Here is a 72,089-nt window from a genome sequence, read left to right as displayed (position 1 = left end):
CTCTAGAACAAATTCTCATTGAGAAAGCTGTAGACAGTAGTCTACATAAAGAAGTTTAAAATGCAGAGTTGGAAAAATCAGAAGTAATACAAAATACAGAATACAGCTGCCACTATAGTTTCTTACATTGGATTACCTAAACTTGCTGACAGAAAACGGATGTGTAAGAGAAAACTGTTGTCCAAAAATCAAAGCTGATTTTTACTGCACCTTTTACTGGGCTATCATCCATGAGGGATTGTGTAGGGTGGGGATGACCATAAAAACCTGACTGCCTCTGCCTACATGATTTTTCACAAATTGGCTTCATCTCATCTGGAGCACTTGAGATTCATTCTGGAAAGCAAAGGCAGCAACATTTTACTTGTCAAAGCAGAAGCCATAAAAAGGAATGAATTGCAGTCAAACACGCAAAGATTCTAGCTATAAAGTCCCTTGTCATCTTCAGCTTCAGCTCAACCCACTACACACAAGGACAAAAACTGAGAAATCAGCCACTCAAACCAACTATTCCCGATGTCTTTATCATATCAAAACACCTCCACAAAGATAAACTCTGCACAGAGAGCAATAAAAAGATAACTATAAGGGTTTGGTGACTGGAAAAGATATATTATTTTCCTAACTGCGAATATATGAATTTTTACAAATTGATCATGCAGACAATGCAAGATATTTAGCTCTTTGTGATCCTCTTGTATTGAATAATTAAAATTAAAACAGCTAGGCTCCTTCTTTTCTCAGTTTATTTAATTACAGTACTCATCATTTGCAGAACTTTCTCCATATGTCAGTCAACTCTTTGAAAGAGTATCTATCAGTCATAGCAAAGTCAAATGGCTCAAGTAAGAAAAAAATTATTTTAGAAGTAAATTTAAGTTACACAACATATTTTGTGGTAACAGAACAATTCTTCCAAACACATCCAAGATCAGTTCCCTAGCTTCTGTGTCTACTATTTACCAATAATCACATTACTCATATACCATTTTCACCACTGACCTCAATATTTGATGAGAAAGTAAACTATAAATATGAAAAATAAGTTTTAGCTGAGATTCAAAAAGTTACTTTCCCTCTAGTGCAAGAAGTGTGCTGCATATGTGACCTGATAACTAACCAAGCACATAAGAGCAAGAGAACTCAAACTTAGATTCAAGGAGTAATATTTTCACTTAATCTTTCTTCTGGCCCAATATAACACTGTTGTACAAACACCTGGTGATTTGCAGATACTAATATTTTTAAGAAGCTAATGTTTGGAGTAGTGTAGATTCTTTCCCAGTAAGATGTGCCAGATGTTAAATCAGAGCTGCTGGTTTTGTCCCTGATTTCCAGCAAACACTCATTTTATGGTGTTGTAAATGCTATATCTGTCTGTTCAGAAAAGCTAGCTAAAAGTCAGCACCATTTAAGTCTTCTAAGTACAGAGCACTAGTACAATTTGCTGCACAGTTTAAATGTTTCTGCTTTAAGAGCTGTATCTTGCTTCTGAGAGTGAAAAATGTTGATATTAGACCAATAGAAAAAAAAACCCAAAATTTACATGGCACTGCAACAGAGTACTACTTCAGAGCTCTGAGAGATAAATGTTTTAAAGTACCTTAAAACTGTTCTTGAGGGTAGAGAAACAACGATGCAGAGTGACTATTTATACCCTGCGCACACAGTCTTTCCATTTGAACAATTTTCCAGTTAGCTTCTGAATACTGCATTCCTCCTACTGTTTGTTATCTTGCTGTTAGGGGTTATGGATCTTTGAACTCCAGATTTCTGCAGAATACATCTGTGTGCCTCTATCTTGTTGTATGAAGCCCAAACACCTGCATTTTCCAGCAGAAGAGAAAAAAATTACTCTTACTTGCAAGCAGTTTAACACTTCATTTTATCTTTCACATCTGAAACAAATCAGTCTCGTTTCAGAGGCATAAACGCATTTGTGCTGATACTTTTCTATTAGACAAGGCAGCATATGGGATATGTTTGATGACCTTCTGGGCTTCGAATACAACGGTGATCATTACCAGAAAAAATTTCAAAATTATTAGATGATTATATACATATGCACATATCCACATATGTGACCTATACAAAGCATGAGATACAATTTTAATAGTGAAATATTTTATCAAGTTATTAAACATCTGTGTAAAACCTATAATACCACAGAATCACATTTGAGGGCTAGAAGAAGGGTTTATTGCTACTGGAATTTTATTTTGGTATTATTAAACATCACTGAATTTAGCACTTTGAAGGATTTAAATATTATTTTATGTATGATGAACTCAGTTTCAAAGCTGCTGTTGGTTGGCCTTGCATCTTCATCGTTTCTCACTTTCCGAAGTTGATCTCTTTCAAAAAAGAAAATTAAATTAAAAAGCACAATAAAAGTTCAAAAAAATTAACTGTAAGACTACACATTCATATGCCCATATCACTCAAAGTATATATAAGGTTTCATCCCATCGAATCTGTCCAACATAGACTCTGAAGGAAACAACATTAAATAATTCCCTAGCACTCAGCACTTACTCTGTTGTAAGAGTCTTCATATCTATTCTGCTCAGAGTTGCAGCAATTGTCCATAATAGGATACACTAATGAAGCCTGTCATTAGCATGCTGAGCCACTTCAGTAGTTTAGCACTTCTTTTTGTTTTCATTTTGTTATTTGGCATGTAATTTGCATTTCTATAAACCTTTAGGAGCTGAGCCTACCAGGCTAGGGACTGCTCACACAGTCACCTTCCAGATTAGATACTCTAAGCATTTAAGTTATTCACATTTAGGAGAAGGCATGCAGGCAATAAAGTTTATTTTTTATATTATTAGTTAAGAAATCAGCATTTCAAGACCTGTTTTGGAGTCCATAGGGAAAATACAATGTTCATTGACCAGAGACCTTCATTCCAAATTCCTGGAGAGCTTTCTCTTGATTCACCCCTAATGAGCCTCACAGGAGTGGATTTTATGAATTATACAGCAGTAACAGACTCTATCATCACACAGGGAATTTATTTTATGTTACTTGTAATACTCCAGAAGCTGTTGAAGAGATTTTCTCTGGGTTAACAAAAGCACAGCTGGTTACAGTTTTTGTTCCACATCAGGTTTTCTGCACGTGACAGGTGCCATATATGACATATGCAGCCTTCCCCTGGACATCAGCATACTCTAGTACCAATGGGCAAGCCAAAGCAAGAGATATTGCATTTTCCCTCACAGCAAACAAACGCCAATGTTTTGTAACTAACCTAATGCCATCACATACACACCTTCACAACTTCATTTGCCCAGTTTTGTTCTCTTCAAGCTAAAGACAATATTGTGCTCCAGCTTTGCCTTTTTTAATGCCTCAACACTATCCTGTGTCTCTCACACCTTCATTATAGCAGGAAAAAGCTGCACTGATGCATTGCTTACACAAAAGATCCTCAGTTTATGTGCATTACTTGTGCTACATATGCCAAAGTTTTCCAAGAGGTATGTTAAATATGCAGAAGCTTCTCAGAGTACATATTACATATTTAGTGACCAATTCCAAGCAGGACCTCCTATTTCCTTGGTACAAAGGCTCAGCAGAACTTCCTTATCTCCTTGGTTCAGAGACATAGCTCCTCCTATTATCTAAACAAATTGCAGAGCAGGGGCATCCATCAGTGAACACTAGCAAACTTAATAATATTGTTACAACTTCTATCAGTCCCATCAAACATAAACCATTCCACGATTCTGTGATTCTCTGTTTCTATAAGCTCAGATCTTTTTGCTATTACAAAGTAGAAAACTTCCCCTTTAAATAGGATGAGGTGACACATAGCTGGTATATGAAGTACTCCTATCAAAGATACCATCCAAATGTGTCCAAAGAATTATCAGAATTAAATGGAATTTCTTCACGAGGTCATAAATTTGTAAAGCAAACAGAATGAATTAAGCTAAAATGGCCAAAAACACTTTTTATAAGTAGCTGTATATACCTTCACTAGGATGGAATAACAAAAATGTAACATAACAAGATGCAACTCCAGCACTCTTATAAGTCCTTTGGTGGCAGCAGCTGAAAACAGAGTAGGTGACTAAACTGCCAACTCATCAGTTCAAAGCAGACCTTAAAAGGACAATGCATGACTTCATGAGGAATACCATCTAAATTTTTAACTTCCAAAGTACTATTACGTATGTATTGTGAATGCAAGTGGTGAAGATTTTATGCAGCATCAAGATCAGACAATGACACTTGGCATTTTTAATGATACAATCACTTTTTTCTATGTAAAGCCTAAAGATATTTGAATGACAGTTTTGACTCCATCTGAATTGACATAAATATAAATGCATCTGAGATTTAGTCCTGTTAATCTAAGCAGAAAGAAAGTCCAAACATATCCTGCAAACTGCCAGCTGAGCTCATTTAACTTGTACTTTTATCAGGAGATGCTAAACATATTGAAATGACATTTGAAGGACAATGTGCTCTTGATTCTGGATTTAAAATCCAAGAACAAGCAAAGAATATGCTAAAGCAAATATGTTTATGCATCATTTGAAAACACAAACTAAAGATGTGTCTATGGGAGAGCATATGAAATCCTGTATATGTTGACTATTTGAGAATTAGAACAGATGATGGCAAATGTGGAAGTTATAGCAACTATGAGTTATAACAGATGTCTGGAAGCTCTCTTCATACCCCCTTATTTTAAAAACAACAATGAAAAAATGCATCATGAACAGCCAGCACACCACTCAGGTAAAACAGCCTTTAAAACAAACAATAACAAGAGAAAAGTTAATGTGTTTTGCCAGGAGACATTTCTGTTTTCTAACTAAGGACACACATATATATAGACACACACACACAAATATGCATATAAAAAGAAGCTTGTATATTATTCTGAAAGCTGCTCAGAACCAGAAAAGAGAAGCAACATGGCAAGTATCAAGGCCAGCAAACCGCAAATGAAACACAACTAATAATCACCATCTTCAGTGCTTCCCTTATTTTCTAGAATTCATTTTGAACCTTCCATGTTACCTGGAATTACATTTTCTCAGTGCTAAGATAAATGACCAGAACAGAGTCATTAAGTGCTCAATTGTGAAATGCAAATCACACCTTCGTTAAAATACTTCAGTTTTCACATATCCTGTAGAAGTAATTAAGACATCCTTAACTCAAATGGTTTACATACTGTATTCCTGATATTTCTGTTTATCAAAACCTGCTTTGCTCCTGCACTGTAAAAGCTCAAGGTCTGTACAAAGAACAACAAATAAGGTCCACAAAATTCTGAGTACACATGGAAAATTGCAGAACTATGTTATAGCATTTATTTTATTATGCATCTTTGACCAGCATTTTGTTTGCCCACTAATTCTGCTACTGGGATTGCTTTCATTTTTCCAACTCCTGAAGCTGCACTGAGCTGCAGTCATTTGGTTCTTACATTAGATGCTGAAATGACTCTTCAGTCTCCCCTTACTTTTGGAGTTTCCATTAAGATAGCACCTGTCCATGATCCAAGGAGGAAAGCTGTCATAGCCAGCAGTGATTTCTTGTCAAGGTTGTTATATTTTATGATTCATTATGATTTGTATGACAGTCCTTCAAAAACACGTGTCTCATTCTGCTGAAGACTATACCTCTATCTTTTTTTTTTAAAAAAAAAAAAGATGAAGCAGAAATAACTAAAGATAGAGCAAAGATTCTGGAAGTATTGCTGTGGGACAGCCACCTTCACCTTCAGCAGTCATATAAATGATAAGATGAGCAGTGAGAAACCTCTGATGTCACCCTGTCAAGAAAACAAGATGTCACAAGATGCTGAAGACCAAGGAAGCCACAGGAGCCAGTCCCAGGCAGCTTTCCTTCTGTCTTGCTACTGTAGGACCAACGAGAGGAAAAAACACAGTTATAACTTATTAAGTATAGAAAATAGCTGTGCTCAACACACAGGGGGAAAAAAAAAAAAAAAAAAAAAAAAAAATCAACCATTCAAAAATTTCTGTGGACTTGGGTCTTTATTTCAAGTTAATTTTAAGCCTGCACATAGGCCAGGAACTCTGAATGTTATTGAATGATAGCCTTTCAGTTACAAGAAAATATTCATAAGCAGCTATCACGGCGGAAACATGCAATAGACCCTGAATAACTTATTTTTTCAGCAATTGTCAGCTTAGTGGACTGAAAAACTTCAATGGTATCCTCACAATTGTAAGTAACTGAGATGTCAAAACTTTAAGTATATCTTCTTGAGTCTATATAACAAAGCATAAATAAAGCATACAGAATTAAAAAAAAAAAATGCTACTAATCTACTGTAGGCAGTACAGAAGGACTGCTGAAATGCAGTTTGGCCACTTTGAGAAAGAAAGTGACTAACAAAGAACAAAAACATCACATAGAACAGCAGATAAAATTCCTAAACTGCATGACTTCCCAAGCCTTCTTTGAGTCTGAGGAACATTCAGATGTGTGCTAAAATTGCCAACCCAGCTTTCAGGCTTTGACTGATACGTATCACATTTACTTGTACCCAGAGTACTTGGCCAAAGAAAGTCATACAAGCTACTTTACCACCTAAATTAAATATGAGCACAGTTACATTGAAATAAAGCAAGGGCAGGAAGAGGACAGGAAAAGCAGACAATTAGAGCAGTGTAAGGACAGTAAGTTTCTCATTCCATAAAATATAGATGACACAGGATCACAGCTCTTTTGATCTTTAAAGCACTATTTAAAAGGAAATGCTGAATTACAAGCGTATTAAATGTCTGCATCTCTAATTTCCCATGGAAGCAGTTCATAGGAAGAATCAAGACTTGGATCAAAGCGGCTCAGAATTTTTGTGAGAAGAATTACACAGCAGAATATAACTGTGCAGTGTTATCATTTATTCAATTTCTATGTTAAAAACCTATTTATTCTAGCTGTATCTTATTTATTTTGGGCTGTCATACGTACTAAAATGCACTCCATATACCTTTACAGTAGGTGTAAAATGGTGGTTACTAGCAAGAACAACATGCAGAAAAATGCAGCATCTGGCTTTCTAATTCCATTCTTAGCTCACAAGGCTGGTTTGGCAAAACCAAGTTTTTGTTCACCAGTAAAAGAGATTTTATGTAGTCATTATTGAACAAAACTCAACAATGCCAGTTATCCAAAGTCACTACTATCAGTTGAACAAACTGCATTTTGAGACAGTTCGAAGCACTGCAGATATATTTTACTGACTTGACTTCTTTCTCAACCAGCAACAGCAGACATTTAGACCATTCCAACATTCAATGCTGCCTAAAGGAAGATCATAACTTGCCATAATACTGGTCCAATAGCGCAAAAAGCACTGTGTGCACAAGGACTCCCTCTCCTCACCTCTTAAGATGAATTAATTATGTATTTGCAGAGAAGGAGAGAGAAGGGAAGGGAAAAAGCCAAAAGGGAAGCAGTAATCATGGGGCTGCTACACTTTTACTTTGGTAGTCACGGATCCTTAATTTCACCTACCCCCCAAATGCAAACAACGTATGCCTCTACATATTATACATAGTATTACTCACAGCAAGAGGGACAAAACCTGAGGTATTTTTGTGGCATTTGAAATTGCAGTTTCCCTCTTGGGAAGCTTGGGGACAATTTGAACTATACTTGCTTGGCAAGACTGCCAGCTGACAATTAGCTCTGCAACAGAGCTCCTGAAAACATGCATGAATTAATGGATAAGCCTTTCTACAAGATTGCTGCATCTTGAAGTGTTTCAGTCAAACTTACAACCGCTGCTGCTAGCTAGAGATTTCAGTTTGCGCTTAAATAGGCTTTAATGCTCAAACAAACGGAAGTGTAAGCAATTAGAATGAACTGCTCTGGAGTGCAGCCAATGCAGCACAGATAGGCCTCACGCAAGACATCGCCACAGCACTGTAACACTGGCTGAGGCACCATCTGCCTCTCTGAGCATAATCCGAGGCTCCAGCAGCTCCACTGACTGCCAGCACATCCCACATTTTGCTTACCTGACAAACATCAGAACTAGATAGCTACAAACCACTAGTACACAGGTGCTACAGATGTGCAGGAACATAACTCAGCCACTTGGCACTGCTCTTCAGAACTAGGTGGAAAAAAGGAAATACCGGCACAACCCTGGACCGGAACCTCATCATCATTCAGTGGTTAGAGCAAGCAGACAATGTTAACACAAAGACAGTTTGCTCTATTTCTGTAGCAGGGAGACATAAACAAAGCATCAGACAATAAGAGAGGAAACTGGATATTTGTGGCTCAAACGCCAGAACAAAGTCAGAAAGATTAACTTGCAGCTCCATCTCCACAGAGGAAGTTCCCTGAAGGATAAAAGAGCAGCTGAATAAAGTGCAATGCTGAACTGATCAGACTCACTTTGTCACTTTCATCTTTGCAGCACAGAGAAAAGGAAGGGACTTCCGCGCCAGCCCTTGGCACAGCAACCAGGAATCTGAGGAAAAGAAGTCAGGCAGGCCAAGGACAAAAGTGGAAGCCTTTCAAGGGAGCAGCCAGCTCTGCAGAAACAAAGCAGCTGGCGGGACACGGTGACAGGGAAGAAGCCCATGTCTGTCTGCTGGATTGAACAGCAAATGCTGTTCAAATCATGAACTGGAAAAGGTATGGAGAGAATAGTAGCACACAAAATGGTAGAAAGCACCCCTATTACAGCTTTTGACAGCCCTATTAATTCTGCAAGGCATTCCTGACAAGATGCCTATTCAATTTTCACTCCACGTGTTCCACCTAATGGGAGCTGTATTATGTCTCGCACTGATTGTAATTACTTCTTAAAAATGTTGTGTACAAGGGGTGTAACGGCTTTAGTTTTTTGCAGGTGTCTTGGACACATTCCTTAGAAATTCTTTGATCTAAAATGAGGTGTGCATTCCTGTTCTACAGGGCTCCTCTAAAATAAGGATGGTTTATATTTGAGGGCCAAGCTGGAGCCATTTATCTCATCCATTAAATGAAGACACATAATATATTCTACCATCACCACAGCATAAACAATAACTGCTCCAGTGAAACTGAATTAGTACCACAAGCCCTCTGTGTTAGCCACTTGAATGCTGTAAACATTCTTGGTTTGGGATTTTAAAGCAAAAGAACAGGAGGTTGCTGTCTTGAGATCTCTTAATACAAGGAGTACTCACAAAATTTCTGGAAGAAGTTTCAGCTCATCACAAATAATTTGAAAGTTTAATGAAAAAAATCTACATGCTCACAGACATTTCATTTATAAATGGACTGAAAAGTCCATTTGAACAAATAGCATAAATTTATTATTGTTTACTGAAAGTCAGTGTTTGCACGCAAGCTGGGCAACCCAAAGCTTCATTTCAAACATGCCTAATCTCTAGAACACTGATCATACTGGCATCAGCTCAGCCAGTAAAAAGTCCTACATGTTTCATTACTCGCTCCTTAATAGGTAAATTTTCACACGAATCAGCCAAGAAAACCTTAATGGCCTTCCTATTTTTTAAACAATAAATAGCCACTTCTAAAACACACATATTAAAAAAATAAAAAACGCAATCCTTCTTCTGGAAATAGTTTATTTCCCAACACTATACTTTACTATAAGATATTACAGTCCTATTTTTTGAGCCAAATCACAATCAAGAGTTTCAGTATGACATCTCACTGGATATTTCTTGGCAGAAAAGTACTAGAATATTTCCCATGTTTGTTTGTTTGTTGGTTGTTGTTGGTTTTGTTTTTAACAATGTCTTTTCAGCAAATTAATTTATGTATTCCTAGTTCTCAAAACATATCATCTGAAGAACCACAAAAACACAAATGGAACACACTGAAGAAGCTCCTTCAACAGTGCTGTTTCTAGATACAAAGTGGAAAAAACTGTAACAGTAAGAACACTTCCCAGAGAAAGCAACTCACTGTTTCTGCCACAATTGCATGAAGTCATCTTTATGCATAGCCTCCCTTTAGGTGCATATCAACATTGAGGAATGCATCATCTCAACGTGATGCAGATATGGGTGCATCATGTCATAAGCACATATAAAAGAAAAAAAACTTCCCAAATTTAGATGCTCAACAAGGCACATCAAACTCCAGGTATATGAAGTTTCCCTCACATAGAGTTCCCACAGAATGTGTATACTCTTCATAGATAACATTGAATCCATAATTATCTACAGTCAGTTGCAGAGAATTATAAAAGACTAAACAATGAAAGGAGCAAGAGCAGAAGTGTGGCCACACGAAAATAGATGCAGGAAAACAGATTTCACAGAAGTGCAATGAAACTGGTGAAATCAAACTCTTTCAGTGTCCAACACACATTCAAAAGCTGCCTGTACTCTCCCACAAGCAGGCTCCTAACAAGCAATTCACTATGTTGAAACCAAATTTCAGCTATCCATTATAAAAACAATGATGTATTCTGTAGGAAAAAAAAAAAAAAAAAATTATGAACTGGTTCTGCTACACCCCACAAATCCATGCTTAGAATGGGGCAAGACAGTGAAGGGCCTCATCTGTTTTCTTCCTATGGGTGAAACATCCAATTGGACTATACTTAAAATCAAAACCATTTATTTGAAAAGATTTGACTTCCCCCGTCTTTCATATTCTTAACAAAACAATCGTATATAAATTGTTATCTGCACCTTCCTTAAGCAGTGCATGACTTTGCCAAAGCGTGTAAGATGAGGAGCACCTCCTTCAGCGTTACACATTCATTGAAGATTAAAAAAATCCCAGAAAAAGTTGGAGCCACTTGGTTCACTCTCTCCAAAGGTGCATTTCCATGTTTGCCTGCATTTGGCTTATAACTGAATCAGAAACATACCAACATACTTCTTAGAGTGTGAAATATTTCCCTGTAAAGCTAGATTAGTTGCTCTAGATGTTGGACTTGCTTTTTCCTCATTCTCATACAAGTGATTGAACTGATTTTCCTCAAGCCTTCCAAAAAAAAAAAAAAAAAAAGTATATTTGGCCACAATCCATAATACAGAACAAACCATTTGCTAAGCTGAACATTTCACAAGCCATCTGCAAATAGGGCTTTACAAGAGGAACCATTTTGTTACCTTAACTATATAGCGGGAGCAACAGCTATAATGTAACATTCAGAAGGAAGGATTACAGTTGTAAAAAATGCCCACAATGAAGTCATAAACTATACAATGTGCCTCTTTTGAATTTCTTTAGGAATACAAAACCTTTCAAAAAAGGTGAGCTAAGATTCACACATCTTTAGAGAGAATGTGGGCCAGTTTATGGAACTGACGTAAAACCCTGTGAAACAGCAACTTTCTTTTTTCTTTAAACTGAACTTAAAACTCAAAATAAAAATCATGGGGTGTAGACTCATTTGGTCTGAAGGGAAAATTGTTGTACATGAAGCCTTGAGAACAAAACATACCATGTTTTGCACAGCTCGTTTGGATGACATTATTAGAGCTGGGAACATTTAGGAAAACTCATCTAGAAGCCAAGAACATTCTTAAAAAGGAGGTGGGAATATATGCTCCAGTTTGCCTGAAGGCCTAAAATAAGATTAATTAAAAGTTTCAGAAATGTTAAATAATGTTAATTTGTTTCTCTGGCAAACTGCCTGCTACAGCTCTGCAGAATATATAAATGAGAATCTGCATCAACGTTATTGAAATCTCTTCCTGAGCTAGCTAGGCTATTCAAGCCTTTTGTGGTTGTGGATTTTTGACTTTTAAAAAGCCTACAAAGCAAAAATTGTAGACACAGGCATAGTACGACACCAGGTTTGAAAGGAAGAAGGGCCTACAGACGCCTTCCTGACAGTGTTTTTGGTCAATTTTGTCAAGAAACAAAGCATCCTGCCTCTCTAAAGCAGTATCAAATCCAGATGGGGTTTATAAAAAGTACACAAAATCCTACACGATATGGATGACTATTGAAGAATTATTTCCAGTTTAATACGCGCAACAGGACAGGAGGGCATAGATGAAAATGTTAAGAAAAAATCTGATTTGAAGCAGATGGCAGGAAGCTACATTTCATGAAAAAAAAAAAAAAAGAAAAAAAAAATCATGAATACTTGCAAGAGCCAAGGAAAGAAAACTCTGCAGGTAAAAACACTGGGTCTATTCACAAACAATTGAATAGCATATTGGGATGGAATACAGCCAAACAGTCAAAGACTAATTGACAAGTACTTTAACTGTATTCAGTGCAGCAGTACAATCTACTTAATGGCTGCTCTGCTTTCTCATACCTAGAATCAGCTATGGATGACAGCAAATTCAGATCCTTTCACAAATTTGAATACTTTTTAAATCAGTGGGCACCCTAGACCATTGATTTACTACAACTGATGTATACCCATCTTTTTTCTCCTTCTGCTTTAGCTTCTTAACAGTACATTTGTTTGTAAGTAGCAAAAGTACATTGGAATAAAAATCAAATAATCCAAAAGGTTCTGCAAGAAAAAAAACGGTGGGGGAGGAGGGAGAGGGGAAAAGGGAAGGGAATTAGAAAGTTATGCAAGTTATTGCAAATTAAAACCCACAAATTCTGGACCTTACTTTAAAAAAAAAATGTTTCATACCTGTATCCTCAGCCCTCTCTACCAAAAGAATCTTTTCTAATTATTACTATTCCAGAAACAAACAGCTTTTACATTACTTCAAAAACAACAGATTTACTCTGCTTTTATCAGATTTACCTAATTTCAGATCAAAGGGAAAAGAAAAGACAAAGCAACACGTATAAGGGAGTTGTAACTCAAATGAGAGCATGTTCGTTGCTTCAAGTAAATTCCAACCTGTGTGAAAGAGATTAAATATTAGACAATGGTTTTGAGAATATTTAGAAAACTTAATAGAATAAGTAAGGAACTGAAAATTAAGTGAAGTCTTCTCAAATCTACATCCAGCAGACCTGTACACATCAATACCTTTCACATTCACAATTCACAACTGTAAAGTCTTATTTTCCATACTCTGATTCAGATGCTTGTTAAATCATGTTAGTAGCATACTTTTCCATCTGTCACAATTCCTTAGAAGACTTATAGAATAACTAACTGCCATATTCATCACTTAATAGCCTTCATCAGTTTTTTAGTCAGAATGAACATGGACCAATCAATCGCTTCAAAGCAATACTGCAAACAATTGAACTGAGTAGCAATAGTCTTTCATAGAACTACCACATGTAACATTAGCTTCAAAGTTTCTGGGAAAGTTTCTTGCTGCATACAAACAAAATTAACTCTGAAGCTCTCTGTAAAAATTAATCTTTCATATGTTTATAAGTGAAAGAGGAATTTCCAACAACTAAAGCTTAACTTGAAGTCACACGGAGTAACTTACTTCTCATCTTCCAACCCCCAATCAATATTCTTTCTGCCATTCATACCAGAAACAATTTTCTGACTTCTCAGGATCCCAACTACTTTACTATTTTGAGATTATGAGCAATGAATTAGGATTTTACAGCCTGCAGAAAACTGAACATATAAACCCTCTTGCCATTAACACAGTAGATCACTGAAAATGAACCCAATACCTCACCTGCAGCAGTTCCTGTTTTGGAAGAAAACTGGAAAGAAACCCTTATTTGCTAAACATTACTTTTTCACCCCAGAAAAATGGAAATCATATATATATACACACACACACACACACACTCAAAGAGGAATTCAGAAATACCTTTTGAAGAAAAAGACAAAATAATCTTGATAACACTTAGTTTTCCTGTAAAACAGTTTTTATGCTAGTGATTACCTCAGAAATAGTAGGCATTACCTAGACTTTGAGCTCTGCATTTAACATTTCAAACAGGGAGACAAAATTTATTTTACTTGCATTTCCTCTGATGCACTCTTCTTTCAGTTCTGCTCCTGTCCAGTTCCATTTGCCCCAAGAAAACAGAAAATGACTGTTATAGATGTTTGGGAAGACCAAACCACTTCCCAGTCACGCATGTTCAAGTTCCTCACATTTTCTTGAACAGTAACCTCACTAGGAATTGCATCTTAAGTATGACAAATAACATTTAACGTAACAACAATGTAAATGCTTGCTTCTAACAGGTTCTTGGGGATACCAAATAAATTACTTGCAGGTAGGCCAATAGTCATATACAGAAAAAAGAATGGAACTCACTCAACTGGTGAAGAGGCTCTCTGGTTATGCAGCACTCCTTCCCAGGGAGCAGCCTAGGTTCAAGAAATGTGCTCCCTTTAGTGGCTGGCACCCATATAAGCCAAGGGTGACTCCAGCTTGGGTCCATATGGAGCGCAGGTGCAAACTATTTGCCTCTGCTCTCGAGACCAGCCACACCTCTTCACCAGGTGCTCAATCACCAGTTCAAGTGGTGACCTAACAGTTCCCCTACAGCCCACAACACAGTGAAAGTGTGGAGCTTTTGGAGAGGGGCTAAAGGAGAGCCATGAAGATGATCAGAGAGCTGGAGCCCTTCTCCTTTGAAGACAGGTTGAAGGAGCTGGTGTGTTCAGATTGAGAAGGCTGTGGGGAGACCTCATTGTGACCTTCCAATATTCAAAGGGAGATAATAAACAGGAGGGAAAAGAACTTTTTACACTGGTAGATAGTTAAAGGATAAGAGAGAATGGTTTTAAACTAAAGGAGAGAATATTTAGATCGCATGGCAGGGGAAAGTATTCCACTGAGAGGATAGTGAGGTGCTGGAAAAGGTTGCCCAGACAGGTTGTGGATGCCCCATCCCTGAACGTGTTCAAGGCCAGGACAGATAGAGCCATGGGCAATTTAATCTAGTGCTTGATCTAGCAGTCAACTCTGCTCAGGGCAGTGGGATTGGAACTTGATCTTTGAGGTCCCTTCCAACGAAGCCATTCTACAGATATTCTATGAACTGTGCAGATAATGATGCTTATTTCACTAACCTGAATTTAACTATTTTAATTTCAACTTAAAGGGCATCCAGGATAATTTATATATGTATATATATATACACACACACACATATACCTTATCAGAAGTAAAGGAGATAGGAGATTTTCCTCATGGGTTTTGAGACTACAGAAGTAATGAGATTTAAGTGTTTAGAAAGCCTTGGTTTCAGTCTTTCCTAACCTTTATCAAAGTGGAAGGATCTCCAGTGATCCAACTTGCTGATCTATCATTGACGTTTTAATAAAGTCCATCTCCAAAAGTTGGGGTTCTGAAGAGTCAGCATACAATATTTTTAAGACTCCACATAAATCTATAGGAACTGTAAGCAAACACACTTCTCTCCTAGCAAGACATTCAGATTCAGAACACCCCAACCTGCGACATCTCCAATAATATCTTCAAGTTGCTTTAACCCTTCCACCTACTCAATTGTTGGTTTCTGATGCACATCCCTTTTAGTGTCAGCATAGCAGAAAGGAGCAGAAAGTCTGGTTTATCTTTTAATTCTTATATTTCTGATATCCATGAGTTATATATTTAATCAATCATTGCCTTTTTTTTACTGAAAATCATCAGCCTAACACCACTTAAGCATAGCTGAGTTTATTTTTCACTTCCTTTTTTTTTTTTTTTTTTTTAACCTGCTACCAGACTCTGTTCCAACAACATATGTGTAGAGGTGAAATAAAAATACCATTACCTGAAATTTTCTCATTTGTTACTATGTTTTTCCACTACCTGTACTTTCCACTGTGGCTGCAGTTTGAAGTACAACTTGAGTACAACTTCAGTCAAGCAACAAAATTAGGTTTTGTGCTATTTTAGGCCATAATCTTTATGTTCCGGTTTTTGGCTCAAGTTACAGGCTAAATCCTGTGGGTAAGCTAAAGAAGGCCTATCCTGATTTATGAGTTATGTGGTAAGAATCCTGTAACACTATGTTGGACCTATCGGAAATTTGCCTGGTCCATTAACCTAATAAAACTGTGTTTAAAACCATCCTTTTGTCTGTCTTCAATTACCTGCATGTCTAGATCAGTCCTTTCTTGTTAGCAATCCACTGTTGTACTTCTCACTCTCTAACACCATATGTTTTTAGTTTCATCCTACATTTGTCTCCACATACATTTTTTTCCTTCTTTCACATGCATTTCTGACTCTCCCTCACACTCTGCCATCAGAAGGGAAACCATTTCTCAACAACACTGTAATGCTAGTGCATGAAGGGTTTGATTCCAACAAGATGACATGAATAGGAGTTCTATGAATGTTAGGGCTCTTTAAATAAAAGTGTAAACAAAAAGAACACAAAAATGCATCCTTTATGATAACAGGAAACATTACCAAGATTCAAAGAGTGTGATTACCATACATTCAAGTACGACTAGGCTTAGTCACTGAATATAGAGAATCACTGAAGACAAGAAAGCAGAAAGTATTAATAGTTTTTACCAGTGATGTGTCACTTTCAGCTAAAGAACTTCTGATTTACACATGTAGTATGAAGACTATCCCCACAGATAGAGAAAAGAGTCAAAGAGTACTCTGAGATCTAAAGTGGGATTTTTTTTTATTTTTTTTTATTTTTTTAATTTTGCTTCATCTTGTTTCACAAAGAAGCTTAAAGAAAGAAAACTGCTTAGAAATACAGCACCAGACTCCACGTGACAGTCATGTTTCTTCCCCTTATCACAATCAACAAAGATTGATTTCATAAATCCGGTTTACAACATGCCTCTAACTTACTAAGCATAAGTGAATATTACTTACAGATTACAATTAATAGACATCTCTTGGGAGATTATACCATTAGTGACGTGCCAGTTCATTTTAATATCCTGTACTCGTGTGATCAAGGCATAACTGTACAGATCTAGCAGCACCTAATCTTCAGAACAATGATTTACACATCTTCATCTCATGCTGGATTGGAAACCTGAGAAAGATGCCACCTGTGCATCATAATAAATAGCAACAGAAATACTGGCCAAGTATTTGAGTAGCAGTCTAGGCTCTAAGTATTTTCCCTAAGGGAGCCTCACATCCAATTCAATAGGAAGCATCATGAAGCCCAGGTCACTGTGGGAAGCAACTACTGCATTAGCCAGTTGGCTGGCTTACAGAGCTGACCACATCTTCTCTTTGAAAGGAAGTTTCAAAGTTGCCAGAAATTGAAAATCCTAAGCCCAACATAGGAATGCCCTTCAGATTCAGCCAAGTTTCTACAGGAAAATCACCTCAACATCATACCAAAAGCACCTTAATTACATCCTGCAGAAAACAGATTTACTAGAGGACTTAATGAATCTATGAGGCAATACCTGGACCTGTTCTCCTATGCTTTCATGCTCCATAAGCCACCCTCATCATGAAGACTGCAGCTAGCTAATTTACACTCTCAATACAAACTCGGCATATTTTCAATAGACTGTGTAATATAATGTTTATTATCTGTTACTGCTAGTCACACATTTCTCCCCTCATCTACTAGCTCTTTCCTCTCATACATACTTGGTTTTGTATGTGTAAGAGGGACTCAAAAGTCTATCCAGGTTTCAGTGTCTCAAGTAGAACATTAAACTATGCTTACTGTTGAACAATTCTGAAGAGAAGAAATTCTGAGAAGCTGTTTTGCCAAATCCAGTATGATATAGAGCCATAAGCACAAAGTTGCACTCAGGCTAGAATAATATGGCTGAGCCCAGGTTTACATTTCTATTTGGTGAGAAAAATACAGTTCAGAGGAAAAAAAAAAAAAAAAAAGGGAAAAGAAAGATCCTTATCTCAGGGCTCTACTATGCCTTGATCACTTAAAGAGAAAGTAATTAAATATCACTTCATTCCCACATGCATGAAAATAAGGTAGCTGTCACAGTAAGATTTGTAAATACACACAGACAAAGAATCCATTTATATTTATATTTAGACAAATAAGCCTTTCTTTATAAACACAGTAGTAGACTCATACGCTCTCTCTCATGCACTTGGAGAATAAATTGCTACTGGGTTCAGTTACTTACTTGTTTGACAATAACTGCAGTTTCAAATGCCAGTCAAAAGACTAAAACTGCAGTCAATGACATATTATTTGTTTCTTAATGCAACAGACAATGTGTCTGTGGTTTTTGTACAACCGGCAGGGCATCCTGGCATCCTAGGGAGATTCCTACAGAAGGAGAGGAGTTGAAGAAATACAGCTGTTGTCACAGGGGAAAAGTCACTGATTAAGATTTCAGTGCTCTTTTGTTTTAGCTGTACTTCTAAATGGAAATCACACACATTTAAAGCAGACCAAAGCATTCAGTCTCAAACCACTATCATTGCCATTTCCAAAACCCACGTCTTGGTGAATCTAGACACTAAAATAATACTGTATTATACCTCTCTTCTAGTCGAAAGTATCAGATATGTTCAGAGGCATCACAGCTTATGAATGAGGGGAGTCTGAATATTATGTCAGAAGTCATTTCTAGACATTAAGAAACTGTTTCCTTGAATATGAAAACCATGTAATGGAACTACTGTCTCTATATTACTGCAGGTCACAGTTTCCATATAATACCAAAAGTGTAGGTGAATGGTAAGAAAAACTAAACTGGATAACAGATTGAAATTCCTATACAGGTAATACTGACATTTGGAATGCTAACAATCTAAACTATTTTAGGAAAAGGAAAAACAAAAAAAAAGTTAAGTAAGGGAAAATAATTAACTTATTTTTATTACTGTTCATTTGAAACAGAAAAAAATGTGCATAAGCATTTTCATGACTCTTTTCTCCCCACCCCCCTCAGAAAATGGAAAAATAATTTCCTTTTACTCAAAATAAAATCTACTTTTTAAATGTACTTGTGATAGAATCATCAGAGTTCCAAGAGAATAAAAAGATACAAAATTAGTAGACGTAGCTCTAAGTGTTATTCTGAGGTAAGGTACTTGGATCACTTGCTCTCTCAGCTGCATCACATGGTCTTCTCAGAGGCAAAGTTCTCCATCTATTTCTTTCACCTGTATAGTAGTATTTCGAATTGATATGGTAGACATTCACCTTGTTAATTATCAAACTTGTCACTAACAGTTCTTGTGACAGAATTCTCGAATACCTGCCCAGAATTTATCTTCTCAGTAGTAACAATCTTCATAACCTTGAAATGTGTGTGTTCTAAATATTTTACTAAATATGTTTCACAACTTCTACTCAAGAGAGCTTCTAAACTTTTCCAAACAACCAGAGTAGTTCTTAGTAAGTAGAAGTTCCTCTTAGTTCCTCTACTTAGAAAGTAGAATAGCTTCCTCTTTATTTGCTTTTCTGAGTTTCCATACATACAGACTTGATTTCAGGTCTGTAATGGAAGATGTCATCATACCATACAGTCAGTCACTCCACTGAGCTGTATAAATCTGTTTCAAAAAGCATTCATGATTCTTTAAATGAAGGAATCATTCAAAAAAAAATGCAAGCAATAAAAATACTTTTAGTATACAATAGTTTTAAGACTGCAAAGAAGCTTTTCAGCAGATTAAGCTGTTTTGAAAGAACCATACTCTCCCACTTGCACAGAGTTCCCCAAAAGGACTTTCTTCTCTTTGTATTTATAAACTTTCATCTGTTGTCTCTCTTTGTATTTATAAACTTTCATCTGTTGTGTTCCTGAAGAATTTGCCTCCACAGAAAGTCTAAACTCACCGCCTGCATCTCTGTGACAAAGCTTGAGGTAGCCTGGAGACTTGATTTTATTTCATACAGAGATACTATTGTAAGCACAAACCATGACAGAATTCAGTGTATCATCTAAAGACAGACTTCACACTTCTATGTGAAATTATAAAAAACGTATATTATGCAACACAATATGGGCTGAGCCACAAGGAAGCTTTAAAATCAGGCATAGCACGTACTAGCTCTGCAAGAGATTCAAGGTGTTCTAGATTCTACTAACCAAATTGCAAAGCATTTTTCAAGCTTAGTGATTTTGCAGGTCAAAGAGAAACATTCAGCTGAAGTTCTGCAGCCACTTACAGAAACTAGTTTTATGAAACAACCACTGTGACCAATGAAATGTTAAGTGGAGAAACTTTCTGAAATAAAAATGCTTTACAAATTAGGTACATGAATATCAAACACAGATGCTAAAACTGTTCTGTGTTTTGGGGCTTTGTTTGTTTGTTTAAGTTAGTGACCTCGTATAAATTCCTTATTCCTGGAGTGTAGGAAACAAAATGTTATGATCTAATAATTACCATGCTAAGAATTAGCCTAGCCACATGAGATTTTATACTGGATTTCATATCATGCTACTAGTATTCTCAGCTCACAACATCTTGGCTGCAAAAGTCATCCAAATCTGCAATATATTCACCTCTGAATCATATTCCTTGCTGTAACACCCAAATCCTGAACTTCTAATAGCATCTTTCTTAAATACCACAGAAATTTATCAGCAGACAAACAATACGATCAGTTTCAAAACAAGTTCAAGTTGCTCACTGCATAAAAATATAAGGGTCACCAGCGAAGCTGTTGATCTGCAAGTCAGAAAGATCAGACTGTTTATTTAGAGCAGTCATTAGCCTGCAACATGCTTTCATAATGCTGACCACCTAGGTTGTCTCCATCCTAGAGTATTCTCCTTCAGAGAAGCCATAAAATCTACAGTTGAGAGATTTTATGAAGGAATTGACTATTTTTTTTTTTTACAGTCATTAAGTTCTCTGTAATACAGGATAAGGTACAAATATATTTTACAGGACCCTTACCAAGGTAGCAAGCATCACAGCTGAAGTGTGTGCAGCCATCTGACAAAATCGAGGTAATGTGAAAAGGTCCCTTGATGTAGACTCACAGCACAGCAATACACAACACAGCAGAAATCCATAAGAATTCTCCATATCTATACCGATGCTTCTCTACAAGACATAGGAAGAGAAAGAAACATGAATAATTGCTGTGAACAACAGCAAGAAAGTAAGGACATTAACTTTATGATAGCCAGCTCTGAGTGCACAAAATACGTCTATAAGAGAAATTTAAGATCCTAATGTCTACTTAAAGTGGATTCAGAAAACCTGCTGCAACTACTTTTCTTCTCTATTTAAAAGAAAGTTAGCAGTGTCAATGAGGTCTATTCACACTGTTTTGATTGTGCAATGCAGTAAGCCAGAAACTTCATATAATTAAACCAAAATCCCCACTAAATGAGGATTTTACTAATGTTTTCATTTCAACTCATCAAGAAGATGATAGCAGATTATTCTTGGGGATCCCAATGTAAAAGGATGAGTAGCAACAGACAAGTAGCAGAAGGAAAGTGTCTTTCACAGTGAGAGTAATCAAACACTGGTGCAAACAGAAAGGTTGTGAATTCTGCATTCTTGGGAACTGACTTTCAGAGCTTAATCTGACAAAGCCATGAATTAAGATTAGCTCAACTTCTATCAGGGAGTTTGAGTAAAGGACTTCCAAGCATCCTTTTAGACTTATGATTGTGATATTCAACAAACTACTGCAACTAATTTGATGGGTAGAAACTTCACCATTTACATTAATGCAACCATATTTTGTCAGATTCCATCCTCACTTTCAGTGGACCATTAGTCAGGATAAGAGAAGGTCCTGAGGAGACCTCATTCCATCCTTCCAGTACATGAAGGGAGCTTACAAACAGGAGAGGTATCAACCTTTTACACAGTCTGATAGTGACAGGTCAAGGAGCTTTAAACCAGAGAGTGGAGATTTAGGTTATATGTTAGAACTTCTTACTCAGAGGACAGTGAGGCACATGCACAGACTGCCCAAACTAGCTGAATATTCAAGGCCAGGCTAAAATGGGCCCTGGACAGTCCAATCTGGTGAGTGGCAACCACTCCACAGCAGGTATTTGGAAAAGGATGGGCTTTAAGGTCCCATCCAAACTAAGCCACTCCATGATTCTGTGATACGATGTTTCTACAAGCTCAGATCTTTTTGCCATTTTGAAGCAGAAAACTGCTCCTTTAAATAAAATGAGGTGACACATAGCTGGTATATGAAGCACCCCTATCAAAAACTCCATCTAAATGTGTCCAAAGACTTATCAGAATTAAAAGGAATTGTGTATGGGGCTGCTGAATCACAGCCTGAACCTTTGATTGATCACTCCATCAGGAGTTCATCTTGTGAGCCCAGGACAGGGTGAGTGACTTTCTCTCATTTCCTCCAATATAAATTATATTAGCCAAGCTCCTGGATGTATGTATGTATGTATGTATACACACACACACACACACACACACACATACATACACACACACACACACACACACCATCTGTATATCCACTGATTAAACAAATTGCTTCACTGAGTCATAAATTCATAAAGCAAACAGAATGAACCAAGCTAAAACTGTCAATAACACACCTGTTACAAATAGCTGTATGTAGCTTCACTAGGATAGAACAATATTACATCTCTGGAGACACTCAAGGCCAGGATGGATAGGATCCCGGGCAGACTGAACTAAAGTCTGGCAATCCTGCACGTGGCAAAGGGGTTGGAACTGGATGGTCTTTAAGGTTCCTTTCAACCTAAGCTGTTCTATGATTCAATTCTGTGATTCAATATTTTGAATTTCTGACAATTATTTAAACAGAGAAACTACTGATCAGTGTACTAAAAATGAGGCTGTGGATGCTTTAGAAATCCAAAATCATTTCCATTATTAATATGAATACATATCTCCTAGCTCAGTTCCTATACAAGTATCTGATTAAAAAAATTAAATAAAAAGAATCATCAGAGCATCCCATCCTAACATAACAAAAAGGAAATAAAGCCAAACAGCAGGTCTTCCATTACTTTCCTGAATGGAATAGCACCATTTTGTAGAACGTAATTAAAAGAACATGAGGTTTATACATTCCATTGTATGAATAACTTAATTTCTATTAAATAACATCTGTGCCAAGGACAATTTGACAACTATTCTGGGCTCTGCTAATCTCACTGTCACTTTACAAACAAAATTAGTGTGCATTTGGGACGCACAATGCAGAAAGAAATAAATCCAAGCTGATGCTGGAAGGAGGGATGCTAGAAGCAGGACCCCAGGGACCATACACCGCACTTTCTGATATACAGCTTTGCAGCCACTGCCATCTTTTCATCAATGCTTTGAGGAAGGATGATCCTGAGCCATCAAAGTTCTGACATGATCCATTAAAAAAAGAACAGAACTAATGCTTTATTCTTAAAAAAAAAAAAAAACTTTAAAGAGGTCATTCTGCCTAACTTGCAATATCAATTCTCAGAGTTCAAGGGTTCAGATGAATGATTTTAAAATCCATACACAAACCTACACTGCACCTACAGATTTTTCCTAAAACATTTCAAAATTTAAAAAAAAAAGAATATTAAGAAGTTTACACAGTGATAAAAAAAGAATACACTTCAAGTTAATTTTTTTCCTCTTCCTCATCACCATCCATTTTCTTGAGTAAAATGACAACATAGTGAACTAAAAGCAACCTCACTGCCCACAAATTGCTTTCTCTGAGTGCAATAATGATACTTCATCTCGCTAAAGAGAAAACAAGGCAGGATGGCTAAAGTACAACTCTAGCTTTCTCGCTTTAACACATAATGCAACCTATTTTGTTGAATTTCCCACACTTTCCAGGTCAAAGGCACGAATAGTAAATTCTCAGTAATGTTCCATATGTAGAACAATTACATTTAAATGTGTTTTGGGTTTTATGACTGTGCCAAAGGAATAAAAAATAAAAGAAAAAAAAATTTCAACAGGGTAGCAAGACACTACTTTCTAGCCAAGCCATACTCTCGCTAGCCTGAGGTAGCTCCAGTGGCTCCTTCAGGCTCTGCCCCAGCTACCCTCTGATGGATGCTGAGTGTTGTGGTGGGACTCAGGGCTCCCCAGGCTGAACACCCTGGATCCATGCTATGAGAGGGCCCCGCCATGCTGCTCCTTTCATTCACAGACTCCAACAGACAATATTTTTATAAGATAAGCACTCATTAGAAACTTTCTCTTTCCAGATTAAAGAAAAAAACATTCAGTAGAAACACTAAGATTAATTATAAGCATGATAATACACTTATTATTATCTAAAGGGTTTAGTTTAGTCCATACATGGTCTTTGCCTGCACATGCTTGACTGTAGCAAGAAAACAAAAGAGATTATTTAAAAAAAATAGTTCTAACACAGCTAAACACAGCTAAAACCAGAGCACTAATAGCTATTTTATTCATAAGAAATCAGAAGGAAAAATGCAAGATGGCTGCTGCAGAAGCAAGAAAATATGACACGGTATTATCTGTAGTCATTTTTTATAGTGAATGTGGCTGTGGCAGCAAATTAATATTGTTTTCCGAGAGTCATTCACAGTTACAATAACTCTTGGAAATTGTTTATATATGCCTATAAAGTATTAGCTACTACTTCCATAGAGAAAACAAAGATCTGGTTGAAATTAGCATATTTTTCTTCGTGGCCACAGAGGCCTCTAAACAGAAATATTTGTGTATTTCCAAACACTGCTGCTGAAAGTGTTGAAAAGTCTGCTTGACTGTTCCCAAATAATTGTGAGCTAGACTAACAACATTTGGGAAGTGAAATATTTATTGGAATCGAGCATTTTCAGTTTTGATAATTTTTTAATATTAAAATTAACTTTGACAGGCAAGACTGTTTTGTCTCTCAAAATGGGATAAAGCACACTTAAGAGATGTTAACACTTCATACTGAACAGCATTTCACAAACATTTCAGCCCTTCCTTTCTTCTCTTGACAGAACAGGTTGAGAATTGCAAGATGTTTCATGTTGTTATCTTGGAGGGCACAGATCCTGCACTGCACAGATCATTATGTTTATACCTTGGTTGACCTGACTTAAAATTATACTTCAACAACTAAAACTTACTCCAACAGACTTAGGAATAATTGAGATTTAGATAAGTATTTTTAATATTTGTACAACTGCTACAGTGGAGTGAAATTAAATAGCACTTGTATTTCTTTCAAAATGTGGAAAAGAAATTTTAAATACAGTCAAACATTTTTTGTCTTGTTTCGGTTAAAATGCCTTCCTCAAAGAGAAAACCATAAAAAAGCATTACAAGGGCTGCACCGAAAGTAATGCCTCCTCTGGTGCAGATTTGTATGAGCATGGCATGCATGCTCTTGTTCATCTCCGGCAAAAAAAAAGTGCATAGCTAATACTGGTGACTGTGCTGAAAAATAGTGTTTTATAGCTGAGAATTTGCTCTAATAGTGTTACTGTGCTCTTTATAGACTTCATTGTTTACAGGGGAGAACTACATAGTAGCAAAATTGATACACAATGTAACTTGAAAACACAGCGCATCAAAGCAGAAATTACAGAGCTTTCTTTCAGTGTAGATATTAGTCCTGATTCAATCACTTCTTAAAAAAGAAAAAGATATCAACCAACTTCTCAGGAAAGCAATTGTTACTGAGGGGCTAACATTTGTCAAAAGACAAATGTCCTCATCATCACATAGAAATTCTCTCTTTTTTCCCACTTTAAGAACCCTCTAAAAAGCAGCTGTGGAAACATTCCTTCTGCAAACATATTCTGGATGGATTGCAGAGGCAGAAAGCTCAGAAGCTAAATTTCAGAGTACAGATAGTCCCAAGAGTGTGCATTTGGGCACATAAAACAATAAAATGAAATGTTACAATTGATTAATAATTTTTAAGAAGTTTTAAATTGATCCTGATAGTATTTTCATTGCACATTCTAATGAAGTTAAAGCATACCATTAAAAGATAAGTGTAAGACATTCTGTATAATTTATTTAATACATTTCTTACAATAAAGAAATGCTTCTTATTTTTCTGATGCTCATCCTTGCATTCATACACAAAATATGATCAGAAGTTTAGGAAGCAGACATAGCCTTAATTTAACACATGCAGTCTTAAACAAGATGATATGGTAGAAATGACAGAACAGATTGTGTACGAGAAACAATACAATAAAATGAAAGAAATGTAGCACTGTGTGGAACCTTACATGCAATACCTTTGTAAGTGCTACAGAAGTTAGCATTTATCACTCCATTGGGAAGCAGAGGTGTGACTAGCATAGTTCCAGGTCCCACAGTGACAACCGTGGCAGTACACCTAAGAGAAAGACATTGTGACTTAGTCTAATATAACTGCAGTCCAATGTAATTCAGTGTTCCTGCCTGCTCTTTGTTTTTTGGGATTGGTGTCTGAATTCCCGTTTATCCTTTCAGACTTTGTCATATTCCAAAGGCATTACTGGAAGCTACAGGTAGAAGTATCATCTATTCTCTCCAAATCTGCCAGTACTCTCACAGCAAAGACCAAAACCAGTGAATCAGAATCACAGAATCACCAAGGTTGGAAAAAGACCCACAAGATCACTCAAGTCCAACCACCCACCAGCCAGGATGTTCGGCAGCCACTACAGCGACCAGCCAGAGCTGATGCCCAAGGCACCATTGCAGGAGAACTGGAAGAGGAGGAAGTGGCCATTCGCACGCTGTGAGGCAAGAGCCTGGAGCTGGGCAGGAGGAGATTATCTAGAAGGAGGACTTAGCACCTCAAAGCAGCGGCCTCCAAGTGACTCCAAAATAAAGATGACATAGCACCACTCAGCACTGAGGCCCAAGAACCCTCAGGCCAAACTGTCTCCCAGTAGTCAACAAGATCCCAGATTGCAGTGCCTGCCGACCGCTCAGAGGTCCTTCCTGAACATCTTGGAGGAAGGGTAGTTCCCGTAGTAGAAATCAGTATCTGTGATCACATTAGCACTGAGTTTCAGTTCCAGAAGCATGCATCTAAACCAGCAGAGAACCACTCCACAAGCCTCCCCGAGTGCAAATGACAAGTCTCCCAAGGAGAGCAGTGCTGCAGAATCACAGCCTTTGCCTGCTGCATCCGAGCTCATAGTCCCTCATATCCCAGAGGCAAAAGGTGCAGGAAAGAACAAGAGTGCATTTAAGACAACAGCAAATGCAGCTGATACTACAGTTGTTTTAAGTGAAGAGCCTGTGCTGGATGAAATACATGATTCTGCTCAGGTGCAAAACTATGAGAGGGATAATAAAGAACCTTCTCAGCATACAACAGATAGCCCAGATGGCTCTAGGGTAAGCCATCACTCTGTGCACAGAAGTTTGATAGGAAAACTTTGCATGATTCGTAGAACCTCACTGACAGAGAAATACTCACTAGCCCAGAAAAGGCAAAGCACTATTTGGAAATCTATCACCAGGACAGCGATCAAGCATAAGGCGCCCCAAAAGTTATCTGTATCCTCCAGTTTCATGAATGACTCAGATTCTGAAGAAGTACCAGAAGATGAAGAAACTTGTCAACACTGGACCTCCTCCTATACCTCGTGCCCCTCCAAATCTGAATTTCCAAGTCCTATGGGTGTCACTTCGCTCTCAGACTGTCAACAGAAATGAACAACAGCAGGAGATGAGCAACAACGAATGTGACTTAATTAAGAGTGAGAAGATCCAGTGTTAAAGCCCCTTCATTATATAACACATTAGCACTAGTTAAGTTCACATGATGCAGGTCACTTCACAATAAACAGACTTCATGAAGTTGTACTTGTGCAAATGATCTGGAGTCAGAGAAGCTTCATGTTACCAACGCACATGCAAAATATATTTTCAATACTCTTAAATGATTTCATGCTCTACATTTCTGATATCCGCAACTTGATACGATTCATTTTCAGTAGCATTTTAAAGTTACTTTCGGGTACCACCAAAGTATAGTTCAAGACTATTAACTGATACAACTAAATCAGGGAATCATAAAATCAATCACAGAGTCATAGAATGATGTGGGTTGGAAGGGACCTTAACAGACCATCTAGTTTCAACCCCAGGCTTGCAACCGGCAGGGTTGCCTCTCATCAGTTACAATATTTTCAGTTGACTGTTCTGTATCATTACTTACCAACATACTGAAGATTAACCAAATAAGATGTAATAATTTTTCTCTACTGCGTTCATTAATCCTCATTTATTCCTCAGCACTTTCACAGAGATTGGGGGATGTAGGAATGGGAAATACAATTCAGAATATGATTAAGAAATTAGCTTAGTGAGGCAACTCAGACAGTACACAGTGCTATGATTTCTGTGCTCATCCACTACAAAAATTTCCTGAAATAAAGGCCTGGAAACAGGACAGACAGACATTATGGCTACTACACGAACCTTTCACTTAATATGACCCTATACAAGTAATGTACTTCTTCAGTCCTGATATCACCTACTTGCATTTGCATTAAATTTGCTCTACTGCAGATGTCTATCTAATTCCCTACTGAAATCTCCTAGTAAAGCTGGAATGCATAGATCTGTTCATTCCAAAATATCCTCCGAACTGGAAAAAAAAAAAAAAAAACATAGTTAATCTACACTTGGGAATGAACTTGCCCTTAAAGGCAGATTGACTCAATGACTTAATAACTGCCTTTTATGACTCTGATCTCTAAAATGCCGTTTTATGTTCAAAGGGGTGGAGGAGAGAAAACAAGCCTGTGGTGTATTGCATCATGTACACTGAGAATAAACACTACCCAAACTGGATGAATTTGCAAGACCTAAGGCACAGATAGCTTAGGGAGTCTGTTTCTTTCTCCTAAGCAGTCTGTTTATTTAAAATAATTTTTCATCCAAAGACACGACATGGTTTCTAAGGAAGTTTACAATTGAAGGCAACTGAGAAAACACAATAAGTCTGTTTGCTATTCGTCAGTGTTTCTGGACAGTAAGGGGAGAAAGTTAGGTTGTCATGGGAAGCATACAAAAGTACACAGAAGGGGATCTGTCACACTGTTTGAAATCCTTATCAATCTCATCTTCTTTGTTCTGCCTAAAAGGCTGTTAAAGTAGTCAAAGTTGTGAGGAATTCTCCAAACTTACAGAACATAAAAAGGGAAATTTCCCATCTACAGCTCCTGCTCTTTACAGACAAAATTCACTGTCTATAAGGTACCAAGTCACAGAATCACAGAATCACAGAATTGTAGGGGTTGGAAGGGACCTCTAGAGATCATCGAGACCAACCCCCCTGCCAAAGCAGGTTCCCTACACCAGGTCGCACAGGTAGGCGTCCAGGCAAGACTTGAATATCTCCAGAGAAGGAGACTCCACAACCTCCCTGGGCAGCCTGTTCCAGTGCTCCGTCACCCTCACCGTGAAGAAGTTCTTACGCACATTCGTGCAAAACTTCCTGTGCTGCAGTTTCTGGCCGTTTCCCCTCGTCCTGTCTCCACGTACCACTGAAAAGAGACTGGCCTCACCACTATGGCCGCCACACCTCAGATATTTATAAACCTGGATCAGGTCCCCTCTCAGTCTTCTTTTCTCAAGGCTAAACAGACCCAGTTCACTTAGCCTTTCTTCCTAGGGGAGATGCTCCAGGCCCTTCACCATCTTTGTGGCCCTCCGCTGGACTCTTTCCAAGAGATCCCTGTCTTTTTTGTACTGGGGAGCCCAGAACTGGACACAGTACTCCAGATGAGGCCTTACCAGGGCAGAGTAGAGGGGGAGGATCACCTCCCTCGACCTGCTGGACACGCTCTTCTTAATGCACCCCAGAATGCCATTGGCCTTTTTGGCCACGAGGGCACACTGCTGGCTCATGGCCAACCTGTCGTTCACCAGGACGCCCAGGTCCCTCTCTGCAGAGCTCCTCTCCAGCAGCTCATCCCCCAGCCTGTATTGGTGCATGCAATTATTCCTCCCTAGGTGTAAGACCCTACACTTGGCTTTTGTTGAACCTCATCCGGTTTCTTACTGCCCAGCTCTCCAGCCTGTCCAGGTCTCGCTGAATGGCAGCACAGCCTTCAGGTGTGTCAGCCAATCCTCCCAACTTCGTATCATCAGCAAACTTGCTGAGGGTGGCCACTATCCCCTCATCAAGGTCATTGATGAAGATGTTGAACAAGACCGGACCCAGCACAGACCCCTGGGGGACACCACTGGTTACAGGTCTCCAGCCAGACTCTGCACCACCAACGACGACTCTCTGTGCTCTGCCAGTCAGCCAGTTCTCAACCCACCTCACTGTCCACAATGTCCACATCCACAAGTCATCATAGGTGTGTAATAATACTCAAGAGGGGAAGAAACAACTACACTGTTAAGAGACACTGCTCAGATTTCCCCTGCTCATTCCCAAATCCTAACCTTTCCAACTCCTTGGTGTCAGTAAATATTAGGAATGTGCACTTATATCTTCAGATAAAGACTGTACTCCTGACTTTTTAAATATAGATACACCTGAAGCAACCCAAACACTCAGAATATCCAGACTCTGCTTACTGCAGCTAATACTCAGAAATGTTACTATTCAATGAGGCATTTTTACCTTTTCCCTATGTTTCATCTTCTTTCCTTGGCAAAGCAGCCCATGACCAGCAGAGCTTTGCTGCTAAAAAATAAAAAAATAATAAACTGTGTTCTCAGTGTTTAACTGACACATTTGAGGGATTGCTCAATACATTATTTGTTCAATACAAAATTGATCAACAGAATTTCAACCAACTTCATGAGCTTCTTGATTGTATCTCAGTCTATCCAAGACATCTTCCTAATTATCACTCTCAGACAAGAATTATTTTGATCTAAACACAGATTAGGATTGATTTAAACTCAATAAATAGGACTAGTGAACATTAAGCATTTAATAACAGGATCATGTATTAATTCCACAATGGCTTTGTTTGTGGCTGAGCCCTCTTACCACATTTTACTTTAACAAAAGCAAAAGGATTGAGCAGTCCATCTGATGAATAGCACAGCAGCATTAACTGTGTCCCAGACCAAAGAGGAGCAGCAGCTAAACTGTTGAGACTGAAGCTACTGATCCTCCAAACAGTCCTGCCATACGAGCAGCTACACCTTATTACATCTACCAGGTCAACAATAGAATGTCTGAGAGGTAGGCTTTGGTTTTTCATTTATTTTTCCCTCTAAATCTTCATAAATCCTCAAAAATCTTTAATAGGGTTAAGTGGGAAATAAAGCCGTTACTAGAGATAAAGTTTATCTTATTTGTACAATCCTGGTTTAGATGAGGGGGAAAAAAAGAAAAAAAATGTAATGAATTTCATTTCCCTGAGCATCTGTCACAACAGACTTAAAATGTTTTTATGCCTTGCTAGCCAAACTAATCCCAGAAAAAAAAAATCCATGAACAAGATTTTGCCTTTCTTGACTTCTCTTTCCTCTTTACTTTTCCTTTTTTTTTTTTTCCTTTTAACTTAGTCTTGGATGATATTGATTTTTCTAGTCTGTATATTTCTATAATAAGTAATGGATGAATGAATATTTGTCTGAATTAGATGAAGCACTCAGAACAATAGCCAGCGGCCAAAAGCAATTTCTCCCATACAGAGACCCACGCACAGAAATTCATACACCACACATTCACATTTTGGGTGACAAATCATAACGTTTTGGGTAAATACTGTCATATCTTATAAAAAAACACAAACTCTCAGGAATACAGTTTTACTAAAACTCCTTTATCCTCAACCATATTTGAGTCATATCAACTGGTATCTTCGGAAAAATTTGTTTCATGCCATTTTAAGAGACCTGGACTTTTATGCAAACTACTTTAATTGCATGGGTCTATCTGGAATTTCATTAAATTGAAAAAAGCTGTTTACTCTTAATGAGTTAACTCATACAAAAATAAAGTATCAGAGATAATTTCCTGTTTGTTTTTTTAAAGATTATCTAAAGCTTAACTTTGGTGGGTTTTTGATCTTTGTTTTCCTTATTTTTGAGGGTTTTTGTTTCAGTTTGGGTTTTTTGTTGTTCTTTGTGGCTGTTGTATTTTTTTTTCTAAATATCACATTATACAATGTGCCTGCACATAATGAATTTAGGTCTGAAAAAAACTTGTTCAGACCAAGTACTGTGGGTTCTGTGGATCTCAAGAGCTCCTGTGACCCAAGTTAAGAACAGAAATTTAAAAAAAAGTTCTATTGTGAACTTCACATCCTACACACCCTCTAGTCCTATCAGTTACAAACATTATTAATGCCACAGTAAGAATTACCCTCAATGTTAATTCTTTTTTTTGTTTTTTTTTTGTTTGTTTGTTTGTAGAGTATGTAGATAGACAGCACAGCCTTTCAAAATGTCTCTTTGAGCAGAGAAGATTAAAACTTTATTTTTTAAGATGACAATGAATCATCTATTTTTCCCTACTTCAAAAAAGGTCATCTTCAACAGCAGTGAAACTATTAGCTGTTGTGTGAATTGTATGATGAATATATATGTATAATGTATAAACGTAAATGCATAATGAATATAATTGTATGAAATAAATGAGATATTGTTTGTTTAAACCAGTTTCTTTAGATCAAAATGAAGAGGGATTTTTGAAAACAACTAAATCAGGAGACCTTACCATTTACAGAGTGAGATGCATACTGCTGACTTTATTTCAGCAAGAACTGAAAGAGTAGATTTTCTAATAAAACATTAACTCAAAGAATAGATTTCCTCAAGAAATGCCTATGTATTCTGAGTAATAACTTCCCTAAAAAAAAATAAATTTGCAGATGCCGTTTTGAAGAAGAATCGTAAACAATGTGACTTGATTTTGATTTGATTCCAGAATGAAAATAATGTTTCTACTCTTTCAGCTCAAGAGAGATCTTCATATGCAGAATCTTTTGGCCTGTTTTTGTTGGTCATAGTTGTTTCAGTCTGGGTTCTGTTGTTTTGTTGTTGTTTTTTTTTTTCCCTAAGTATTTTTAAATCTAGAAAACAATAAAAACTAAAACTTCAACCATATTATCACTCCTAGACTTCTAAACTGATTCTTCTATTTCTATTCCAACTAAAGCTATGCTTCAAAAAGTTTTGAGTCGCTGTATGCCTTACTGTTTATAGCTTGCAACTCTGTGGCATTTATATTACTTTGAATTTTTAAGTACCTACTTTTCAGGTTATTACTGATGAAAAATGCAAAAGCAGAAAGTCCAGTTCTTCTGTTTTCCTACATAACAGGCACAAGATGATAAATGGACATTTTCTGTTCGATGAGCTGCACTTAGATTTGAAAGATTTCCTCTTCAACTCTCAGTAATATTCAATCCTTCTTCCTAATACTGTGTTGAAGGCACAGATAAAATTTATCAAGTAGTAAGGTTTGCAAATTAACAGAACGGGAAGGCAACAGGTATTTATGAATTAGCAGAACATTAAATCAAGGGAAGCAATGGAGGAAACCTCACTGTATGGGGTTCCTATCAAGACCAGTTTTCATTTGACCAGATGCACGCCCTTAGACACAAAACAGATACCAAATGAACTTTAACAGTCAATGAAAAAATAGGAGTCCTAAAATAGCAATCTTTGCCTTGAACTTCACTGGATTTCATATATTAAAGTATCGTGCCTTCAGATGAGAGCAGTATTTTGCTACAACTCATCAGGGTGGTTTTCAAAGTTTACATATAGAGAATGACACTTCAATATCCCTCAATTTATTCCAGTAATTGAGTCATAAAAGGAGATACACCACAAAAATTAAGTTAACCTGTAAACCAGAACACAACACAGAATGAGCATGCATTTAGTGTTTCAGTTCTGCAATTGGAAACACTTACATCACCTGTAGAAATTTTTCCCAAAATGAGACTCTGAACTTCAGTACTTAGAATATATTTCATTTCCTGAACATGATCTGAGTCTCTGAGTCCTCTTTCAATTTCTTATGTTTTTTTTTTTTTTTCTCCAGAAGAAAAATTAAAGACAAAAAAAATGTGGAGGTATTTTCAGCTTTTGAGTTTTGTATAATATATCTATAACATTAGCACATATCCAATTCCAAGTGCCAAAAGAAAAAAAAAAATAGAAAGAGAGGAAACAGATCTCTTATTAATACTGTATTAGCTATATCCTTTCAAACTGTACAACAGCACAATTTGTAATGCTGAGTACATAGAGCTTGCTTCTTCATAATCCAGTCTCCTGTTCTCAGAAAAGGCTGATTAAGGTTTTAAAAAAAATAAAAAAGTTAGTTCCCTTGGACTGTCTGAAAACAGAGAAACAAAAGGAGTCAATAAAATACATAGCCTAGTCCATACAAGCCTAGTGAAAACACTTAATTGATGTGTAACTATTACTTTCAAAAAAAAAAAAAAGCTGAATTTAATTTGCAACTCAAAACCGAAGCACTGCTGTAGCACACAAGGAAAATGAAACAGTAATATATTCCAATATCCTAGGAGAACAAGTGACCATTGTTTATTTTATGCAGTTAAAAATTATGAGATACAATGTGGTGAGAAATTTTTTTTAGTAGACCACATTCTTCATGAATAAAGCACTTTAAAACTACCCTCTTCTTAACTAGACAAAGTTTACATAAATGACATTCAAACTTGAGACAGAGTATCAAAATGCTAGTAAGTCCTTAACAACTCTTTCATTCCTCTTCATTTTTTACATAATTTTAATAACAAAAAAAAAAGATCCAGCAATGTTTTCAGCTTAAAGTCTGTAAAGAAGAAATCTTTCTAAATTATTTTAGAGAAGGGTCATAGTTAAAAATGAAAAATAATGCCAACTCTCCCAGAAGTACATGTCATTTTTCTACTGTATTGAAGGAGAAAACCAACCTACTTGGGGACATAAAACAATTTAATTGGAGACAATCTCAGACAATTTTTGCATATCTAAGGTGTAAGTAAAGATTTCACTGGACTTGGATTATGGAACTGCAAGGTAAACCTAGGCACACTTATTTGATAATGGGCTTTGTTAAGTAGGGTCACATCAGGCCACCAGTTGGCCAGCGCAGCGGTTACAACTCTCAGCTCAGTTTTTTAACACCACATTTTAATATTAAATTAAATGAATTTTCAGTGAGGGCCAAACACCCAAACGTAGTCACTTTTTTTTTTTTTGGTGTTTTTTTTTTTTTTTCCCCCAGAAGTACTCTCCATCCACACTGTCAGCAGTGAATCTCTCTAGTATACTTGCAGACAGATACTACATGGTGCATTGGGAGTGCCAAAACCTCATCAGCACCAGTCCCAAGCCAGCACAGTACATAAGGTCACACGTGGTACCAGTAATCTTATCCAACAAGTCTCCATGCACTCAACTTCCTTATTTTAAAGAGGGCCTGAACAGGAGGGACTTCTGTCCTGGTGGCTGAAAACCTTGTGCCAGTGACTCATGCATAGCAGCAAGTCCCTTGCAATTTCTCTAACTTACTAATATTTTAATACTCTATAAATAGAATTTAATTTGAGTGTATCTAAGTGCAAACTTCCTGTTTCTTCACTATGCAAATGCTTCTTAAATTAGAAGCCCAGAAAACATTTCATAGTAGAAGAGGCAAAAATAAAGCAATGAATAAAACTGGACTATCCAATTTTATCACCTAAATTCAGCTCTATACATATATTAGATGAGAAACACGCTCAAGAAGTATTCCATCATAGTAAAAAGCATGGAAAAGAGAAGGGAAAAGGAAAAGAGAAAGGCCAGAGCTTCACATACTCATGTTGACATTAACAGCACACAAAAAATCCCTGAATGGCTGCAAGAGCATGCACTGCACTTGAGAAGGCCTGCTCGCAAAGAACTCTCTTACGTGAAGTTCAATCTAGTTCTTGTACATTCTATGTAAGCTCAACAAGTGATCTGTCTGAAGGTATTCCCCTAACACTGTGAACAGTGGAGTAGTATTATCAAAGCTTCCATGAAATTCAACAGGGAAACTCCAAAGCTACTGAAGTATTTAAACACATTGGTTCTATTAAGTTACGGGTCAAAGTTATAGTCACGTCCTTGGTATTACTGGCAATCCGATTCACTGGTAATACCTAAACAATTAAAAATATGTATACAACAACTGCTGCACCAGAAAGAAAGTATTTTGAGTCTTTGAGTAGATTTCATCCACATTTAATGAGTACGTTTTTTTTTTTTTTCCATTAAGGAATAAAAGATTACCCATTCTTTTGATTCATCATAGCCCAAAATACTGCACTGAAGAGTTGCTTTATTTCATAACTGGTTAATCTTTACTCCATATTGTGATAGAATGGTTTTAATTGAAAATGTTTTCATTGTGTGAGGCTAATGACTGGACTGTAAAATTCTTGTAGCCTTGCACGATAGGGTAAATGGAAACAGATCTTATCACAGGACACCTGATGCCTTTGTTATCCAAAGAAGCAAGCTCTACTTATTGGATTTAATCCAGAAAGCAGGATAACTTCCCATAGGTTTCAATTGTGAAGAACAATTTAGCAAACACTGCTCTTCTTGATTAGTCAAGACAGATTTAAAAGACTTTAATTACCTTAGATTAATCAAACACTGGAGTCTGGATGAAGGATAATAAATCCTAATTAACAAAGATTATCTTAAAATATCTATTAAAGATTAACCCATCTTTTGGCCCCAGAAGTTAATTTATCACTAAAAGCAATTTCAAATCATGAAATCAGAAATGATTTACAGGCAGCATATTTCAAACAAAATATTGCTAGAAGGTTACAATTTAAGGATGAAGTACAACCAGAGTGTATGGTCTAACATAGTCTATCCAACAGTTCAAGATCCCAAACAAATAATTCAATTAAAATATACTTCAAAACTCTCAGGCCTGCCACCAGCATTAGTAAGACAAAATTAACAATTCTTTATCACCTCTTTCTTAAAACTTTAGTCAAGATACCTAAAGAAACCAGAGCTAGTGAAAAAATCTCAAGGTAGTTTTAACACATACATACACATCTATAAATTTCATTTGTAGTATTAGTGTTAGATTTTAGCTTAGCACAAATGAACTAGGCGCATGTTCCTTTACATTTTGAACACTACCAATTAAACTGCAGAGTCTTCTTATATTTAGAAGAGGATGAGCCTCCTTTCTCAAAAACAGAAACATCTGTTTTCTTAAAAAACATGTGCTAAAGAAGCGAGGAGAGCAGGATGTAAACTGCTTAGTCAAATAGTTTAAAGATAATGAAGAAATAATTAATTACAAGAAAAAAATATGAGATTAAGATCTGAATGTAATTAGCTTTATTCAAATTGCCAAAACACTATGCTCAGAAAAAGATAATTAATTAGTTCTTGAGAGCTCCTGATGGTTCACACTAACACAGTGATAAAGGGTGCTGCAATCTGCTCCAAATGTTTACCGGGTGGAGACCTGAGGAGCTGGGCTGTCTGCTAACAGCAAGGCATATGCTGGAACAATATGGTTTCATGCTGTGCCCAACGCCCATTAAACTTGGCAAAGACAAAATCTATGGATTACAAGGCTTGTGCTCAGCCAAAGACAGTTTTACCAGCACAGCTTGATTTGGTCCAAGTGCAACACCATGAAAATTTATTAGATTTTGGGGGCACTCATGGAGATTTCATTGATGAAGAATACATTGGATCGGATCCTTCACAAGCTGGTAATTTATTATAGGGCTATGGAACTCAAAGAAACACACGGTTCACATTCACTTAACAAGCAAGGGGAGAGCTTACATCCAGTTACTGTTCTTCCTATGCCATTTTTAATACACAGGGACATAAGACAAAATTGAGAATTAATAAGATCAATTGAAAATACAAGCATGCTGTTATGACTGACTACTGTTAATTCACTTTACTTTTTTTCTGCTATCCAAAACAGCTCCTAATGTTTCTTCTAACCTAATGGTTTTTAAAATTATCTCTTCTTCCCATCTTCCAAGCTTACAAATAAAAGCTTCTTGCTTTTATTAAAATAAATTTAAAAAAAAAAAAAAAGTGTTACCTTCCAGCAGGAGACCAAAAGTGTCCTGAAACACTCCCAGTATGAGTAGGAGCTACAGAATGGCCCAGCCTTCTTGGTGGCGAAGCCAGATGCCAGTTGCAATGCTTCTGCGTAAGCTTATAGCAGAAAGATTTTGAGCTAAGTGGACAATTAAGAACACACCAATAACCCTAAGCTGGATATTTCTTCCTCAAGGCAAAGCTATACCCCCTCTACTAGTATAGACATTTTTAACCTACATACTATGTAGGGATGGGTAGGGGAAAAAATGACAAGAAATACTATTTCCACACTTCACATGGCAAACATTGTTAAGACCAATGCTCTACATAACAGCTGGTAAAACAAGTGGGCACAGGGGATCTCAGTGACCTCCTTACACTTTTAATTTTTTTCCTACTGCAACATGCCCTAAAGCAAGGTCAGGAAGGCACTTCACTCTACCTTGGCAGGCCAAAAGAAATCAACTTGCAAGCAGCATTGAGCTCACAGTCTGCCATTTGGACCACTCACATACAGATGATTCTCCTACTGTATATTTGGATACTACCAGGTAAGGTCATAAAATTCCTCAGTTTCCCTTCTATGTTTGTTTTTTTATTAAGATGGTAAGAAGTTTTAGAAAGAAACTTTATATACTCAATGGAAAATGTTGATTTGTAGAAACAAACTTCTACAGAAACTGTCAAAGATCTTCCAATGAAAACCAGATACAGAAGACTAATCAGCCCACCCACAGGCAAGTTCCCTTGGGAGCAGTCCTCTTTGCAGACATCCTGAGCTCAGATTTGTAGAGGAAGATTATTTGGAAACACGAAAATTTCCATGATGTGTACGTTCCAGATTCCACACAGCTTCCATGTTAATCGGCTGGATTTAAACAACAAAGTACCTAAGATATAGGATCATTCTCTCAGAAAAGGAATCAAAACCACATCAATAGCCACCTTCACCATTGATGAGGACACATTCTGCCATTATCTGACTTAAATGCAGAAGGAAACACTACCAGCATAATCAAAAGAAGGGAATAGCAGAGCAACGTTTTTTTTCCTTCAAGAAAAGGTGAGAAGCATGATCCATTTCTAAACAGTGGGGAAATTGTACATAATTGACATAGTTCCCATTGCTCTAATCTGAGCTCAAGCCTGTGGGAACTAAACTCAACAATGCAAAATCTGAAGTTTACACAATTAGCTACGTACCCTCAAGACACAGAAAGAAAATGGAAAGAATTGTCACTTCACACTGGTGTAAAGCCTGTAAGCATTAATTAATTTTCCTGTGAATTTATGCAATCTGAACAACATTTATTTTAAAAAAATCTTCCAGCTAGCAGTGGAAACAAGTATTTTCATTACAGTTACTTAGGAAAACCCATCAGAAACTTGATCCAAATTGAAACACTGCAGCACTGAAGAAAACAAGAAATAAAAGATTGGGAGTTTTCTTCTGAGATACTACATGGTTATCTTAACAGTTCAACTTTTCTCCAGTAATTTGTGGACCCAAAGACAGACTTCACAAAACATTACATGGTTCAGGGCTGTCTTACAGATCTTCAATTTCTCTATGTTTTCAGTTAGAAAACATGACCAGAACAGGAGCTGAACATCTCTATCTTTCATACTGATCAACCAGCATAAGTTCTTTTGTCATGAGAGTTAAAAATTCCAGTGCTGCTTCATTCAGTTTTTTTGGGTTTATTTTTTCAACAAAGAAATAGTTACTTCCTTCCTTAGACACTCAGCTCTTAAAAATTAAGCCTGTATGTTTGGATCCTTTACACTTTCACATCCATTAACAAATATCTTTAATTGCGCAACTTCTGTTATGTGATGACAGGGATATGGTTCCAAAGCAGGATCTTAATGAACTCATTACAAAGCTGGAATAAAACTGTCTGATTACATGTGAATATCAGGACAAAAAGAAAGAGGGAAGATGGCCAAGTAAAAACTAGGATCTTACTGAAGCAAGTGCCTTGACTATAATCAGTCCAGTAAGCAACCATATTGCAAGTTAGGCATTACACAATTGTTCCCCCATGCCTGTTCTCACCCCTGCCAGAATCATTTTGCTTCTCTAGATTCCAAAAACATGCCCAATCTATATATTCTGCATATTCATGGCACCTCTAGATAATACCCCTAATTTGGATACTCTAATTTGGTATCCAAATAAGAACTTCATTTGTCTCTTTATACAAAAATGGAACTATTTATTTGAAATGTTGATATGTGCTGGAAAAAATAATTTACACAAAGAAATATAAAAATCCATTCTGTCAGCACTATCACTTTTTGAAATCATATGAACAGTGTGTTGCTGTATTCTTCAAAGTAGGGAAATATCTTTTCTACCACAAAGTGAGTGTTATTTGATGAAAGAAATGCTTAACTAGCTAATGGATAATAAAGTATTTTCAGCAGTACTTCTCATCTACAGCCAAATGGAGGACAAGCAAAAGCCAATTGCTTCTTCAGTGAAAAAAATCTTCAAAATTACTGTTTGCTACTTCTGTTATCATCCCTACTATTTTTCATTCTCATGATCATAAATGAACTGAGACATTTGACTTTCTAGCTTACTTGCTCTTATTCAAAAAAAAAAAATCTTCCAGCAAGTAAGGATTATTTCTATTCAACGTGATTCCAAAAACAACCTGCTAAGTTTTAGTTTTGAACTCTGACAAATGAAAATATCACAACAGTTTACAAATAATAATGTTAATGATTGTTTAATGACTTAACAGTGCTACCACTGATGTTTTGATGAAAGTCAACATGAAGTTCAGTGCTTAGCAAGACAAGAAGATTGACAGAATTATTTTAGATACAATACCACTTTTCCACTTTCAAATTGAAGTATATTTACAGAACCATAGAATGGCTTGAGTTGGAAGGTACTTTAAATATCACCTAGTTGCAATCCTCCTGCTGCAAGCAGGGTTGCTGATCACTAGATCAAGCACTAGATCAGGTTGCCCAGGATCCCAGTCTATCTGGACTCCAGCACCTCCAGGGATGAAGCATCCACAGCCTCTCTGGACAGCCTGTTCCAGCACCTCACCACTCTCAGCAAAAAACTTCTCCCTGACATCTAATCTAAATTTGCCTTCTTTTAGGTTTAAACCATTCCCCACTATCCTATCACTATTTACCAAGCAGAGTGGAAGAGTTTCCTTTTCCATTGGATATCTTGTACAAAGGCAGTAAAAAAATGAAAAACACTGACCTTCAGTTATTGGTATCAATTTCAGAATCACAGAAAGGATGCCTTATGGGATACTAGGTTTGGCTTCTATAACACATATACAGGAACTGGAACAAAGAATAAAAATTGATGGATAAACATGACATATGTTGAATATACAAGATAAAATCCAGAGGTTTCTAAAGGGTACGAGTATGCAACAGTGACAGAGTAAATATAAAAAGCATTTATATAGAAACCAGCATCCCATCATAACTGTTATAACTATACTATAACTAACAATTGTTATAACTATACTGATATAATCAAATTGTCTATAACATCTGACCTCAAATGGTCTTCAACCAAATAGCAGCTCAACTGAAGCTCACAGGTCAAAAACACAAGTCATAAAAACAGCACACAATGAAAGCAAGGAAACCAGATCCATAAGCAAATATGGGGTAGGTGAGCGTTTCTACAAGACAGTACTGTTCTTACTACCTATTAGTAAAAGGAATTTCATACTGATTTCACAAATATTGGCATTTAGAAATTGTATTCTGAAAACCATCTACAATATTGGGATTATTCCACAGCCTTTAATTAGTTTCTACTGCAACAAATTATTTGCTCATGTACAGCATTTCAGGCAATTCTTTTCCATTACATTTTTTTATACACTCATGTCTTATCCCATGGCTAATTGTTTACTCTCCTCCCTATTCCCCCACAGAATTTTGTTTGGCCAAGAGCATCTTATGTTTCATGGAAGTCCTAGTGGGAGGTAGGAATTGCAGAGCCACACAATTAATGATAAACAGACTCCACTTACAGATTCTCATGAGTATTCCATTGACAAAAGAAAACAGAGTCCATTTTAAATCTTTGTAAAATGTGATAATATCTTTCTGTATCCTCCACGCTTCCCTTGCTGGTGTTTTTAGCTTTGAGAGGTTGGAGCTTCTTGGTTGGTTGGTAGGTTTGTTGTTTCTTTCTATGCAAAAGAAATTTGAAATTCTCTTGTGTTCCCACAAAATGTCCTTTTGCTATAAACATGTGAGCAACTTAAGTTTAGACTCCTTTTGCCTCTAGTAGCATAAAATAACTGATGCATGTTTAGCCTGAGAAAATCTCATGCACTCAGATTTTGCAAAGCAATTTGTGCATTTGAATAAGCTTTAACTTGCCACCTATATTAGATGAAACAAACCTGCAAAAAATTCCAGCATACTTAAAATTAAGAGCAACATAAAAGAATAAAATAGCATTTAGATGTATAATTAAGCTCCAATCCTTTAATTAAGAGAAAGGATTCTGTAGGATGATACATGTACAGAAGTACAAAATACATGTACAGAGTCCTAAAAAAGATTTCTATATGGGCGTGAACAGAGATTAATGAAGTCAAGAAAAATCTCTGTAAATGAACTGGACCTCAGTAAAGAACACACCAAATGCAGAAGAGAGTGTAAATGCGGTCAAATTTTTGAAGTAATGTGGAAATGATGTTAGAAGTTGGTCACGAGACACCTAAAAGCAGAAGATATACAATTCCTATTGACATATCTCAAAGTCCCTGGATCAGAGGGATTTTGAAGTTACTGGTAAATTCCTCATGGCCTACTATGAAACCTAGGTCCCAATAAAAACTTCTCAGAAATGTAAAATATAACATGACAACTTTCTTTAGGTTACTCGTTAACCTCCTCAGAAGCTCAGAATAGCCAAGAACCCCACTGCTCTGCTTATTTGTGGAGCTCAAGGCTTACTCACTGCCATCTCATGTATAAGACAAATAATCTCTGCAATAAAAAATGGCAGTACAAGTTACATAAGGTCATTCAATGCAAAGTTTCATTTTGAAACTATGTTTTTCCCTCATACTATGCTACCAAAGTTCTGTAGTTAACAGGCTCTCTGGTGCAATTCCCATTGCATAATCAAGGTGAGCATACTTTTTTGTGCTTTGGGCTGGAAAATTCCTTCCTCATCCATACATTCTAGTAAGCTTGAGTTACTTTTAGTAGCCAAAGAAATACACTGATATGAAAGTACATACTGTATCTGTGGAAATCATTAAATCTGTTTCTCACTTACCATGGGAAAATGTATTTGAAAATGGGACAAACACAGGAAGACAATTACAAATGAAACAAGAAGTCAACAGTACACCTGCCAAGACTATATGAACCATGGCAAGGAATCATCCCCACAAGATATAAAAGAAATAAAATATACAGAATCTGACTCTTCCCTATGCCTGTACATTACAGTGAACAAAAACAAAAAGTTATTAAACCAGAACAGCAATATTTACCGCTATTTTTCAATGAGACGGAGTAAAAGGCAAGGCAGTGAGGCCCACAGAGGATCTGTGGTTTGCACAAGGTCACACATCCAGTCAATAGCAGCAGCAAGATGAGTTCCCTGTTCCTGACCCTGGACTGACTGACAGACCAGGCTCCCCTGGGGCCTCTCCCTTCCAGGACCTTCTGTCTGAAGCATTCGTCCTGCAGAAATGAAAGGGAAAAATAAAGGAGTCTGTTATAAGAAGCAGATAGAGATATTTTTGTGATCATTAGCCAAGTACCTGGAAACCTGTTTACACGGTAACTTTTCACTCTCTAATCAAAGGAAATAAAAACATATTTTTGTATTTAACAAGTACCTAATAACTTCCTGGGACATACATTATACAGCACATGAGCTGAGAAAAGCCTTTGATCATTATCTTTGGAGCTACAAAGCATAACGTAGTGTAAAGTTTTGCTCATGAGATTTGTTTCCTGACACGACAGCTACAAAAATTCAAGCTGGAAGTGCGGAAGCATATGACTCCTGCATCTTTTATTACGTGGCTATACACTATCTATTTTTCATTTAACAGGGGGTACAATGTATGGACAAAATTTTCTGATTGCCCTACCATTAAAAGGTATTATACTCACAATTCAGTGATTTCAGTTAAACGTGGATAAAAAATCAAGTTAAAAAGCAGAACAGCCACTCTAGAGGCTAGATACAAGCCTTAGCTATTTGGTTATACATATTCTTAAACTACTTAAAGGTACAGCCAGAAACACATTTGAAGTGCCTTTCCTCAGTTCATTCTTACCTCTACAGTGCCATCTGCTGCTAACATGTTGTTACTGACACCCAAATACTTGAGGATTCTGCTGACCGTTTCTACCCCGTCCATTTCTATCCCGTCCACTGAAGGTGTAGAGCAGAAAAGATAAGCCTTTGAACCTAACCTTCAGTGAAGTAAAAAATAAAAAATAAAGAAAAACGTACACATAAATGTGTGTACACGTGTGTGAAATGAATAACTAGATTTATAAGTACTACGGTTGCTCTGAAAGTAATGTCTCCTATTTATTTCCATGGAAACTACAACAGCTACAAAGAGTAAAATAACACTATTCAATAGAGCAAATTCTCAGCTACGAAACACTGCTTTTTTGATACAGTCACCACTATCAGCTGTGCATTTTCGCCAGCAAGGAACAAGAACCTGCATGCCATGCTCATACAAATCTGCACCAGCAGAAGTGAACCACTATCACTGTCACCACAGCACTGCCTCACTGTGGTCACATCCATAGGTTGGTCTTCATCAATGCTCAGTAGGTGTCAATGAGTGTCAATGGGTGCCACTGTTTCAGCATGGAGGAATTCAGTGCCATCCCTTGGATTCATATGCACTTGCATTCAGATGCCGTTGTATCAGATGGTCCCTCTGTTGCCATCTGTCACCCAGCAACATGTAACCAAATGTTGGTGGGAAAGTTCAACGTCTGCTGCCATACCACCAACATCCATCTCTAGTGTCGTGACCAACATAATAAAATAGGAGGCATTACTTTCAGAGCAGCCCCTGTAGATTCCCTCAGTAGCAATGTAGTACCTCCACACAGAAATGCTGTATTTAAACAAAAACCCTGTCTTCTAATAGTCACACACCATTGTAATGTAAGTAACACACAAATCCCTGTCAGTGCATCTGGGTAGGGAAAAAGACAGGGGAAGTCAAACAATACTCACTCCCCATACTTAGTTCTTCATTTCTGCTGACTGTATGGCTTGGCTCCCAAGGTATCTTGTCAAAACAGCCACTAGCATCAGGGATTGCAACAGCCACCATAATTTCCACCCACTCCAACTTAAACCTTTGTCATGCTGTGGACTGTGCCTATCATTTGCTGAGTTGAAAGAATGCATTACCCCTACAGTACACAGCCTAATAGCGCTCACTTCCATCAAGGTAGAAGTTTCTTAAGCTTCATGCTATAGAAACTGACTGCTGATTTTGTGGTTGAAAGTGCTGACCCTGAAAAACAGACCTACAGCTGTGTCCTACATGCTAGACTTCCTGGCAAACAGAGCTACTCTTTCTGGAAGGACCACTATTGTTCAAGTATGCCACAAAACCATTTGTCTCCACAGTGATGACAGAGAAGAAGAAGGTTTTTCAAAGCCATAAAAGTGTGGAGGAAATACTTGGTAAGTTAACTGCCTCTCGACTATAAGTGAGAGTCTTTTAAATGCTCTTGAGCTATTGGTGAATTCTGGAAGAGAAAAGGAAGAGTGCATCATTTGGGAACACATGTTGCCAAACGCTCACTGCGTCACTGAAAAGAGCACATCAAAAGTTTCAATTCCCACATCAAGTAAGAAGTGGTTTTTTTCCATGACTGGGCACACTGCAATTTAAGGACTCCATGCCTGCATTCTTCTCTACTGTCCCTGAACACAGAGTATGATGGTGAAGGCAAGTTCCAATCTGCAGTTCCCCAAGGCACTGGATTTTCATCAGATCAAGCCAGATAAGCACATTTTTATTGGTTCAAACAAGACATTTCATTCTGATTGAAGTAATGGTCCAAAACAAAATATTTATGTTTCATTTGAAAGTTTGGGAGGCTGGGGGGAATCCTACCAGCTTTCAGGAAATCAGGAAATCACTCTTTTTAAAAACAAGATTGTTTAATAATTAATAAATCATGTGATATTTGCATGAAAATTGCACAATCTGAAAAGTGTTCAGGGTGCATATGAAACATAAATTGAGAAAATAATATGGCATGCAGGATCAGGAATGTATTCTGGGTGTAGAGAGCAACACATGAGAAGTATTTGTAAGCAAAGAAATAAATCTGGAACAGCCAATAAGAATACCTATCCCTGAAGACTGTGTCAATGATAAATAATCATTATTGCTTTCAATTACCCAATCTGGTATCAGATTGGACAAGAAACACCTAGAAGATCAAGACTCTCCAGAGTCACTGCTAACATTACAATGGAAAGTGATAGCAGAATCACCCTATACTTACTAGACTTTAGCTTTTGTGTCAAATCAAATACAGAAGCTCAAGAACAGATGTTACACTACCTGACTGTACACCAGCTTTCCAGGGGGTCGGGTTAGATCTAGGGAAGAAGGCAGCCCCACTGTAGATACTATCATCTACTTCCTTCTTCTAACTTCTGTTACTATGTAGTAACATTTCTATTCTTTACTGTCAAGACTGTCCAGCCCCAAGGTCAGCATCAAGTCAATAATACAATAACTTGGATAAACTGGTCTTGATGCTAAGAGCACGTTCTTCAAATTCCTGTTGTCTCCATGAGGAGTTTGTGCAAACCTCAAAATGAAAAGAAGTCCAAGAGTGGAACTGCGCCAAGCTAGCAGTTTCTGAAGCACAATTTGAACTATTATTGTTACCATCCTTGATTGAGAAAACATCTAATAGAAATGTTAGGTTTCAAGAAATAGAAGTATGAAATAAAATCTGATGTGATAATATTTCTGCAAAGATGAGAAGTTCTCGGGTTTGGGCTTTTGGTTGTTTTTTGTTGTTGTTGTTGGTTTTTGTTTTTTTTTTCTCCAGTCTTTTAGCCTCCAGAGTGCAGGGTTGGATACACACACCAAGCTCGAGCCTCAATCCCCATTTCTCTCTTCACTATATAGAAGCACTTTTTCTTAGGAGAGAATAAGCTGTCTCACTTGGTCAACAGCCACAGAAATTCCCACTGATTAAATTGAGGGTCATCTCAGCTCTGAGGAGTGGGATCATGTTCCCAATATACTTTTCCTCATCACCTTCTGTCTGCCAGAAAGGTCAAAAAATGGCAGACAGCTTCAAGGAAGAGCTAAATTCAAAGAAGAGCCAAAAGGAAAGCAGCAGAATCTGTAAATGTGCAAGAAGGACCCAGATGTAAATAATATTTCAGTTGTGGGATCTCCTGCCATGTGTTGGAAGGTACATAGACACAGTGCTGCAGACATCTGCACATGGACCACTGGCTCTGGCCAGGAAGTCTGAAATCATGGACTTCCCACTCGAGCGGTCACTCAAGAAGGCAGAACCAGTGAAACCATCTTCAAGTTAGACTTATGAATCCTTTCTAATGCCAACAGTCTCCTAATTACTGTTGTCATGCCCAAAACAGTAAATTACAAAAGGAGGACCAGATAAGAACAAGCTCCAAAAGGCATTGCTAAGACACAAGGGTCTTCAGTTTGGATGGATTCCCAACTGCAGCACAAATAAGGACACAGAATCACAGAATGGCCCGGGTTGGAAGGGACCTCAAGGACCATGAATCTCCAACCTCCCTGCCACATGCAGGGCCACCAACCTCCCCATTTAATACTAAACCAGGCTGCCCAGGGCCCCATCCAATCTGGCCTTGAACACCTCTAGGAATGGGGCACAGACAAACTTCCAAAGGAGCAGCGCATGACCCCTTCAGGAAAAGTCATGATTGCAATACTGCTTTGCACAGAACATTGCTAACACATTGCTAACAAATTTCGTAACAGAATCAAGAAAACCACAATTAAAAACTAACAAGTCCAGAATAACACAATAGTAAAAAAAAAAAAAAAAAAAAAACACACACACCATACTCAAACATGTCCCTCGCTAAAAAAAAAAAAAAAAAAAAGATAACAGCTAAAGGAAACAAAAGGCACTAAGGCACTAACAAGAAGATAACAGCTAAAGGAAACAAAAGGCACTAACAAGAAGACAGCATGACCAAGGTGCTCACCACATTATTTTTTAAATGTGGCCTGGAAAAATCAAGAAAAGCTGGAGTTATGATGTTTTTTAGCCGCTCTCTACTATTGTATTAAAGGGATTAAAACTTGCATACTGGAAAGCTAAAAAATGAACAAACAACAAAAACAAATATGAAACCACAATTTTTCCTTGCATTACTCAGGAAGCTTGGCTGCTTGGCTTCATCATAAGTGAAACACAACCTGAGCATCTATGTTGCACGTCAGACAAAATGCTTAAAACATGCTAGTAAGTAACACATCTAGCCTGAACATATATTTTTATCTGTTCATTTCCATTAAATATCAGGGGCTGCTCAATGTTAAAAAATTACCTCTAGGAAGGTAAGTGCAAAGGAAGAATTTCTAAAATTGCGTGGGTTCAATTTAAACAAAATGTCACTTGCTGAGATTTGTCCATTATTTAGACAAAGCCCGAGGATCTCTGCTCTGTTTTTCTTACAACTTCCAAGCCAAAAGCAACTATTGATATGATCCTGATTTACATTTACTTTGATTTTCCATCCTGAGATCCTTACCACACTCCTCAAATGAATAATATTTGTCCTATAGCCTAAATAAAATATTGTTACTAAGGTTTTGTAAAGTACTATATTTTTGTTTACAATACAATGTTTAAAATTAAAATTCCTATATGAGTTTTCCTTGATGCAAATACATCATGAAAGTTATCACTTACATAATTACTATTCACAAAAATAGATCATTAAGATTGGTCTGCTTAAATTACAAGTCAGTCTCAAAATGGGGTTTGGCCAGTTATAGACCACAAATCTTGGAATTTACACTAAAATTTAACTTTAATCTGAGATCTTAACTTGATTCTCCAGTACTGGTGCTAGACCCAGCGCTCAATTCTTTAGTTCTGTGATCCTCTAGTACATAATGTTAGAGGCTTGAACAGAAACAGGAACGGGAAGACATTTCCCTGCAGTGCAACAAAGAGTTACTAACAGAGAGAGTCTCTGTTGCCTCAGGTTCCGCACAAATTAAGAATGGAAGACATGAATTGTTGCTCTGAGAACCTTAAAGCAAAGGTTAAGGACAAGTAACAGTGTGCAGGAACACGTATGAGGTAATGACGAGAATAAAGTCAGCATAGTTCACATATCTGATAAACATAAAATGAATATATATAAAGCACCCAACATTTAGCACAGTGAACAACTGCCATACAATACACAAGATCCATGCGACTTAGACAAAAATGGGTATTTGAGCTTCTTTATTCCTTTAGTATTTCACTTCCTATGTTCTCCTCCTCCTGCCTCCCCCTTAACTCCTCTTTTCTCTCTACCATTCACTTAGGATCAGGCACATAAAGGAATAAAGGTGCAACTTCCAGTGATTTCAAGAACGGCATTACATTTAAATGTTTTTTTTGCAGATCTCCCTCTTTGGATCAAAACTAAGTCTTAAATGTGAGTGATTCCACAACAGTAAGAGTCCCTTGCCATTTGTCACAGTTATACTGAGTTCTACAGCAAAATTTCTCAGTACAGCAAACTGCTACCTTCCACTGCTGTGACTCCAGAAAGCAAGCTTTGTATTCAGACTAAATAAGTAGCCGTACTCTTCTGTACCAGTGCCCAGTCAGCAAGGTAGGAGAAGCAGGGTACATTAGGACAGCCCTCCACACAACAGATGTAGCAACAGTGACAAAACCCAAGATGCAGTATTCTTTTGCAAGAGTGAAACATCGAATCTTTTTGCGCCTGAGAGTATTCAAACTTATTTTATAAAGCTGCGTATATTGTAATACTGGAATATGTATTATAAACTCCCTTTATGAGATTGTAGCTAATTTGCTTCTCAAAGAAGATGCATCTTATGTGCCAATTTTAAAAGCTTCAAATAGCAAAATGAAAATTCTACACAGATTGGAACAATGTCAGTTTTCTCTCACTTTGAACGTATTGGAAAAGTGTTTACAAGTCGGTAATATAATCTATAAAAAAAGAAAATTGCTATTGATAGTTGGAGCATTGTATATGTATGCACACATATATAGAGGATTAAACTTTGAATAGGTGTGCTTATGTTTATATGCGAAGTACACATGAAGTCCATTGCTTGGAGAGTAGAAGTTAATTCCCAATAACATCAATGTTAAATTAACTTTATTCTGTCTCTAAATACAGTTTTTAAGTGCAACAAGCTGGTTCAGAGAGCTGGGCTGGAGAAGAGAAGGCTCCAGAGAGACCTTGTTGCAGCCTTCCAATACCTAAAAGAGAGCCTAAAAGAAAGCTGGAAAGGGACTATTTATCAGGGAGTAATGTGAAAGGACAAGGGATAATGGCTTCAAATTGAAATAAAGTAGGTTTAGGTTAGATATTAAGACAAAATACTTCATGAGGGTGGTGAGGCATTGGCACAGGCAGCCTGGAGAAGGTGTGGATGTTCCATTCCTGGAGGCATTCAAAGCTAGGCTGGATGGGGCCATGGGCAGCCTGAGCCAGCAGGAAGTGTTTGGAATTAGATGATCTTTAAGGCTCCTTCAAATCCAAACCATTCTATGACTCTGTGAAATAGTTCACACACTGGTGCAATTTCAAAATAAATAAAACAATAGGACTACTACTACTGCTGACCCCATATTACACAACAGAGCAGAAATTATGTGAAAAATTTGTAGACAGACAAATACCCACTAAGACAGTATCAGCAAGCTCATCTTACTGTACTTCAATTTGCTCATCCTCACTCAAATCAGATACAGCAACACTTCATATAACTAAGGCTGTTACCATGCAACAAGTACCATCATGAAACATGTTATACTACATTTCCAGAGCAGCAAGATGCTTGACATCTACCACTTCATCACCAGTGACAGGCACAACACTTGCCCCACAAGAGGATACAAAGTCCCCTTTTCCTATCACTACATTCCCTGACAAAGCGTCCCTCTCCCCAGGGGCTCAGAAGTGCTGTGCCAAATGTTCTAAGTGGTTTCATAGCACACACTTATTCTGAAGCCACTTCCTTCCAACTTGCTGACTATGCTTTAGTTTCATAAACTTCTCACATAACCAAAAGATTTAAGAGAAAACACTGAAATGCTAATGTGTCTAAGAGATTGCTCTTTCAGTCTTCGTAAAGAGAATTTCTATTCCCGTCCTGGTTTTCTGTATTTCACCCTGATAATTCAATCTGAGAAAACACTACCACTTGTGCTTCTTCAGTGAGTCTCCACTTCCCCCTCCTTTTAAAGAAGATCAATGTATTTATTTCTCAATAGCTTTAACTTAATATCTAAACAGATACACATACATAAAAGAAGTTTGCTGTGAATATGAAGGTTGACATATAGCTATTTGTACAACATCAGCACAATGCCACACAAGTACCGCTTTTAAAAAACATTTCACTGACAGAAGTGTGTGACTATTATGACAACATCTGGCATTTTTCTAGGAATAATGGAGTTCATTTCCTTATCCTCTAAGCAGACTAGATGAAATATAGCAGTTTCTGGAGTATCAGTAACACACTTCAAAATCATAGCATCTCCAGTTTCCTCGGTTTTAAATATTTTTAAACCTACTGCCAGCTTGAAAGTAAATGGCCAAACTCTGATGTGGGTTACACTGGAAGCATCCTACCACAAAAACTACAGGATAATACAGAGCAAAAGTCAAAGCAGAATTTAACCCATAGGATCTGACAGGGAAAAATTACATTACGTTTCCAAACCTCACAGAAGCTTATTTTTCATGGCTTGCTCCCCTGCCCCTGTGGATGTCTAACGTATTTTTTGGCTGAAAGAAATCTAAAAAAGCTTGTGTCTCTTTTTGCTCAACTGAAACCACACAAGTTTGGAGAGCTTCACATAAACAGACACTTGAGAGCCTTTGGTAAAACTGCAGACAACAGTTCTAATTTTTTGTTACAATGGAAAAATAAACTTAGTTTGTTTTCCTAACTGTTCCCTATTCTTTTATAAACTCAGCCACCCAAGGTTTTCATAAATAGAGAGAAGGTTAATAGTTTAAAGCACGTAGATATGTTTTTCCCATAGCAATATTGAAGAAGAGTATACAGACAATTCATAGATGATAGAAATTTTATCTTGGGCAAAGCCTCCAAAGTCACTAGTTCTTGCTGTAGTCCTCAGATTGCTTTTGCCCAGATTGGATACTTTTGACATGATAAATTAATCTTGATATTTGGTTAAGTTTATTACAGTTTACCCTGATGATTTCAGAAAGAGCTGTTCTGTCCTACAAGTATAAAACCCACATCTTCTACAGAGACTTGTTACCTAAAAGAAGCAGAAGCATCACCATCACTCAAAATCACTATCATGGTTAACATGATGATATATCCAAGCAGTGAGCACACAAAATCAGAACAAGGATTACTGAATTTGTTAGGAAAGAGAATTGCATGTATTAACATAATCAGGTTAAAGGATTTAGAGTCAAGATTTAAGTTCAGTAAGTGTTAATCCATTTACTTTCACGCCAGTGCAAAGCAGCAGTCACTGGTCCTCAGATTGTAGTAATTGATGAACAATGCTTTTGCAAAGAGAGCTTCATCCTTACATACTTCTCAAAAATATTACTTGGCTTAGCGAAAGCAGGATCAACTCATTTATTTCATTTTAACGAACAGAAAACTCTTCAGACTCTACTTCATCTCCTTGAAGGGGAGCAAATTCTTAAACAGAAAAAACTACAAATACCAAGCCTGAAACTATTGTTCACCGCAACCTTAAACTGCCCCTGTGTTTTGTGATGTATGAAGTCTAGCTTGAATAGAATAATTCCAAAGTGTTTTCTCTGAAAAGGCACCGAACATAAATGGTAGTAGTTCTGTGGGCACTGCCTTGAGAGCGGTACATAATCAGGAGCTCATAGAAGCCTGTGATCTAAACTGCGGATATTTTGGCAAATGGGAGTAAAATTCATGAGACCCTCAGTAACCTAAATCTATCAAGGCAAAAAAAAAAAAAAAAAAAAAGCACTAAAGCCTTTCTACCACATCAGAATTCAGTACAACCATGTGCAGGGCATAAAAAAATTGTCCTCATCTGCTCAGTTCTGTTTAGGCTGCTTTTGTGCTGAATAAGCTAGTGACACACTGCCATCGTGTCACCACATTGGATGTGCAAACACCATGTGCAAGCCAACTTTGTTACCTTGAATAGTCTGGAAGCCAGGTAGCCCAACACAGAAAGTATTATAATTAATCCATAATGGTGCTATGGTCTTCAAAAAGGCAAGAAATCAGCATTAAAATTAATGAAACATTTTATTTAAAACTAGAAATTCTGACTTTTTCAGAGTCAGGCAGACTTCACATATAGAAGCTCAAGAGTATTACAAATACTAGAATACCTAAGAGCATTAAAAATGCTTTCATAAAAGAATGAAGTTCAGCTGTTACAGAGACTCCAAAAAAAAAAATGGATTCACAGATGGAATCCTACTCCATCCACAGTGCAAAACTGTCTTGGATAATTTGTCAAATCCAAAGCTAGTGACTCAAAGTCAGACATAACTGTGAAAACTACCATGTATGCATATATGCACACACCTCACATAAATGAATTTTGCTCAGTTTCTTTAGAAAATTTGGATCCAATCAAAAATAATGGTAAGCATGATAGTTGACAATTAAGTTTACCAGTATTCTTAATTCATTTATTCCTCTGCATATTATCATCTTTTAGTTTAATTCAGTGAGAATTCAGGAAATAAAACATGCATCCCATATGCTGAAAAACTGGCCAGGTTATTTCATTTGCTTAAAGCTCTCAGTAAGCATGTTTCTGCTGTTGCACTGAGATGGCAAAGATCAGCATTAGAATTTCACACTACACTGAATAGTAGATACATGGATGAAGCAATCACAGTCAGACCTTAAATCTGAATCCCAGTCATCATCACCCCACCTTCATTCAGCTCTGTGTTTTAATTCACGCAAGGTGGAGGATTACAGCAAACCTACACAGTACAGTCTATATGCACCAGCTTCCTGAACTGAACCTTTTGAAAAAAGATACCACTTCCTGATGCCTTAGTAGGGATTACAGTCCCTTGGAATGAGCTGCCCTTCTAATTTGCTACAGGAGGTTAGGGGATTTGCCAAATTGAGCTCATGTGGCAGCCACAAGTAACTGCTGCTGTAATTTAAGAAATGTCTTTCAGAGCTTGAGAATGGGGGGGTGAGGGCGGGGCGCGACAATTGAGTCAGAAATGTCCTGTAAGGAACTGCACTTTTATGTGCAATACCTAACTCAACCAGCACCCGGAGGGATGATATTCTGCTACATGCTGCTACCCACAAATGTGTCTTACAGAGACCCTTCTACATTTCAAAGACATTCCTTTCACACAGACTCTTTTAGGCAATCATCAACAGTTACACTGCATCAGCCCCTGTGATATCTTCATGATTCTGCTACTGGCTCATAACAAGAACTCTCTTAGACTTGTGAGACCTGCCAACAGCCACTAAGCCATGGAGCCACTCACCACCCCTATTCGTATCTCTATTCATCTAGCCTAACACTCTCCTCACTACTCCTGGGCTTGGGGCCAGAGCAATCACTTCAGGTTTTGTCAGCCTGCCACACAGGTTAGTGCAGTGAGGACTCCAGTCTGACAGAAAAACACAGGCCAGGAGGTGAAGAACCACCAGAAGGAAGAACAAGAGTTATTCTCAACTCCATCTCAGCCCTCCAACACAAGTCTCTTCCTTCATTTCTCCTCTATCCTTCGCTTCAGATATGGAGCTCTCTAGATAGACCATCCACACAGATGTTCACAGCTCTGGTTGAGGCTCCATCCAGCATTACAAATATTACCTCCTCTATCAAAGAGGACAGGACAGAGGAGAACGTAACATTCCCAGTGAATTTTCCTTCTTGCACTAAACTCCAACCAGAAGAGTTCAGTTACAAAAACTATATCATACACAGATGCGCTATTTAAAACTCTAGTTCTTTCTCCAGGACTCACGTTAAAGGATCAAAGATTAACAAAGATTCGGAAGAATCTCCAGCTTTGTCTCTGTTTACCATTGCCCTCCAAGAAGATACCCAAATGCCAAGGCCAAAGTACAGACCCCATTCATGGCTGCTCTGCGGGGTGAGAGTTCTGTGCTGAGTGCTTTGCTTTTTTTTTTTTTTTTTTTTTTTTTTTTTTTTTAAACTTTCTCAACATTTTTCTGTTCTTTCAGCCCTATCATAGTACATAATTTTTCTCTACTATACTCTGCTTCTTCACTGTTCCCTGCTGATCTTCTTCTGGCCACAGCCAGCCAAAAGGCATCATATAAAGGAGAAGCACATACACACATGTGGAACACAGGGGAGAATTCACTGGCGGGACTACTCAGTAATTTAGGTGGGAGATTCCTGACCTCTGCTATGCAGCCATGTATTTGTCATGAAACTAAGTTAGCGAATACATAGATCTCACCAGATAAAGTATGATTCCTAAAGTTTACACCTTGAAATTGGATAAGTGTAAAAATAAAAATGAATGGTTCTGACTACTTGAATTTATCTCCTAATTTCTATAGCTCAGTTCTTCCATTTTTTCTATCAACATGCTAACTACTCACTTTTCTCCTCCATCCCACACAAGCTGCACTAAAGATTTTATTTACTGAATTTTTAATATTCAAGAAAACATTGTTCATAGATTGATTGTGGGGAAAAAAACTATGCATTGGCTTCCATCACTCATAGCAGCCTCTAAATCATTAGGCTATTCTTAATCTGCCATCATTTCCTTCCACCACTGAAGTATCTGAGAACCTTCCAACAACTCCCTACACAACACAGAGAGCACCTGCTATGCTCAATCCCTTCCCTTGTACAAAATGATCCATTTTGTTCCTGACACATTGTTTCAGTTGTCTTAGAGCAAGGATCTAGTCCAAGAAGCACATCAGCAGAACTCCACAGCTCTTGGCCCTGCCTCTAGGAAATGGTTCCCCATTTCCTACCTTCAAAGTATTTCCCTTTGTACAGTGCATTAAAATTAAACTAAAGGAGTGGTGGAAAAAAAAAAAAAAAAACAGTTGCTAGTGAGTACATTTTGAAACTAAGTGCAAGATCCCCCCCTTCCTCTCTCTTTTCTCAAGACCACCACATTCACATCCCCTAAGGGGTATGTGGTGAAACAACATATTGGTGGTAGTGTGGTCAGCATAATTAATTCTGGATTAAAGCACAGATTAGCTCTTTTACTATAGTGATGCATCCTTCTACATAGCAAAAATATTACAGAATTTCATAGCACTAACCACAGTAGTTAAGAATTAATTTCACTTTGACTTCAGTCTTTTACTAGGTAAATGCAACCATTACGTTGCAATGAAAACAAAACTGCAGAGTTAGAATTTCAGTTTCAAAGTGACAAAACTGGGACAGAAATCTGCAGCACTTACTCCTGGAGTTTCAAAACAGATTTTCAGGAATAGATTCCCCCAAATAAGTGATAAGAACTAAATTATTTTAAACTCTTTCACAAGTTCAGAAAGCTCATACACAATTTTGTTCAACTTCTAGAAATCATCAGCTTTGTTACAGCAGACTTCAGAGACCACATCTTAGAGAGTGGTGAACGTACACAGAATAAAGCCACTAAAAGATGTGCAAGCAACAGTCTGCTCCTAGGCAGATACTAGTAGGTCACCTGTAGTCCCCAGTCTTGACAGCAAATGGTTTGGGCTTCTCAACTCCAAAGGGCCCATGGAGCAGGCAAGAGTTTTGACTCCAAACAGTCTTTCACAGAAAAGTATTGCTGCACAAGATACTGAAACTCTTAAAGTACAGCTTGCTGAAGAGATAAAACATCTATCCCACATTTAATAAAGAAGATTTACCAAAATCTAGTCTGGCACCCTAGAAATATTAGGCTGAAATAACAGCAAATCACCTTACCAAATGCTTTCCTTTTAAGGTATACACTGTTAAAGTACAGCTGCTCCTGACATGACAGGCTAACCAGACAAGATATTTTTTCTACTTTTTTTTTTTTTTTAAATAGAGCCTTGAGTATAATAATTATTACATTATGCACCGTGCATTAACAATGTCAAATTGGCTCTAACTTGTATCTTTCTTTTCCATAGAATGAATGTAGGAACTATGTAAAACTGAGATCCCAATTCACCAATTCTACTAGTGGTATGTGCGTCTAATGGGGATTTTAACAGTAAAACAGTCTTGTTAATAGCTCATGATTTATTACATTATTCACCACTTCCTTAAATGTTGTGTTGCTGTTGTTTTGTTGTTCTTTTGTTTGTTTGTTTGTTTTTAATTACAGAGAAGAAAGATATTTTAGAGTTAAGTTGTATTTTCCTAGGCTTTCCACCAGCACTTCTAGGCTATACTTAATTATCTTCAGAGACAACTGTAAATGACATAAGCAGAGAGAAAAAAAGTCACGTGAGGCACTTTTAAGGCAAAATTACATTTGAGTGATAAAAGATAGACAATTTAAGGGAAACGCCCAAAAAGCCATAATATCAGATTGTGACCACTCCCTCAAAACAGCCCCAAACAGGGAAGGAAGTACCACAGAAAACTCCAGATCTTTTGAATTTGTTCACTTCAGGCGTCACTGACCACAGTCTTGCATTATTCTCCCTTCTCCATCAGTCAGTTCTACCTCCAGCATTCCAGTTCCATATCTCTTTCTGTATATACTAGCACACTGCCTGTTCCCATACAGTTAACAACTCCTTTTTTTTACATAGAATACTCCTCTTTTTTACATAGAATACACTTGTTCCAGAGAAGCCTGTGAACATTTCCATAACTTTTGTGTACCTTTTCTTCACAATCCATTTTGCCTTTCCTTCCATCCTCTTCATATTCCAGGTTTGTTTCTTCCATTTGTCTCAAAATATCTACCAGCTTTCACCTTTAATTTCTTTATCATGATTACCTTCTTCCTTTGTTACTGGTTCTTTATTACCTACCCTTACACACACTTCAGATCATCAATCATAAAATCTTCCTACTTAGTCTTCCCACTTAACTTTACAGCAAGCAGTTCACTCAGTCATTTCTAAAAGCAGATTTTTTAGTGCAATCCAGCTCTGATTTTTATTTAAAAGATTTTTATGCATTAAGAAGATATTTTGAGGCAAAGGAAAAAGTGCAGAAGCTCTGCAGCAAAACAACACCCTGGTCCAGTCCTTTGTGGCCTTGAGTGTGGGCAGGCTGCCTGCCAAGAACTCTTTCCAGCCTTCTGCAACTGCTGGAGAGTTTTAATAGCAAAAGCAGGGTAGGTCTCATATATCACTGTATCTTTTATCCACAAGACAAAATGGAAGGTACTTTTTTTTTTTTAATTTTTTTTTCCAAATGACTTCATTTGGGTGAGGCATGCTGCTCAGTTACATGTTACACAATTAGGATCTATGATTTTTTAAATTATTACATTTTAGATCTAAGCCTTCATTTGCCTGTGTAATGCCAGTAACAAGCATCAAATTTGAAGCCAAGATACTCAAATCCTCCTTTGACTCATATATAGCTAGCAGCTGGTTCAACTTCCCACCGAATTTTAAGACATACTCCATCTGGGCAAAAACATTTGAGCATTATATTTTCTGCCCATTTTACAAAAGGCACCGGCACTGGATAGGACATAGGAGCCAGTGGTGCCTGATAGCACTGGAAGCTGTGTAACAATATTTAAAATTAATAGAGATGACTTAAGATTTCAACCCTCCATTTGCCAGGTTTTTTAGTAGAAAGCCTTATCACTACAAGTAACTGGTGATTTAAGATGTAGTTATGGTTTTATGTTACTGACAGGTGTTTGAGTACATGATTCTTGTATTTCTCCTTTTAATTAGTGCCACAGGAGTAGATGGTGAACTACACATGTGATGCAATAGTCTTCTTGTAAACTGACTTCTGTAATACCTGGTTAATCCCAAATGCAAAAAGCGTAGTGATAGGTATGGAGAACAGACACACACTCCTGGCATCTTTGCTGCGATATTTCTACTGGAAATCAAGAAAGTCTTGACTGGGTTTGAAGATTTTCAAGCACCAACTTCTACCTCCTCCCTTAGGACTAAATGCACTGGCAAAATCATGTCTTTTAATCTCCTCCAAAAGATGCTAAATTGATGCATTATACCGCAACAACATTGTTTCCAAAAAAGTCAATAGGTCTTTGCAACCGTTTTTCCCCCCTCTTCTAGCTTTATATTTATTAAAACACTCCTGATACAGCTTAGTTTTTAACTGCTACCTAGTTAGTGTCATCTTATCTCCTCCAGAGTGGTAGCTGGAAGCCCCTTCTTCAAGGGATTAAGAATTTGCTTAACCTCAGCTTGTTTTTTTTTTTTTTTTTTTTTTTTTTAAGAGATGTGACTGCTGTAAAAAACAACTGTAACTAACCATTATCCTATCTCCACCAAGTTAAGGACATGTATGAACATTCAACTAATTAATGGTCATTTTGTTTTTTGTACGCCATAGCTAAAATTCAGAAATTTCCTGTATGCATTTGTAAAGCTATTGTTAACCACATGCAGGAGAAACCCAAGACCAGAGCTATTCACTGCAGGCTTTCATTTTCACTTCTATTTTCCAAAATCATTCAGCATAAAAACTATCATTTCTGGAACGTGAAGAGGGTAGGAATAATAAGTTGGCCATGCAGATTGAGTTGAAGAAAAGAAGTAAAAAACAAAATGTAGAAGAGAAGTCATCTCAGCTAAGAATCAACATCCTAATCAGCAAAAGCTTATAACCTAAACTGAGTTTTCTTTATGTAGGAAAAGAATACCAGCTCAGCATCTTTCAAACCTAAGAGAAGCTTATTATTGTAAGAATCCTGGGGGGGGTAGAGGAAGAGAGGGAGAGATGGACGATGGAGACAGTTGGTTTTGTGAGGACAATCAAGCACAGGATGCTTAGGGAAATCACAGAATGGCCAGGATTGGAAGAGACCTCAAGGATCATGAATCTCCTACCTCCCTGCCACAGGCAGGGACACCAACCTCCCCATTTAATACTAGACCAGGCTGCCGAGGGCCCCATCCAATCTGGCCTCGAACACCTCCAGGGACAGGGCATCCACAACCTCTCTGGGCAGCCTGTTCCAGCACCTCACCACTCTCTCTGTAAAGAAATTCCCCCTGACATCCAACCTAAATCTCCCCTCCCTCAACTTAAAACCATTTCCCCTCGTCCTGCAGTTATCAACCCTTTCAAAGAGTTGATTCCCCTCTTGTTTGTAGGCTCCCTTTAGGTACTGAAAGGCTGCAATGAGGTCACCCCACAGCCACCTTTTCTCCAGGCTGAACAAGCCCAGCTCCCTCAGCCTGTCTTCATAGGAGAGATGCTCCAGTCCCCTGATCATCTTTGTGGTTCTCCTCTGGACCCTCTCCAACAGCTCCCTGTCTTTCTTGGACTGGGGGCTCCAGACCTGGACACAGTACTCCAGATGGGACCTCACAAGAGCAGAGTAAGGGAGACAATCACCTCCCTGTCCCTGCTGGCCATCCCTTTTTCTGATGGAGCCCAGGATACCATTTGCTTCTCGAGCTGCAAGAGCACACTGCTGGCTCATGCTAAGCTTTTCATCCATCGAGACCCCCCAGTCCTTCTCTGTGGGGCTGCTCTCAAGGATCACTCCTTCCAGTCTGTATGGATGCTTAGGATTCCTCCAGCCCAAGTGCAAAACCTTGCACTGTGTTGTGTTGAAAGGGCCCACCTTTCCAGTCTGTCAAGGTCCCTCTGAATGGCATCCCTTCCTTTCACCGTGTCAACCTCACTACGCAGCTTGATATCTTCAGCAAACTTGCTGAGGGTGCACTCAATTCCATCATTGATGGAACCGATAAAGATGTTAAATAGCACCGATCCCAAAACAGACCCCTGGGGGACACCACTCTTTACCGGCCCCCATCTGGACATAGAGCCATTGATGACCACCCTCTGTCTGCAGCCTTTCAAGCAGTTTCTTATCGATCAAGTGGTCCACCCATCAAATCCACACCCCTCCAATTTGGAGATAAGGATGTGGTGGGGGACCTTGTCAAAGGTCTTGCTCAAGTTCGGGTAAACAACATCGGTCACCTTCCCCTTGTCCACCAATGCCATCACTCCATCATATAAGGCCACCACATTGGTTAAGCATGACCTTCCCCTGGTGAAGTCATGCTGGCTGTCTCGGATCACACACTCATTCCTCATGTGATCAAGCATGTCGTCCAGTAGGATCCGTTCCATGATCTTCCCAGGCACAGACTCACTGGCCTGTAGTTCCCCGGGTCCTCCTTGCTCCCTTTCTTGTAAATGAGAGTGACATGACCCTTCCTCTAGTCATCTGGGACCTCACCTGACAGCCATGACTTTTCAAATATGATGGGGAGCAGCTCAGCAACCACCTCAGCCAGCTCCTTCAGAACCCTGGGATGCATGCCATCCAGCCTCATAGATTTGTACACATTCAGTCTCGTGAGGCGGTCTCAGACTTGCTCTGCCCTTACAGTGGAGGGGGATTTACCGCCCCAGTCTCCACCTAGAGGTTTAGGGATGCAGGGCTCATGAATGTGAGAAATACTGGAATCCTGGCCACCAGTGAAGATTGAGGCAAAGAACTCATTCAGTACCTCAGCCTTCTCTTCATCCGTTGAAGCCAGTTCTCCTTTTACATTTACCAAAGGAGATACACTTGCTTCGGCCTGTCTTTTCTGGCCAATGTACCTCTAGAATGTCTTCCTATTGTTTTTCACGTGCCTCGCCAAGTTCAATTCTGCCTGCGCCTTAGCTTTCCTGATCCCACGTCTGCAAGTCCAGATGGCATCCCTGTATTCTTCCCAGGTGACATGCCCTTGTTTCCAGAGCTTGTATGCACCTTTCTTTGCCCTCAAAAAATCCTCCCTTGCCCTCAGAGACCAAGTCCTATTCCAGTCCATCACAATCCATTAGTCTTCTCAGCTCACTAGCACAGACTAAAGACCCCTTTGATGCCAAGCCTCCATTCAGAAGCCTCCTCCCAGATAGCTGTAGCTGAGCACTCACCTCTTCTCCATCATGACTGTGAAGCAAGTATTTGAAGCAAGTATTGCAAGAATTATAAGAGAACTGAATTCTATTCCAGCACATTGCCACCTTTTCTGACAAGTTTTTCCTAATACCCAACCTGAATCTCCCCTGGCATGACTTGAAGTTATTACCTTTTGTCCCATCATTAGTTACCTTGGAAAAGAGGCTGACCCCCTGCCTCACCACAACCTCCTTTCAGGCAGTTATGGAGAGCCATAAGGTCTCCCCTGAGCCTCCTCTCCTCCACTCTGACCAATCCCAGCCTCATTTCCCTCAGCTGCTCCCAGTAAGTTCTGTGCTCCAGGCCCTACACAGCTTTTGCCCTTCTATGGACACACTCCAGGGCCTAATGAAACTGAAAATAGTGATTTCAGAAGCATCAGATGGTTCCGAAGTAGTTAACAGTGAAGTAGCCTTAAAAAGCTCTAGAAGGTCACATCTAAATTGCATTCTCCTCTTGCTTCTAGAGAGTGGTAATGGTAGACAACCGTTCTTCTGCTTGGAGGAGGCTCTCAGGAGGCCTTACCAGAGCTGTGATGCTATAATCTCTTCCTATCACGTCACAGGCATCAAGATATTTAAGTATGCATTAGTATTCATATATATACAGATACATTTATTTCATTAGTCCCAGGAAAACAAGAAAATCTGGTCTCGTGTATATCCTGTATACCATCGTGTAGATGACCCAGCAAGTATCCTAAAATACAACATGCCCTCACAGCTGCTTTGTGTGCACCCAGTGCCAAGAAAAGGACCCTTCCTAGCCATCATCTACTACTGAATGTGGAACTTTTCCAGATGTGACTGTCCCACATTAATTAAGTCAGTATGGTACTTGGCATCGAAAGATCAGGCACACATGACCCACTGTTGCCCCTGATCACATCACATGGTGTTTAATCAGGCCCACCCTAAGTTTCAGGCATTCCTTTTCATCATGTTTCAGAGCTTATCTAAAGCTGAGGCAGGCTTAAATGCCAGCTGTTTGGATGCGGACAAGCACGAGCTGTAGCATAAGCATGAGGCTATTACTAGAACAAAGCATAGAATCTAGATTTCTGGTCACCAGCTCCATTCAGTTGAAGGGCTGAATAAGAGGGTTAAGAACTAGATGGTAACACATCTTCATCCCTGTGTTAGCAATCATGGATGACAATTAACAGTATTTGTTCTTATAAAGTACAAAATGAAGAAAAACACAGAAAGCTGAGGAAAAAAATTGAAATACTAAAAGTTATGACAAGAAGCTTATTCTTGTAAGAACTCCCCAGAAAGCAAATATTTCCATGATACGGCCACAGCTACTACTATTGGAGTCAGCTTTATTAACATATCAGGACATTTCTCCATAAGAAGAAAACCCAACACAAAGAGCTATTTGAGCCTTACCATCAATGACAGTAAATACCAATGAGTGATTCTGGTGGTTTATCACAGTTATAAGCTGTAACTCCTGTTCTCTGTTTCCTTTCACTGGATCTGTTCTGCCTACCATAAACTTCCATACATCATAAAAACCTTGATTTAAGTAACAGCTTAAATACTTGAAGAGCTTCAGTAGCTAGTAAAAACTGAAGTGGTTTTTTTTTTTCCTGAGATTCTTCAGCTGACTTTTTTGTACAATCAAGTTTTCTTAAATGCATTCCTCCTTCTCTGAACTTGCAAACCTCATTTAAGCACATCTTTTCTGCCTTAATAAAGAAACAGAATTCATGTATTTGTCAGCAAGTTCTTTGAAAATCTTGTTAAAGCAGTATTTTCTGGTAAGGGTTAACAGAAGGTTATAGAATATGTTCTTGTTCTCAGGTTGGGACAGGAGAATTATATAAGAATCTGAGTAAAGCAATTGGGTTGCAAGTAAATGATTATTTTCTTCTTTTTCTTCAGGTTGCAAATGCTCAACATGCAGCAAGAGGCTTTGGAAACGAGAATAACATGCAGAATTGTTTGCTTTTGGGAAGCAATCATAAATATGGTTTATATTACATCAAGCTCATTAAAATTATTTGTTCAGCTAGATACAGTACCCTGATTAGCAAGTCCTGTTAGTCACTGCAATAGCTCAAATGAACTGGAATTAGTATAAATCCATTACTAATAAATGATATGAGAAAAAATAACTGCAGCACAGACTGCAGCACAAAAGTTGTTTTTACAACATACAAGCTAGCAAAATGAAGGGTTTCTAAATTAGCATGTGAAAACCTGGAAAAACTCAGAAGTATCTGAAAGAGCTAAAAATAAAGATAAGCGAGAAGTGTGATCATAGATGACATTCAGTAAATACATATTCACAGAATCATAGAATTATCAAGGCTGAAAAAGACTACCAAGATCAACTAGCCCAACTGTCAACCAATCATCACCATGCCCACTAACTCATTGTGTACTGAAGGACTCAAGCATTACCAAATTCCTCAGTGAAAACACCTGTTTTAAGCAAACTGTCACAAAAATGAAAATAGACAACTAATATTTAAGATACTGTAAGGCCATGTATTTTTTGTTTCAGTTCTGACCTACTTAACACTCAAAAGTTACAAGTGGGTGGGTGTGACTATGAAGGTGGATGTAAATAAATTTGGGAAATGGAAAAATAACCTGGAGAATGACTACAGAATTTACAGATAGAATACAACACAGACAGTACTTCCTATGTGAATTGAGTGAAGCAGTGGTTGATAGAAAAATAATACGCTATCACATAATTTGAAACAAAAAATACAAGGTTCGCCATTCTCATTTCTCAATTAACTTCACTTTGCAATAAGACCTTGAAGTTGTTTCAGTGAGATGTTTGGGAACTGTTTTATGATAAATAATAAAATATTATGAGCTTTACAGGAAAGCCTACACAATAAGAAACATCTAGAGCAAAGGTGAAGGTTTTCCTCATCGCACCAACAAACACTACTGCTTCAAAAGCATTATATATGTAAGCCTTTTGTGCTCTCTCATGGTCTCCATATATCATTTGCACTGGAACTTTGGCTTATCTTATAAATGATTAGTCTTTATGGCTTCACTGAAAGTAGAAACGCTCATATTGAAAATGAACCCTAACAAGACTTTGGCATAAGGGGACTTCTCTGCACAATGAGGACTACAAACTGAAAACATACATCAATACCATTTTAAAAATTTAGCTTGGAAGAACACTGCAATATAGCCTGCCATTTTTTTACATTTTCTTTAACTCTCCTCCATACATGCACTGATAATTTTGCTTTGCAATTAGACAACGTTCATCAATAAAACACTCTTTCATTTGAAAAAAAAAATAATTTTAGAGCTAGGAGTGTGCCCATTTTCAGATATCATGCATTAAAAAAAATGGTTCCTAGGCAGCAACTGTGTACACAAAGTATTAATGTGGAGTGGAGTAGTTTAAAAATAAAGCCTTGGATGGAATTTTTACAGTATCTGAAAAAGCAAGCAGAGGGGAAGGAGGGGGCAGAGGTTGGAAAAACACTAAGTCCTGCCCATCTTAGATCACAATGATTAATGGTATGGAAATGTTAATGCAACTCAGAAGTAGTCGTATCACATGGAAATTTAGAAAAATAAATATCAAATTATTTCTAAGAAATTGCAATCATTAATAATCTTAGAGCTCACTTGGAACCTAAGATGCATAAGGAAAGGTATTTGACACTGATGGTATTGATTAGACTGCATAATCGAAAGTTTCACACACCATCCATGCTCCAGCTACAAAAGAAATCACCGACACCTAACTTTCAGTAAGGATAAAATAATTTTTAAGTGGGCACGTAATTTTTGCAAGTGTTCTTGCCAACACCAGTGTAAATCAAATTAAATCATAAGCTACTTAATCCCTCACTCCACAGAGGATTTCTTTGACATCCATGCAACATTTTGTTGTTTTGTTTTGTTGGTTTTTTTTTTTTTTTTGGTAAGTCTTCATATGTTAGGATTCTTCAATACTTTTAGCAGTACTTATTATTATTACTAGTATTACAGAATCACAGAATCACAGAATTGTAGGGGTTGGAAGGGACCTCTAGAGATCATCGAGACCAACCCCCCTGCCAAAGCAGGTTCCCTACACCAGGTCGCACAGGTAGACGTCCAGGCGAGACTTGAATATCTCCAGAGAAGGAGACTCCACAACCTCCCTGGGCAAGCCTACAGCACCCGGTATTCCCAGGAGGTCTCCCATCTAAGTACTAACCAGGCCCGACCCTGCTTAGCTTCCGAGATCGGACGTTGCCAGGGTGGGATGGCCGTAGACAATTACTATTAATTAAAATGAACATATTAACATATGAACATATAACTATTAGACATTACTATTAGTAATAGTTAGATTGCTGCTGCACAGTCCTGCTCCCTCTACCATGGAGCAGAGCAATGAAAGTAGAGAAACTAATGATATTAGTTAAACAATTAATGTTCCAAACACATTTAAGACATACTTAATGAGGCAGTATAAATTAAGATTGCAACAGCAGCTACTATGTTAAAAGACAAGTGAATATAGAACAACCTGCTCTATACATGCAGGCAAAATAGTCTTACAAACAGAAATCACTTGGAAAATGATCAACAGATCACAGTGTCTGCACTGAAGATCACGTAATCACAGAACCATAAAGTGATCTGGGTTGAAAAGTACCTTGGAGATCATCTCGTTCCAGCTCTCTCATTTGATAGTGCCCTAAGGAAAAAAAAAATGGTTACATGAAGCTCTGAAGTAAGATGAAACAGGGACCAAGAGGAAAAAAAACAAAAAACACTGAATTAAGTAGGAGCCAGGTTGGGAAACTTCAGCTAAAAGTAGAACTTAGGGGGACAAGTCTGGATGTTTTGTGCAGGAGCCTTGTTCTCTCCTCTGTCTAGAAGCCAAGCCCCTGACCTAGTAAAGCACTGTGATTAAAAGAGAACAGATATAAAAGCTATCATCCATCATCTTTTTCCCCCCCTCCCTTTAGCCTGTTTCTTAGCTACAAGGATGAACAGACTGAAACATAGATTTATTTGATTACTTCAGCCTTTCCCATGCAACAACCACATTACTGTATCTTACACTTGTCAGGAAAAAGCACAATACATTGGATCTAGCACATGCCTTGTTGTCACTGAGGTAAAAGTTCAGCTGCACAGGTCTTGCATTTCGTAATTGTGAGACTGCTGTTGTTAGACATAGGTCCCAGGGAAAGCCAAAATATGCTGTCAGAGCAAAGTCTGGCACCACCATATTGATTTTTAGGTCTCACTGAATAAGACTCAGTTCCAGTCTTCATCAAACAAAATGCTATATGTTCATTTTAATTAATAGCTTTTGTTTGTCCCCCTCCAACGCTACTTTAAATAGCCAGCTGAAAAGCACTGCTGGGCTCTTTGGGTATGTGTCGGGCCTGGAGGGTCCACAGAGAAAGCGGGCTAAGAACCAGATATCAGAAAGCTGGATTAATTCAAGATTCTTAAGGGGGGCCTCCATCTCCATATGTGCTCCACCAAACAGAATTACTTTATTGCAGAGTAACTTCTGTAAATGACTAAGACCACCTGCGAGACAGTAGGTCAAAGAAAGCAATTTTGCAGTTTTTGTTTTCATTGGCAATTGCAGAAGGTTAAAGCACTTTATGACTTCATTCTAAATTTGCTATCATAACAAGTTATTTTTGTATGGCTACCTCGGAAAAGTACCTTAGAAGAAAGCATTTTCTGCAGAGATTTCACAAAACCACATTACTTGCTACCTTATGAAAAAAAAGGATATGAGAACTTACGCTGTCTTCATATACATGTTGTGAATGAGGCTCCAAGAGATGCTGTACAGCTGATCATTCTCTTTCAGTTAATTAAACACTCTTCAATCAAACGCTTTGTTCATAAGAATATCCTTTGAGTATGAACTTTAGGACCTACCAGCCAAGGAGCTAATACTTGCCTTAGTAGCAAGAAAGTCTTGTCCAAGTCAATACAGAATACAGCAGTTCTCAAAGCTAAACTATTCCTATTCTGAGTCAGTATCATGCAAGTATTTAATCTTCTCAGAATATTTTATACTGACCAAAAGCAAATATTTTTTTCCCCAGAGGTTTATAAATATTTATTACAGAAATCATTTCTCATTCTTCCTTCAGAAGTTATGCAAGTAAGTAAGGACTAGATGAAAAATGATGCCTCAAAGATATCCAGGTCACATGTTAAAACAGACTTTCACAAAGTTTTTAGCAGAAGCAGCATTAACTCATTTGAAATGCAGTTTTGATTTGCTGATTGTTGCTCAAAAGGAAAAAAGTTATTTTATAGCCTTTATGTCACTGAAATGAGTAGCAAATGTTTTACTTTTTTGAAGACTCTTACCCACCGCTTATTATACAGTCAGCAATATAGGAAAAAAAAGATTATTTGAGCAGCCCATTAGTCTTCTCTTTGCACATGGTAGGTATAATCACATGTTTCTGTCAGATTCTGATCGTACTTGAGAACCTAACTGATTTCCAGTATTAGATTTCAACAAGAACACAGGGTTCTGGCAGAAGAAGGAATAAGAAATGCAGTGAACAGTGAGAATATTAGAAGTAACTCAGCAAGTAATGAAACAAACTAAGCTTACACATTAGTAATTCCATTACATAGATATAGTGGTGATATAGCAACAAGCATCCAAACAAGAAGAAAATAAAGCAAAATTGGCAGAAAAAGATGATGTTACTATTATTCTAATATATTTTACATATTTAGAACTATATAGTAATAAGAATTCATGTTTTTCAACTGTACCTGCAACACTTAAAAAAGCAAATAAACTATGAGGAATTAAACCAAGTTACTCTTTTTAGCCCTCTAGACTATCAAAGATCATTTTCATCAGATAAAAATTTCCTTACCGAGGCCTTGTCTTTAGGAGTACTAAAGGCAAGTTCTAAAACAAATTCATAGATAAATGTCAACACCAAGCAAAACCAGAGTTAATAATGCTATGTCTTCTCCCTTTAATTCACCGCTAGTTTCTTTTCACTTATATTTTATTGTTTGTAAAATCACCAGTTTATGTTTATGTTAGCAGCCACACATTGGAAACAACCATTACTGCTAGATCTGGCGAGTCTGCAAGCTCATTTATCATCAGAATTATTTTCTACAAGATAAGCAAATAAAAACCTGAAAGAAGTCTTTATTTTGGTAGAGTACTCTACTTAATGTCATTTGTACCTCAGATTCCATAAGACTGAGTAAATAGACTGTGTTCGTGACACGCACTGAACTCACATCAAGGAAATAGTCCATCAGGGTGAAAAGCACCGATTTAACATCTCAGAACACAAATGAATAATTTTGCATTCTTTTCACAAGATTTACAAGGTAACAAGAAATCATCAAAGGAGATCAGAATAGTTACCGAATATTTTAAGCCTACTATACAGCTAATTTTCACAAACTGTAAAAGTTTTTGTTTTGTGTTGACTGGCTACTCTCTTTTCATTTGTCAAATTAGGTTCTGGTATCTGGTAATAAAATCTGACATAGCTATATGACAGCATATTGCTCTAAGTTTCATGCAGATCTTTCAGTTTATCCAGACTTGCTGCAGTGAGCAATATATCGAATGACCTCACACAATATAATGCTGGCATCACAGAATTCAGAAATTCTGCTATCTTACCTCCTTTCTTCATTAAAAAGATATCACATTACCCACATTACCAAGAAAAAAAAATGATACCCAAAATAAACAGAAGAAATACACAATCTAGTCAGTAAAACAGGTTACTCTAAGTCTGCATTGGGAGCGAAACACATCAACACAGTGTTCCTATTACTCCATATTCTCTCCCTGAACATATCATAGCTACCAGAAGAAACTCAAAGATAACAAATTTGCAGTAACTCCCTTGCAGACAGCAAGATCTGAAGCCTTCAGCTCAGAGGATTCACTTCTTAATAGAACTACACTACTGTGCAAATCCTGCAGAGGGAAAGAAAACAACCAGCAATTCCCTCATCATTCCGGGGGGGGGGAAGAAGGTGGTCTAGCATGCAATGGTTTCTCATTCACCAGCTGACAGGTTTCATCAAAATGCTGATGATGTTCAGTTGGGAAGAACAATATTTCCCTAAATGAAAATATTAGAAGCCTGTATTCTAACATCACAGTGCTTTGGTCAATCTGTCAGGATAGCTGGTTTCCTGAAAATCAGCACAGTACAGAATTTTCCTGCAATCTTGTGGCTCAGAAATTACAAACAGATACTCAGTTTCAGTGTCTCCTTTCCTTTCTGACTTTGCTTTTTAACCCTACACACCCATGCAGTGGATTCACAAAGCTTGCCAACTAATGCAAACATTTGCCTGTGACAGATCTCAACACACCCTGCAGCTCATGTTAATGAGAAACATAAGTTTCAAATCAAGGCATCAAAAGAACAATTTTCTCAGAACATTATCCTCTAAGGGGTCTCTAACACAGCTTTCCCTCTGGGTTTCAATAACCTCAACTAAAGCAAAATTCGTCCAGTTCAACTTGAGGGAGGAGAAACATCACTATTTTGGACAAGCCTTTCAGATAAAAACAGGCAAGTGAATCTCACATGACTCTAGATCAGGCCTTCTCCACTGACCAAGAGCTCTATGCTGTCACATACAATTTCCATGATCCCACCTAGAACAATTTAAAGGGCATCTGTGGCTCAACTCCAGTATGACTCAGAAGCCAAGAATTTATCTTCTCCGTTTCCATTTCCTCTCTGATTTTGGCAGACCAGCATGGAGTCCCAAAAGAATACGGTCTACATATATCATGTACTTCAGGGGTTCATCTGCACTCCATTCACAGTAAATTCTGCTTAATGACTGTAGGATTCAGGTAGGAAGCATGGTCTGCTTTTCAAAAATCAAAAAGCACATCAAGGCAAAAAGTAATTCTTAAAGCTAAGGTCATGAGACAACTGGAAAGAGTTACAGAAAATTCTGATGTTCACAAAAGGTGCGGGTTGGTTCTTGGTGGCATAAACACTCAGCAGCTCACCACTCATAAAAGAACAATTGTAAGATTGCTGAAGTAGTTGAGAAAAAAAAAGAAAAAACTTCTGGAACCATCACCTACTTTCTGAATCTTCAAATACACAGAAGTGTTGGTCAATTCCAGATCAATGCCTCTGCTCATCTTACACACACACACACGAGCAATTAAAGATAGATCAAGAAATAATAAAGTCATTACTATCTCTCATTCAAAATGTTTTCAGCATGAAACAATTTACACCATGGGATCAAAGACAAAGGAAGTTGCGTTAGAAAGTGACTGCTTTGCAACTTACATTCCCATTGGTTACCAGCTGACTCATAAAAAAATCAAAATTTCCAGGCCTCTGAGGTATCTAGTAAGGAAAACAAGCCCCCCAGAAGAAGGAATTTCAATGTTGTCTACCAGCAGCTGTTACTCAAGTGCAATTCTTCTGATTCTGACCAGTAAACTGTTGCATAAATCTGGACTGTTTCTTGTCCTTCATCCCATCTGCAGAAATACATTTGCTCGCTGTCACTGATGAAAAACAGCAGAATCTCAAATACCTGTGATTTTATCATTTTAGCCAGTTCTTACCCTTACATAGTGTCCACCAAGGCTCTCAGTTTGAAGTGATAAGTCATACAAATAGTTCTGTTCCTAACATAATTATTTTGCTGAAAGTATTTCAATGCTGTGGAGAACTTGAAATGCTTTAGTAGCTTTCAGGCTATGTGCTTAAAAAACATCCAGCGTTAAAGAATCTGATCCTGCATACTGAGGGAGTTACTGAGACCCAAAAAATGTTGTTGAGTACAAAGTATCTGTTAAATACAACACAAGCATCTTCCAATCCAAGAAACTACTGTGAACAAGCAAAAATTATTTCTTTGCAATTTTATCATTACTTCACTTGACTTTTCTATCCTCCTTTTAATAAAGCTTGCCAAAGGACTCATACTTCAATTAGTATTGAACGTAGCTCTAACCATAATAAATATGGATCTAATTAGTGAACACAGTGCCAAGCTCCC

At 37.7% G+C, this 72,089-nt stretch overlaps 1 long non-coding RNA gene and 2 pseudogenes across 1 annotated transcript; 1 reads left to right on the top strand and 2 right to left on the bottom strand.

Annotated features, from left to right (window-relative positions):
• Window positions 1-20,684: 20,684 nt before the first annotated feature.
• LOC146544465 (uncharacterized) lies at window positions 20,685-43,447 on the bottom strand. Its single transcript, XR_014882786.1, has 3 exons — window positions 43,256-43,447; window positions 40,978-41,063; window positions 20,685-20,828 (listed from the first exon to the last, which is right to left on the bottom strand). It is a non-coding gene; the product is annotated as an uncharacterized LOC146544465 (long non-coding RNA).
• LOC100549616 (inner centromere protein pseudogene) lies at window positions 21,747-27,444 on the top strand (annotated as a pseudogene).
• Window positions 43,448-66,221: 22,774 nt separating the features above from the next.
• On the bottom strand, window positions 66,222-66,330 carry LOC116216631 (5S ribosomal RNA; annotated as a pseudogene).
• Window positions 66,331-72,089: the final 5,759 nt, after the last annotated feature.

This window comes from Meleagris gallopavo, chromosome 4 (genome assembly GCF_905368555.1).
Source record: "Meleagris gallopavo chromosome 4, MGAL_WU_HG_1.1, whole genome shotgun sequence".
Taxonomy (NCBI): domain Eukaryota; kingdom Metazoa; phylum Chordata; class Aves; order Galliformes; family Phasianidae; genus Meleagris; species Meleagris gallopavo.
This window is presented reverse-complemented; position numbering and strand designations above follow the sequence as displayed.